At 39.1% G+C, this 72,089-nt stretch overlaps 1 long non-coding RNA gene and 8 pseudogenes across 2 annotated transcripts; 5 read left to right on the top strand and 4 right to left on the bottom strand.

Moving 5' to 3' along the window:
- Window positions 1-2,264: 2,264 nt before the first annotated feature.
- Window positions 2,265-3,758, top strand: LOC146473145 (uncharacterized; annotated as a pseudogene). The gene is made up of 2 exons (XR_014866475.1): window positions 2,265-2,543; window positions 2,975-3,758. The product of XR_014866475.1 is annotated as an uncharacterized LOC146473145 (transcript).
- Window positions 3,759-6,307: 2,549 nt separating this feature from the next.
- On the bottom strand, window positions 6,308-7,654 carry LOC146473146 (uncharacterized; annotated as a pseudogene).
- Window positions 7,655-9,608: 1,954 nt separating this feature from the next.
- On the top strand, window positions 9,609-11,774 carry LOC146473147 (uncharacterized; annotated as a pseudogene).
- Window positions 11,775-12,569: 795 nt separating this feature from the next.
- On the top strand, window positions 12,570-13,210 carry LOC146473148 (uncharacterized; annotated as a pseudogene).
- Window positions 13,211-26,345: 13,135 nt separating this feature from the next.
- LOC146473149 (uncharacterized) lies at window positions 26,346-28,812 on the top strand (annotated as a pseudogene).
- A 13,283-nt stretch (window positions 28,813-42,095) lies between these two features.
- LOC146473150 (uncharacterized) lies at window positions 42,096-46,779 on the bottom strand (annotated as a pseudogene).
- Window positions 46,780-51,268: 4,489 nt separating this feature from the next.
- LOC146473151 (uncharacterized) lies at window positions 51,269-52,475 on the bottom strand (annotated as a pseudogene).
- Window positions 52,476-61,329: 8,854 nt separating this feature from the next.
- Window positions 61,330-72,089, top strand: part of LOC146473152 (uncharacterized) — a 489,085-nt pseudogene continuing 478,325 nt past the window's right edge.
- LOC146473153 (uncharacterized) lies at window positions 64,621-69,893 on the bottom strand. Its single transcript, XR_014866477.1, has 3 exons — window positions 69,799-69,893; window positions 65,717-66,623; window positions 64,621-64,726 (listed from the first exon to the last, which is right to left on the bottom strand). It is a non-coding gene; the product is annotated as an uncharacterized LOC146473153 (long non-coding RNA).

A 72,089-nucleotide genomic window follows, 5' to 3' on the forward strand; every position in this document is an offset into this window, starting at 1 on the left:
CTGTACCGGGAGAGACAATTTTGCTATTAGAACATCTGGACCACACCCCTATCAACTCACAACATATCCAAGAATGGACAAGGCGGGATCCTGTTCTCTCAAAAGTGCACCAGTTTACACTTAATGGATGGCCACACCACTGCCAGGATGTGCAGCTACACCCATATTTGAGCCGGAAAGCAGAATTAACCATAGAAGGACGAGCACAAGTCATAGCCGAGCTTCACGAAGCCCATCCAGGCATATCAAGAATGAAAGCCCTTGCACGTGGTTATGTGTGGTGGCCAAACATGGATCGTGAATTAGAAGATGCAGTGAAGAAGTGTCAGCAGTGCCAACTACACCAGAAGGCCCCAGCAGAAGCACCTCTCCACCCATGGGAGTGGCCTGGTCAACCTTGGTCAAGAGTGCACATTGATTATGCTGGGCCTTACAAAGGTCGCATGTATTTAGTGGTGATTGATGCTCATTCCAAATGGATGGAGGTCCACATAATGCGAAGTACAACATCAGCTGCCACAATAGTGAAGTTAAAGGAAATCTTTGCGACCCATGGCCTTCCAGAGACCATAGTCAGTGACAATAGTCCCAACTTCACAAGTGCAGAATTTGAGAATTTCCTCTCAAAAAACGGCGTCAAACACACCAAAGTCTCGCCATACCATCCAGCTTCGAACGGCCAGGCAGAGCGGGCAGTTAGAGCCTTCAAAGAAGGGGTAGAGAAAATGGAAGAGGGAACCATGCAAGACAAGTTGTCACGTTTTCTGCTTAAATACAGAACAACACCTCACACGACCACAGGGGTTCCCCCAGCAGAGCTACTGATGAAAAGAAAGCTGAGAACTAAGCTCGATCTTATAGTTCCCAACACTGCAAGTCTGGTGAGACAGAAGCAAGAGCGTCAAAAACAGACCCACGACCACCATGCCAAACACAGAAATTTTGAAGCCAGTGATCCTGTGTTCATAAAAGACTTCAGTTCCCCCAAGTCCTGGCTGAAAGGAACTGTGGTGCAGACAACGGGCCCAGTCTCAGCCCTAGTTGAATTACCGGATGGTCGAGTTCTTCGATGACATCAGGACCATGTGCGGAAGAACCACAACCAAGACCCAACAACATTACATCCTGAGATCTTGGTACCAGGAGTGCTCCCCGATTGCACAACAGACACAACGCAACCGAGTGGTCCAGCCGAACCGGTCGTGAGTTCGCCTGACACACAAGATGCTAAACTATCACGCCCAGTCCGCAACCGTCGTTTGCCGGAACGTTTCAAGGACTATGAACTTTAGAAAAAAAAAATTATGACATTACTCATGAACATTGATTAGCAATCGACGAGAATTATTGCGTGACATACATTGCGTGAAAAACATTAATGATTGGTTTTGTTACGCTTCAGTTCAGCATTGTTTTCTTTTCGTGTGTGTGTACTCTTTTTGTTTAAGTTTAGCAAAAATCTTAAGGGGGAGGAATGTTATAATCTAGTCACGTGCTGAATCATGTAATCAGTAATCGGATATCCCTGTTGTGCAATGTATGATTTCAGTTCTTTTCTTCGTGTCCTTGGTTTATTACAAAATATTTGAGTAATAACAATAAGTTCGCCAGATCAAAAAAAAAGAAGACGTGTTTCACAAAGGATTTAAATTTGGCCTATCTCTGTTTTGCTATAACAGGCTGTTTTGTGTTGCTGTTTTGCTAGAACAATTGTTCAATTGTTCCATTCAGGGTGGTTACGAGTTATTACGGAAAGACTGAAGGCGGAGAGAGAGCTTGGAAAGCCTTCTATTCTGGGGATTATTTCTTGCATTTTACAGGTCCATATGTAATATCTAGCAACAAGGAAATGAAAGTACTGTTTTGTGCTAGAAAAGAAATTTGTCTCTAGACCTATAATGATGTCATCGCAGTGGAAGTCTCTCAAATGATTGTGAAATCTTTGAAAGTCTACTGGATAAATTTGCTGTTGCAGGTGGTAAAATTGACAATGCACACTTGGCCGTTCGCTTCACAATTGCTTTCTTGTGTCGTCGCACGTGGTGGAAGGAACAGTGCTTCAGCGCTTTTTATTTGAATCCTTTCAAATAACATCTACCAGATTAGGTGCCCCACATCCCCATCAATTTTTATGCGCATCCTGGTTTCGAACCCAAATTGAATACCTTTACATAATACGGACCTTTAGCACCGACACCAAGGACGCGAACGTCACCGACCGGAAGTTGAGAAAACGAACTTTGATGCTACTACGCATGCTCAATCGTGCAGAACTCGTCGTCCACACCTCTTTCAGGACGCCGTTTGCCGCCATTTGGCGTACAGTGTTGAACGAAGGTATGTTTTATATTTTTACTAACTTTTGCTGACTTATTTTGGGGATTTTTTCAATCTAAAGTGTCGGTTAGTGAACAAGATAGATACCGTGAGTTATTTGATCGGACCGTGAAGAAATAATCTTGATTTCTTACTTTCTTTTCACCTGCAGGAAGAGCTTTGAGCTTCACAGCTGTGATGGCAGATGATGATACAAAGAGTACAGGGTTCGTACATAAACCTTATAGGTGTTTTTTGACATATACGTCACATGCTTTCAGCTACATTTCATTATGCCTTTGAAAATTTCAATTTGTTTGTTTAAATTTGCGGTTACGGATCGACTTAAGGTCATTCTGAATCGTTTAATAGCTCACTAAGTTGTCATTGATACGGAAAAAAGCCCCTAAATTGTCGTAGAGGGCAATTTTTATATTCAAAGATTGCCAAAACGTGTTACAAGTTTTACCCTGTTTTAATTTTAGCCGGAGGAAAACAATTAACAAAGCTTTATTTATAAATTACAGCGCTGAAAACTTAGTTTATATACTTCAGGCCTTAAGATTAAATTAATTTTACTTGCAATACAGCTTAAATCATATGAACACTGAATGTAAAAATAATTCGTTACTTTATGAAAATTTGTATTTATTTTCAGAAATTATGCCGTGAAATGGTCAGAAGAGCACGATCTTATGCTTTGCAGAGAAGTACTTGTCTTGGAACCATGGAAGTTTCCTAAGCAAAGCAAAGAAAGAGGAGATGTCTGGGGTGAAGTAGCACTAGATTTAAATGCCACAAGCTATCCCAAATTCAAAGTCAGCAAGCGCTTTGTCAGGGACAGACTCACTCTTTTGGTCAGCAAATACAAAGAAAAGATGAGAAAGGAGGAGCAAGGTTCTGGGATTGAATGTGAGGATGAAACTGAATTAGAGAAGGCATTGTCTGAGATCATCGAAAAAGAGCAAGCAGGTGATATGGAAAGGAAAGAAAATTCAAATACTCTTACCAAGAAGAATGAAAGTGAGAAAGCTTCAGCAGAAGAGAGTACACTGAAGGCCATGGAGCGCCTGGGGCAAACCAAAAAGAGGAATGCTGATGCAGGCCCTGATCAAGTTACTCCACCAAAAAGCAGAAAAAGCGCCACTAAAGCTGTGCAAATTCTGAAACAAAAAATTGAGCAGGAAAAGGAGATCAGGAAGGAAGAAATGGAAATGAAGAAGAAAGAACAAGAAAATAAAGCTGCCGAGCAAAAGATGCTCATGGATCAGCAGAGACACAGCCACCAACAATACCAGGATGTGTTAAAGGTCATCACTGAACAGCAGCAGAGACAGGAACAGCAGATGTAAAACTTCCAAATGCTTTTTTTGCAGCAGCAACAACAGCACAGCCAGATACTCATGGGTTTACTGGAAAGAGTCTTGCCCAAGTCTTCATAAGAGGAAGGTGAAGAGCTGTTTCGAAAAACATTTGCACACTTTAGCCCTTTGGGACCATGTTGTGGTTAACATTTTATTTACTGTTCGATTTTTAAAATTAACATTGATGAAAAATACATAGTTGAAGCTTAAGAAAACTTAAGTGAACCCTTTCACCCATAGGGGTGCCGAGTTAAGAACGGAAAGATAAGTTAAATTTAATATTCATATTTTGTTACAATCGTAAGTGTAACGTGTGATTTTTATGGCAACCCAATTTTTCCTACGGGTTTGACCAAAATCTATATTTGTGTTTTATTTGCCTTTCCCTCAACAAGTTAACAAGTTTTGAAGATCATGCAAGGAAAGATTCAGTATTTTCAAAGGGGGGTGTCTGTTTACAAATATATTGTTTATTATTATAGCCCCAAGTTTTTTAAGGGGAGCATGTTGGATGTTAGCAAATATGTTAGCTTTGTTATTTTAGCTTAAAATATCAACAATTTTTACACCTTACTCAGTGTCACTGTCCTTATTTTCTATTTTAATGTGTTTATTTTCATTTTTCTGGTTAACCAAAGAAGGGGGGGGGGGGGGGTTAGCCACCCAATCCATTCCCCCCTGGGGATCATGATCTGCCCCTGAATGTCCCTTCCCTTCTCCCAAGATTTTTTTTGTTTTTTTTTTTAGAGGGGGTCGGGTACTTTCTGCCCACCCTTAGTATAAAAAAAGCATAGGCTAATAAGCAATTATTGGATGAGGTTGAGCATGATAGCGAGAATTACCAAGGCCGAGGTTTGTGTTATCTGCCGAAGCCGAAGGCTGAGGCGGATAACACAAACCGAGGCCTTGATAATTTCGCTATCATGTGAAAACCGAATCCAATAATTGTTTTATTATACAATTATAAATGTACAAGCGTTGAGACATTTCACAGAACAACAACAAAGTAAGCCACGGAAAGACACGTTTCAGTGTAAACATCTTTATTAATGACAGCCGTGAATAACGTGTAAAGCGGAATTCAAAAGGTTTACAGAAAGGATTTAAGCTTAAAACATCTGAAAACGTTTCAGGAAAAACTGAATCGAACTGAAACTTTTTAACAAAATTCTAAAGTTAAGTTGTACGGTCTTATGAAAAATGTTCCCGATTTGCGTTTAATGAATGTTGACATTACAGTTGAAGAAATTAAAATTTTTCGTTATCTCTGAATGAGAGTTCTGTACAATAAATTCCTCTTGAGAAAGGCTAATAACAGGAGATAACTGGTGCGGATTAATAGCCACTTCCTCACCTCTCACCTCGCACTCTGTCGTCAGGGTTTCCAACATTTTTCTCTTGGTTGAAATGTCAGTCCTGCTATAGCTCCGAATGCTGGATTCATTTCTGTGCCCGCTCACCGCCATGATATGCCTTGCTTCGAACCCGGACTTGTCCAGGATTGTAACCGCCGTTGCCCTGATCGAGTGATTGGTGTAACACTTTGAAAGTTTGGCTTCTCGAGAGATCCTTTTCATTTTTTCACCGAGCAAACGCTCTCCGACAACCATGTTATCGTACCACACTTGATCAGATATGCCGGGGTTTTTCTTCGGCCGCTAAACCAAAAATTCGTTTGAGGGATTCAGGTGCTGTATGTACCGTTCAAATGAAGCCACAGGACAGTGTGGTCCTGGTTTCTCGAACATCACGCCTCCTTCAAATCCTTCATCATTTTCTCGTCGGTTCTTTGTGAGTTCATCTGTTGTTTTGCACACATATTTTGCACCTTTGCCATCCGTGCTGAATGAAAAATCAGCTTTTTTGAGTTCACGAAGATTTTGCCTTCCTCGGCGACAAAAGTACAACATAACCTCGAAAAAAACTTTGTTTTGAAGCGTTTCCGGACTGTTTTGGTTAAAAACATCGCTTTCGTACAGCTTTTTAAGATCTTCTTCGCAGATCGGTGGCGTGTGTTCGACTTTGGCGAGCCCTTGTCGTTTTAGTTCAACGCACTTGGCGCCAAAAACTTTGTTTGCCTCGGCAAATGCTGGATCGTTTATTATATCGAAGCCAAGAGTCGCCTTGAAGTGTCTGCCCAGTCCAAATCTCAGGCTGTTGAGAGTGCTTTTGGAATAAGAAGTTCCATCGACTTTTCTAGCCTTGGCATAAAATAGTTTGAGAACGTTACTGATGCCATCTTTGGTTTGCGGTTCGGGAACTTTCTTCTCCTTCAAATACTGCTGTAAAACTCTAAGAGCTGTCTTGGTAGCTCGTTTGGTGTTCTTTGCGTCCTTGTCGTCAACAAGGCGTCCTAAATCCGCTTCTGAGACTGATGCGAATCTTGGAGCGGACTCCGCCATGACAATCTTGCTCAAACCGCCGGCTAGCTTGTCAGGTGACGAAAACCATTGTCTGCAAAAACGGGTCATACCTACATGCATAAACGCCAGTGTCTGTAGATGTGACGCGATGACACAGCACCATCTAGAATTAGCGGGGTGCTTTTAGCCAATCAAAATTGAGATAGCATCAGCATTGTATAATAATAAGGGTTAAAGGACCAGTCTTTGCAGAAGAGCGTAGGCTATAGGATTTTTCATTTGTTCCTGCAATGTGTTATGTCCCCTTCCCTAAATTCTACATTTTATGCCCCATTACATTTATTGTGTGTCCAGAAAAATAAAGCTGTGTCATCAAAATAAATTCAGCTATTTTACTTTATTGAAAGTATTGCTCCAGAGTGGGGGCTCAATACCAAAGTAATCGCTGGCATTATTACCATAAAGGCATGTTATGGCATTACGAAGTAGTGCGCACACAGCATACATTTTGCCGACACTGCTTACGCCGATCTTCAAATTCTTGTTAAAGTCAAGAAATTTGAAAAAATTAATGACATCACCGAAAAGCCATTCCACTGAAATTTTTAATGCGCTCATGGCTTTGTTGTAACCCTGCATCATGGGTGCAAGTGGGACTTGACGAAACGGGGTTTGAAGATGCACACGGAGAGGGTACGCCAAATCTCCATATATACACATGGGTTGACCTGCTGGAGAAAAGGCATACTGTTGAAGGTCACGCAATAGTCCAGAATCTGCCAACATCCCAGCGTCGTGTTTACGCCCCTCTTAAATGAAGGAAAAAAAGGAGGTGAGAATAGAAATTGTTTGGGAAGTTTGTATAACTTGTATAGTAATTGATAACATCTTGTTATCGATTTGTGGTTAATGAAGTTCATTTTTATTACTATTGAAAAGAAAATCAAATTAAAAACTCACAACCGGTCCATATAAGTTTCCAATGAGTCCATTTGGTAGGGACAGGGATTGGAATTTCAGGGCATGGACCCTTTTACGTCCATTATAAACACTTCTCTGATGTTCACCAGGTCTTGAAATGGGTCGCACTGTCCCATCGATGAAACCAAAACAATTCTTGAGGGGGGGCGCCTTTTCCTGATATGGCATCTACATAACGTTGTAAAGCCCCAGGATTCAGGAGATCTTGATTCCATTGAGTTAGAAGGTGGCCGTGAACGTCAAAGATATAGTCCATGATCATGATCAAACTTATGACAGAAACTGGTCGGCTAAATCGCGGAATCATATCACTGAGTCGGCATGGATAGCCAACTCGTTTGAGAAGCATACATAAGCCTTCTTTGTCATCGCAAATACTCCTCTGCTCGCATTTAAACACCGGTGGTAGTTGGAGTGCTGCAGCAAGGCGAGGGAGGTCTTGCTTCTCGACAACTCTGCTTTGCATTCAGCGGAGTTCATAGAATCCAGATGGAATCGTTCGTCGTTTCCATGAGGGAAGTCTGGATTTTTTGAACTGAAAGTATCGTAAAGCGATAAAAATTCTTCATTTGAAACAATGTTGTCTGCGCAGAGAAGTATGAGCAGCTCACGAAATTCCTTAAAGGACATTTTCTCTGTCCACTTAAACTGGAAGAGACTTGTCCTCGTAGCTGTAGCCGGCGCAGTCTGCTAAATGCTTATGTTTCCCGCCGTGAACGACCATCTCGTTCCAGGACCCACTCGGTTAAACAAGACCTCGTCCATGTTCTCGGCGTCGGTGCTAAAGGTCCATAATTATTTGCGTTTTACGGTATTTGAGTCTACAAAGATGCCTGATTTGAAAGTCACGATCTTTTGTGAGATTAAGTCACATTCAACTAAAATGGAGTTTTTAGCTGATGTCAAGTTTATCTCTACATGTATGTATGTCCCAAAAAAATTTTCCTACTGTAGAGCAAAAGAAATATGCACAGTAAAATTAAAACGAATACAGTTCATGCATGTCACAGCGTAGGCTTCGGGTGATACAGCGTAATGTTTATCTTACTATACGTACGTCATGAAATTTCCATGTTCCTTTCGTTCGAAAATTCCTTGATGTTTCCTCTTGGTCATGCCAAAATTCTTCGCTATTTTGCTCGTTCGAAACTCCGTTTCATAGAGAACTTTCAAAGAAACATCGCAAAATATCGTTCAAAATTTCCTTGAAAATTTGTGAGAACAAAGGACGAATTTCGCTCCCATTACTTTTGCACAGCACTGTACTTCTGGGGGCTGTGCATCCAGACCAAGGGTAGTACTCGTGCCCTGAACCTGAGGCGTTACATGGCCCTTTGTGGATAGAACAACAGGGTTTTCCAGCTATTCTAACTCAACCCCGCCAGTATCATCAGCCCCTGCTGAGTTGGCTGTAGCACATCTCTTGGGTCTGATCGAGCTGCTTCTCTGAAAGTGGTTGCTGGACGACGTTTCCCATGGACTGCCGGCGGAGTAAAACATGGTTTCAGGTAATTGAAATGGACCACCTTTCTGTTGGGTCGCTCCCCCGGTTTCCACCTCTCCTCTTCAATGCGATAGGTAACATCAAACAGGGCTTTCACAATTTTCCAACGACCACACCAAGGCTTAAGGAATTTCTTCCTCCTTGTCCTGGCTCGGCTTTTATACCAGACTCGGTCTCCTACATGAAACCCCTGACCATGGCACTTGAAGTTTCCTCCAGTTACTTCCTCTGCTGATCAACATAATCGGGATAACTCTGCCCCCCTTTCTGGGGCGGTGACGTCTCGGGCTTCAGTACTGCGCCAAGAGGCAAAATAGCTTCCCGGCCAAACATTAGACAGTAAGTGGTAAATCCAGTTGACTCGTGCCACTGGTTTTGTACGCAAAAATCGATTTTGGCACAAAGTCCACCCAGTCCCTGCCATGGTCAGAAATCAATTTGCACAAATTACCAGTGATTTTTTCAGCCTCTCCACTTGCCCATCCCCCTGAGGATGATATGGAGTCATTCGAGTTTTTGCTGCATCGATTAAATCACACAGTCCCTTGAGGACAGCTCCATCCACATTGGCTCCCTGATCAGAATGTAAGCTCTCGAAGCAGCCAAAACAATATATGTACTCGTTCATCACTTTCTTTGCAAGTGTTACAGCTGAAGTGTTCCTCACGGGAAAAGCTTGGCATGTCTCCAGGGATTTTGAGGTTGGTTGGTCTTTAGTATTTAGGGCTTCAAAGAGTTGCTAGATTCCTCCTGCTTGCATTCTCCTTCATTCCATTAATGGAACTACTTCTATTTCTAAGCGACGGGTAAATAGTATCACTAAATCTGTTGATAAGATACTCTTAAGTGATTGTTTGGTATCGGCGCAGGAGTTGGCCTCACTCATGGGTAGAATTATTTCTGGTGGGGCGATTTTTGGTAATATTTCAAGACTCATGACGAGATATTGCTTAATTTTAGTTTCCTCGGCCCAGGATTGTGTTAGGGAACTGAATTTTTGGGAGGCTAATTTGAAGCAATTGAATTGTAGGGCAGTGTCAGATTCTCCATATAGAATGTCTAGTTATGTAGTATATTCAGATGCAAGCGCCACAGTTCTGTGCCAATTATGGTATAGAGTTAGAGGTCCACTGGATCCCTTGCACTGAAATTGAGATAGTTGATTATATTAGTAGTATCATTGAGATTCAGGATTGGCAGATTTCAGCCAATTGTTTCATGTCGTTAGAGGAAAGCTGGGGGGTTCATTTAGTGGATTGTTTTGCTAGTTATTATAATAACAAGGTTTCCAAGTTTTCTAGATTTTGGAACCCAGGTTGTAGCGGGGTGGATTTCTTTGTGGAATATTTGGATGGTGAGAATTACCTCGTTGTTCCTCCTGTAAGCCTTATTGCTAAAGCTATTCATTATTTGCACGTTTACAGGGCCATGGCCACTATAGTTGTGCCCTTTTGGCCGTCATCATCTTTCTGGCCCATTATTTCTAGACAATTTTCTAGATTTGAAGTAGATTGTAAGCGTTTTGGTGCTACTGCTTTAGAGGAAGGGCGTAACACCAATTCGTATTTGGGTAGTGATAGGTTCACTGCGTTCATCTTGGCTATTCGTATGTAGTTTTCTTAAGTCTCTTTAGCTTTATTTACATGGGACACTTGTCCATGTATTTTTCAGTGGATAGAGGCACTGGCCCGATTTGGTATTATTATGATGTTTTTGTGGAGGTGCTTGCCGTTTTGTCATCTTTCGGTAGATAAGAGGCATGTATTTTTCAGTGGATAGAGGCACTGGCCCGATTTGGTATTATTATGATGTTTTTGTGGAGGTGCTTGCCGTTTTGTCATCTTTCGGTAGATAAGAGGCACTGGCCTGCATTGGTATTATTATGATGTTTTTGTGGAGGTGCTTGCCGTTTTGTCATGTTTGGGAAGAAGTATTTTTGCAGCCTGTGATTGTTTTGGCGGTCATATTTCTGTTATTTCTTTTGTTTTCTCCTTACAGATGTTTGTCTCAGACCACAGTTGGAGGTGCATACCGGTTAGTGTAAAACCAGACTTATTTCGATATTGTTGAAGTCTAAAGCGTATTCTACAATGAAGAGATATAAAAAAGAGATTTTGAAGCTTATTGAATATTGTAATTTTTCAGGGTTTGGCCGGTGCCTCCTTTCCTGTTGCATTTATAGTTACTTATCTTTTTAGTGTTTATAAGAGTTCTAGCTCATGTGCCTCTTTAGTTATGACTAACGCAGTTCTTTATGGGTTTCACTCGTTCAGTCTAAGTAATGGCGCTAACCTGTTGTATAGTTCTATTTGTCAAAATTTGTTGGAGGCTGCTAGGCGTGATAAGCCAGTTAGTGTTAAAAAAGCGTCTGTATCTGCTGAGATTATTAAGACTACTATTAGTAAGTTTGCTGGTCCTTCTGCTAACTTTAAGGAGATATGCACTGTTTGTACCTGCTTGTTAGGCTTTGCGGGGTTTGTTTGTTATAATGAGCTTAGTAACATTGCGCCTGTCCATCTTGAATTTTTTCCTGATTATCTTAGAGTGTTTGTTCCCAGGGCAAAAAAAGACATTTATCGCAAAGGTAATTATGTTTATATTTGGAGGTTAAATAGCAAGTATTGCCCGGTTGCCCTTTTGGAAAGGTATATTTCCATGTGTAATATTGATCTTTCCAGTTAAATAAAATAAATAAAAAATAAATAGATAAACCAACTTTGTTTAACTAGGGTGACACTTAACAGTCTGATAACTGACAAACCTCTGGCCATCAGATTGCAGATCGATTTAGAATTTGGAAATGTTGGTTTTTGTGGAGGGAGGAAAACCGGAGTACCTGGAGAAAAACCCTCGGAGCAAGGACGAGAACCAACAACAAACTCAACCCACATATGACGTTGAGTTTGTCGTGCCATCCCTGTTCCCTACAGTTCAGTTGCTCTTTTCCATCCAGTATGATTTTTAAGTCCACAAATTCTTCAAAGTTATATAGAGTTAAATTATCATATACCAGATGTAGGGAAATGTTTAAAGAGTGTCTTAAGGAAATAGGGGTGGATCATAAATTGCACGGTCTTTATAGTTTAAGATCTGGTGGAGCCACCTCTGCCATTAGTTATAAACCTTAATTTTTCAGAAAAGGAACTCAAGCTTCACGGACGGTGGAAGTCTGATACGGCGAAAGATATGTATATTCTTGAAGATGTTTCTAGGCGTTTACACGTAACTAGTCAACTTGGCTTGTAAATTAGCATTTATTTAGTCCGATTCAGTTTATTTGTGTTATTATGATTGTTGGTGTCAAATCTTGAATACAGTAAAAACCCGCATACAAGAACATGTCGATTAAGAACACCCAGGCTGAAATTTGGTAAAAAAGGAACATATTTATAAGAACACATTCAGCCTGAAAATTGAAAATTGTTCTTCTATATAAAAACTCTTCCCTTTTCAGTTTAATAGAACAAACAGTGTCTGTAGCTTTACTGTGGTATTGCACTAAGATCTCTGTATAAATCCTAGTAATTACACCTGCTGTGTGTAGCAAATGTACAACAACTTTATTTGGAATTAAAAGTCTTTAATTACATGAAAAATATGCAATAAAATGAATGTCACCATTTTTCAAAGTGTCAGTCACATCCTTTATGCAAATATCTCACCCCAAGGATTGAAGGATTACAAGTTTTAAGTGTGGATTAAATACTTTATACAAAAACTGCCTGGTTGATAACAGATGGCTCTGATGATGTATAGATCCCATCCCAAGTACACATTTAACAAAGTCTAATGTTGTAATTTACTTTATTAAAATAAGGCTTCAGATTTAAGAAAGTAGAGGTACGTACACGTTGATTGGAATTAATTTTAATTAATAATTTTTTTATCATAAATGGCAAGCTACCTTTCCTTGGCACCGATCTACTCAACCATGCACCGCGGATTGAAACTAAGGTTTATGTGAAACCAACGAATACAGGTCTACTATTACAATATCAAAGCCATGTAGACAATCGCTACAAACGGAGCTTACTGACAACAATGCTTGATCGCACACACCGATTATCTTCCTCCTAGGCCTATTTCTCTGAAGAGTGTGATCACCTAAAGAACGTTTTCGCACACCTTAAATACCCCGAACGCTTGATGAATTCGACTATTAACACTTTCCTACACTCAAGAATAGTTGACCAGCAGCCCCCACAGACTCCGAAAGAACCAAGAGCCATTGTTCGTGTAGTCTTACCGTTAAATCGACAAATTATGTTAAAAAAGAACTTAAGGATCTCAGCGTAAAGGTGCAGACAACTGTCTAGCCAGTATTGGCTAGCTGGAAAATTGAGCAAGATCTAGAAGTACGCAAAACCAAGCCACAGATCGTCAACCAACAATGCGTCGTTTACCATTTTCAATGTGACCTGTGTGATGCGGATTATGTGGGCTATACGCGCGGAGACCTACACACACGTGTGGATGAACATAAACAAAAAGCATCTTCAGTGTATAAACACTACCACGCACATTATGGCGAAGTCCTGAAAGACCTACTGAGGCGTTTTAGCATTCTGAAAAAGTGTAGAAATAAGTTCGATTGTTTGGTTAACAAAATGTTTTTCATCAGAGACCTAAAACCCACTCTGAACGTGCAAAACGACTCTATTTGTGCAAAGGTATTTATTTAATTAGCCTCAAACACTATATTTTAATTTATTGTTACACCTTGCCGCAGACTCTCTAATTTCTCCTTGACAATGGCGTCATGAAGACACCGAAACGTCAGTTTTTATTGTTAATTTTTGCATGTCTCTGCATAAAAGATTTTATTAATCAAAACCTTGTGTAACACACCATTCCACGTTACGGTCACGTATTGATCAGAAACGACAACCTCCACATGACCAAGCCTCCATTGTTCTAATCCCTGAGGAAGACTAGCGGATGCCAGTCGAAAGCTTGGTTGTGTAATTTATTTTTTAATGTTGTGTCTCAAGTTTAATTTTCTGTCAAAGTTATGTATTTCATCATAGTTAGTAAATCACTTACATTTTTTTAGAAGTAAAAAATTAACTATTTCTATTAACTATTTCTTTAATTAATTATTTCAGGCTTATTTCACCCAGAATACCCGATATATATGAACCCAATCAGCCTGAACCCCGACAATGGGTCAATGAGACCCCGAGAATGAGACATGGGTGATAAAAATAGTTAAAAATGGAAAATATCTCGCACATGAGGAGAAAAGATGCCCTTTTTACTCTTAGATATACAAAACCGAGCTAGTTTCACTACACCAAGAACACTCTTTTAGAATACACCCAATAACAAGGTTTCCAGACCTCATAGAAAACACAACACAACTCAGATCAGAACATCTCCCACGCTATTGCCATTGGTCACAATCTCACAACCAATAGCAAGCCGGAATTTTCGATCCTAACCACAAGTATTTAAACAGCATGTAGAACATCTGCCACAGAATGCTCATAGCTTCTACCACACTTAAAGAATTCAACATAGCAGCAACTGACGAGGAACGCTTTAGTTCCGAAACTGCAGTCTTGCTTAAGAAAAACCATGAGTGAAAACGATCTAATGAACAACCTTACTGAGGGAAACGAAGGCAAATCTCCAACAGAGGAAGATCTGAACGAGTGCGCAGTAGACTCTGTACTTGATTCAGATGGTGAAATGATTAGCGGCCAACAAGACCAACAACAGGGACAAAGAAAACGGCGCCACAACGATAGCCAAATCCACAGCAAAAACAACAACCACAGAAAAAACCACAGTTTCAGAGGCAAACGAGGGAAAGAAAAGCAGCTGCTCAGAAATCAAACCCGCCACAGAAGCAAAAGGAATTATGACAGAAGCCCCAAAAGCAAATGGCCACGCCAGACCGCCACCGGTGAGATCTCCACTATCCAGAGCAGAATCAAAAAATCGGAACAATCGATTGAGAAACTGAAAGCTCACATGGAGAGGAACACATGCCCTAAAGACTTGCACTACGACGCAGAAGCGAACACTGCTCCTGATGAGGAGTTTAAGAACGATATTAGAACTATAAGGAAGGAAGCGGAAAGGAAATATATAGGCGCACTAGTTAAATACCATAACCGCCGCATCGACCGCAACAAAAACAAGTTGCGAGTTTCAAAAGCAGAGAAAGCTAAGGCAGACGCAAACCGGGCAACGGCACGCCCCCAGCCTAGCACTAGCACCAACGATAGCCTTCCAGAAAACGTACAAAATTTCGCCGTCAATCTAGAAAAGAAAATTCAAGAGATGAATGTTATGATGAAAAAACTAGAAGAGTTAAACAATAAAAGAGTTAAAGCTTATCCATGTCTGTTATCTGAGTGTATAACTAGCAAACAACGGGGGGTTACAGTGGAAAAGCGCAAATTAAAAAACAGAAAACACACAGAAAGAAAGAGAAAAACGCAGAGAGATATAATCGCAAGAAAAACTGAGGCGAACAAAAAATACATAAAGAACCTCAAATTTCGAAATGACAACTGACCAGATTAATCTCCTCTCACGGGGTTTAAAATTCGTACTTACGCCAACAACAAACAAAACCGCATTAAGAAAACAACTCCTAATAGATTTGGAAGAATTTGGAAGGAGAATGCGGCTCCAGTTCATCTTTCATGGCAAAGATAAAAATATCCACCCCTTCTATGTCAAATCTAACTGGAAACCACCAATCCAGCGGTCAATTGCTCTAGAGAGTTACTAACAAGAAATAAAAATACAACTTGCGCAAATGACGATAACAAGACCAAAAAACAACCTATTGCTGAGCGAAAGACAAGCTATTACAGAGCTAAAAAACAAACCTGAAATAAATATCAAGAAAGGTGACAAAGGTACCACCACAGTCATTTTGCACAAAGGAGAAAAAATACAAGAGGGACAAGTCCTACTGAACGACAAGAATAACTACACACCCCTCATAGAACCAATGGTGCAAAGCACTGCTCAAAAGGTAGAAAAAATAACCGAGGAACTTCATCATGAAGGCTATATTGACGAAATGACTGTGAAATGATTATCGCAGACACCTAACCCACCAAGAGTACCCGTGTTATACACTCTTACAAAGATTCACAAACCAACACCAGTTGGGCAGCCGATAATATCAGGAAATGACGGACCATCAGAGCAAATATCAGCATTCATGGACAGCATACTCCAGCCTATAGCCAAATCACAAAATTCCTATGTTAAAGACACAACAGACTTTATTAATTTCATAGAAAGGACACCCCTGCCAGAGAGTACATTTTTAGTCTCCCTAAACGTTACAAGCCTCTACACAAATATCCCACAAGAGGAAGGAATGGACACTGTATGCAAAGCATATGAGAATTTCTATGGGAACAACACCCCCATTCCATCCCGCTCCCTAAAAGAAATCCTTAGACTTATCCTTCAAGAGAAGTTATTTGAATTCAACAGGAGAAACTCTCCAAATACACGCAACCGCAATGGGCACAGAGATGGCAGTCTCTTTTGCAAACATCTTTATGTCGGCGGTCGAGACAAATAATTAGCTTAACCAACACAAAACCACTACAGAGGAAAAGATATATCGATGACATATTTTCACTTTGGAATGTGGAGAAAAGGGAGATAGAAGACTTTATTGTCCTTGCAAACAGGCAACACCCTACCATTAAGTTCACGGCTGAAATCTCAGACAGAGAAATAAATTTTCTAGACACAACCGTTTTCAAAGGGGAGAGATTTAACAATCAAGGAATCCTTGACATCCGCACGCATTTTAAAGAAACAGAGACTTTCCAGTAAGAAAAGGGCTCATAAAAGGCAAAGCCCTGAGACTTTTAAGAGCAAATTCCTCAGCGAAATCATTCAGTGAGAATATCAACAACTTTAAAGCGCACCTTCAGGCTAGAGGCTACCCTCACAATCTCATTGAAAAAACAATTTCCGAGGTAAACTTTAATGAACGGAAGTCATCTTTGCAGCAAAGAGGTAACGTGCGAAAAAGAATTCTGCCTTTCACAACAACGTACCACCCAGCGCTGCCTTATCTCAAAAACATCTTAATGAGCAAATGGCATTTAATTCAGAACCAACCTTTGCTAAGAGAAATATGCAAAGAGCCTCCCCTTATCTCATACAGAAAAGGAAAATCCTTGGGGGATATACTTGTTATAGCAAAACTCTGAGGTCACGTTCGGTTCCACGTTATCACCAGCTTATGAGCCGTGTTTGGCCTGTCAACACCTCTTTGCATGCTTGTATGCGGGTTTTTACTGTAAACGTCAGTTGTTGGACTGCTTGAGCGTCCAACCATCAATTTGTTGTATTTAGTTATCTATGTTTTTAAGAGGAAAATAATTTACGTTCGTTTGAGTGTATCTAATTAGAACGAAAACATATTTTCAGTTGACTGGGTAAAGAACAAAGAAACTACTCCAACTAAACATAGTGAAGACAAAGTTGAAGATGATCCAAAAGTGCTGAAGAGAAAACCTGTAAAGACAGTTCATTGTCTCTAAACCAGAGAAATTCCACAGTGAACAAAGCTGAGCCATTTGGTTGCTATGTTTGTAAAACACTTAAAAAAATGTAACCTATGACGAGGAACATTGCCCAATATTACATCAACATTCTTTTTCAGGCACAAATAGGGACACTAAACCAAACCGGTCAGTATAAAATGCAGACTGCGGACTGCAGACTGAGACCAAAACTGCCTCTTCATCAAATACAGCATACATTTTGAATTTTTCAACTTAACTTCTTAAGTGTCATACAATCGTCTTTCGAGATCATTTCCCATGAAATTGACATTATTATATTCTTTTCGAAAAACGTCAACCTTGAAATAAACAACCCCAAAGCATGACATAAACAATAATGTGGAAACATTACCTTTACTTCGCACCTGGTTGACCTTTTCGCTGCTTTGCGTCAACAGGATATTGGCAAACATCGGTAAATGGCAGTCAGGGTAGCAGTATAATGTCTTTTTTTTAAATAACATATGTGTTCATTTGTTGCTAGAATACTGAAGGTATACAATTTACCTTTGACAAACTTCGTTAATATTCAAAGAAACTAGTTAAAACTGTCAATGTCAAATTGCTTGCCCCCTTGGAAATCAAGTCTGTTTTCCTCATTATAATAATTATGAAAACCATCATGGGCGTAATTGTTTACGAACTATAAATGCAAAGCGATTAAGCTCGAGACTTCTTCGTGAAGAAAGGGCCTCAGGAAAAGAAGGCTACCAAATCGAGATAAAGAAAACAAACTGTTAGGAAAGTGGCCAAAAATAAGGTCAATTTCATGGGAGATGATCTCGGAAATGTGATTGCGTGACACTAGGGTAAGTTGAAAATTGACAATGTATCTGCAATCTGCAGTCTTCATTTTATACTGACCGTAAACCAAACCCAATGCAGTCAATGTTAACTATACAGCAGCAATCAATTGTTGGTCCACAACAAGCATCATTGTTGCCTCCACCGCAAACACCATGTTAGGGTCTTGTAAAACTTATTATTTTTGACAAACCAAAAAGAAGCTGTTGAATTGATATTTGGTGGAATAACGGATTTAGATAGAAGAAGACCTGCTGATTAACGCTTGCAAGTTCATAAAATCTAATTGTAGTATAGCTTTGAGTTAGGAGGATGTTTTGCAGGTCAATCCATGGTTTAACATGAAAACGAGGCTGGCAAGAACAACAGCGTTTCTTTGGCGTTTCTAACACATATTGTGGTACAAACTAATGATGTGACCTCAGTTCCTTAACAAGAAGTTTGTTTAGTTACTTGAGACGTGACATCATATCACGTGAGAAGTTGCGTGACTGAATATGTCAGAAAGTTGTTGGAAAGGTATTGATTACTACGGTTTCCTTTCATTTCAAACATTTCTCTATCACCTCAAGGGAAGAAGCAATCGCCCAGAGTGTTTCAGCGATTTCGCAGGCTTATTCATATAGTTATTTCTATAACTGCAGATATGTGCAAAGCAGTAAAGTTGAAACCAAACTATTGTCACAAGTAGTATAGTATAACTTTTGTTTGTTATAAATACAAGTATGATGCAACAAATTTCCATTTGACTGTGTTTAAGTTGCACAAAGCCTTCAAACACTTTCGCGCTCTCTGATTGGTTAACTTGTAAAAAAGTTTGTTGGGTGGCTACAGTAAGGCGCGTCGCACTGTAATGCAACCACATCCTGGCTTCTGTTGACAACTGTGATTACAGATAAAAGGTCAAACTTCTTATCAGCCATTTCTTTAACTTAAAAGAAAACTTTAAAACTTGGTAGTGAGTAATGAATTATGAAATGTGTACAGTTATTTATGTTTACTGTGCAATCTTAGTTATTTGAAACCTCTATTTTCCAACACTCCGGATTCTTTGAAGAAGTAGTTGTTAATTCTCTTGGATTTGCTTCAGTCAGGTTATTACCTATTTTTTTTAAACAAAATTCAGTTTCCTTGGGAGGTTAAAAGAATTGGTATTCCACTGTAGTAATTTATGTATCATTATTATACAAATGTTATACACCAAGTCAATTGTTTACTTTTAGTTACTTTTAATTATCCAACAATAACTGTTTATTGTTCATGGGTTTGGTGGCATTAGTGACCAACTCTACAGTTTTGTACACCTTATCACATAGTCTGGTATAACTTTTCCAGCAACATAAGGAAAAACACTAATATTATTTTCGTTTTCCATTCTGTCCAGGGTTTATGTAAAATCTTTATTTATAAAGGAAAAGTTTAAAACACTGATTGTTATGAAAAAAATTTCAAGTAATAAAATGCTTTTAATTTGCAATATTTCAAGCAGAGTATTAACTCTCTCATAAGCGACCACCCTTTGGGCACGACAAAGTGGTCGCTTACAGGAGGTGGTCTCTTACGGGAAAGATTAACAAAATAAGCCTACTACTGGATTGATTAATTAATTACATAAAAATACCTTGACAGCTAAAATTAGGCAAATATAAACAAATTTATTTGATGTTTTCACATCATTTCATTCTTCTGCTGAAACTTTGTATAACATTTTGGAACAGATCACTGTAACAATTCCCGTTTAACAAAAGATCTACAGTCAAACCTGTATTAAGCAGACACCCTTGGGACCCTTGCTAGTGTCCGCATAATACAGGGTGTCCGCTGAAAACAGGTTCCCTTACAATTCGTATTATAAGGGTCATATTATTATTCCTAAGTACTAAATGGCCTTGGGACTGTCAAATACCATTCCCGTGAGCGTACGATAACTCTGGAATACCGTACTTTCAAAAACAATGACAAGTATATGTGATCATTTTCTTTATTAGCACATGTAAGGATATTTAACTTCAACAGAATCTATATTGACCGAATTATGTAAAGGTTTACACAATCAAACAAGAATAAAACTTCTGTGACAAACAAAACCGAACAATAATATAAAATGTCACATTTCTACGGTTCATGCCGAGTAGGCTGGCGAGAATATTTTCTATACGTACATTACAACAGTAAACTCTAAGCGAAAAAACATGTACAAAACAAAGCAACAAGAAATGCCTAAAAACTTATTTTGTAAAGAAAGTGTCAATTCGTGACTGCTTCAGTTTCTGAAGCCTACTGATTTGAAGAAGGTTGTTTACTTTATTGATAGCCAGTGAAAGGTCCTTCCTTCCATGGTTGCGAGAATACTCTAATAACATGTCTGTCAATTTTAAAGCCTCGTGGTCAGATTTGACGGCTGGCTCTTTTTCATCCAGTTTAACCTCTTCACCGGAGTCACTATCCACATGGATTCTCTTTGCTGGAGTTGACTCTGAAGAAGTACTTTCAAAGCGTTCCTCTCTTGCTTTCTCTCTCCATTTGGGATCAGCAGGGTCAAGAAGACCAGGGCAGACTTGAATCTGGTTTGTCATTGGCTAAGAACTCGTTGGCAGTACAGGGGACATCAAGTGCTGTTATCAGTTCTTGCAAACTTGAAAGATCTTCCCCTTCAAAAGGGTCGTCCTCCTCGTCAACTTTGTCTGGGTATAAGCCTGTTCTCTTGAATCATTTCACGATTGTTTCGCTTGAAACGTCATCCCATGCGTGTCTTCCCCACTCAATGGACATAAGCACCTTGACAGACTTCACAATATCACTTGCACTGTTGGAACCATCAACTTTACTGCACACATAGTGCAATAACTTTTTCTTGTATTTACACTTCCAACTTGCGATAATTCCGCTATCCAGTGGCTGCGTCTTTGATGTTGTATTTTTGGGTAAAAAATAGACGGTTATGTTACGGAGGTGAAAACTAGCTGGGTGGCATGGGGCATTGTCCATGAACAGCAAAATCTCTCTTTGTTGTCTTTGCAAACGACGGTCTAGGGAGAGTAAGATTTCTAACATGAGGTCAGAATTCATCCAGGCCTTGTTATTTGCAACATAATGGCATTTGTAAGGACGGCTTATATCTTTAAGATTCTTAAAACATCTCGGCTTTTCAGACTTGCCGATCACGATGGGGTCCTCTTTCCCACCTGCAGCGTTGACAAAATGCCCATGTGTTCCGCTGCATTGATTTTTTCCCGCCAGTGCAACAACCTCCCTTTTCATTGAGGCTTACTTCTGGAAGACCTTTCCAAAAACAGCCAGCTTCGTCCATGTTCCAGATATTTTCTGGCTTTCAGCCTCGTGTTTGCTCTTTGGATCTTTCTTTCCAGCTCTCTAGAGTTTTGGAACGTACATCTCCTTCTTCCCCTGCAACGCTCATTGTGGTTATATTTCGCGTATTTTTAATGATTCTAGCCAGACATTTGAAGCTGTGAATCCGTTAATTCCTAATTTATCAGCTATGATCATAGGCTCTTCTTGCAGCATTGCCCCAGAGACTGGTATATTGGATGACCTGCACAGCGTATACCAGTCCCATAGTGACTGATTGACATCTCCAAACTTTCCACAACCTTCTCTTTTCTGTTTTTGGCCTTTACTTAGATTACTGTGGTAGAGAGCTAAGATTTCATCTTTCTTCTTCATTATGGACTGGATCTGCATTCTTCCAACCCCGAATGTTGGAGCAATCTTCCTGTATCCTAAGTTTGGATTTTTCTCTGCAAACTTGATAATTTCAACTCTTTTCTCCAGTGTGAGGCAGGATCTGGCACTGCAAGGAAAGCTTGGAGGCTGAAGTTTTGCGGGATGAGGAGGGTTTTGCCACATTAGAACTGACTGTAGTTCATCGACGCTGATGTTGTTGTTTTCTTTGCTACATGGGACACAAAATGCAACGCTGTGGCCAGCCTTCCACCCAGCCGTTTCCTCGACAGCAGTAATAAAGCAGTCATTACTTCTGTTGCACACCAGTCCACTGCACTTTAGACATTGATAGTGTTTCTTCTTTGCAATTCTAGCATGGCCCAGCAGTTTCTTGCACTGATGTCGACATGACTGTCGCGTCAGGCAAACTTACACGTGGGTACTTTTGCAATACAAGTAATGCATTTGTCAGGGCTGTTATCAACTTGTTGGTGACAACGAATGCATTTTGATGCCTAGAAAATAACACCCAAACGAAATAACAGATCTTGTGGAAATAGTCTGGCATGTAACAAACTCAGGAGTAGTAAAAATTACTTGAAAGATGGTCAATAGAGGCGGTGGGTATGGTTTAGAGCTACCCTGCGAGTACAATACTACATGCTTTAATGGGACACATTTTCATGTAACTAGTTGAGACAGAAATTGATGAAAGAAGGTTTTGTATATTGCATGTAATTAATTTTACAGATATGTCTTCAGGTACATGAATTGCCACACAAATGTTCTGTCGGTGAGGTCAGGTGTTAATCAGGCTACCAACAGAGATATTTCCTGTTTGTTAGGTGTCTACAAAGACATGACAGCTCTTTTGTCGGCAAATATAAATGGCCGATATATTAAAACGTGGACAAAACACATCTGCAGTGTCCGTTGAATACAGGTTTTAAACAATAGAAGTGACCATAAAAATCAAGTTTAAGGTGTCCGCGTCCGCTTAATAGAGGTGTCCATTCAATACAGGTATTTTTTGTAAATATGGGAGAGAAAAAATGGGACTTGTGCTGCTGTCCGCTTAATACAGGTTTCACTATAATTAAAGCGGTCTTCTCTGTCTGTAGCCTGTTATTATCTGTCAGCAGTCTGGGGTAGCGTCATTAAAAACTGAACTTTTGTAACTTCTGAGTAATGATTTACTAACAATCATAAATGATTATGTTAGGTGGTTGCTTACCGAAAGCAGAAAACTAAAGAATATGTGTAAATTCTGGCCAAAAAAGTGGTCACGGTCCCTTAAGAAATTTAAGTGGTGGTCGCCTATAGAGAGCTCTTGAAACAGTATTTAACTAGGACAAAACGGTTGTTTATGAAGTGGTCGCTTACAAGAAGCAGTCACTATAAGGGAGTTGACTGTACATCATTTTGTGAATTCAGAAAAGGGCTTTTATATGCACACTCAACTCTCTCTAGGCACTCTTGTACCTTCTATTTTTTTTTTCTCTCGGAAAAACAGGATCACAAAAAGTAACGTAAGGAATATTTTTTACAGAATGGTTATTAAATGATACATGATAGGTAAGTTGCTGTGTATAAACTGAATGGGACTTCTCAGATGAGATGCTATATCCATAAGCTGGAGTGATGAAGCCGCAGCTATTTAGTGTTTATCATTCTAATGACTTCTTCAATTGCAATTTTAATATTATCTTGATTAAATATTTAAGGTTTTTCTTAGAAAATTGCTGCCTCTTCAGAGAAAAAAAACAACAAAACAAACAGTTTAAAGGTGTTCATGCATACATAAAGTTTTGAAGTTACAGTATCTTACCTATTGATAGAGCAATCGGACCTTTTGCCTTCCACTGACACAGCAAAACCCCTTGTACTTTAAGCAATAATCACACTATAAATTTCCTTCAACCCAACAAATCTGCTGTTAGAACGGAACATTTGCACACAGTCATGCAGGAAAAATAAGATGAGGCGTAGGAAAAATTGATTTTTTCCAAACTTGAAAATTTCTGCAAAGTTTCCTAGCGCTTAGAAAGATCCCTTGCTATTTTTATTCACCATCCTAATACAAGGAACGTCTAAACACTGCCATTTTTATCCAAATCTCTAGAAGAAAGGAAGGACAACTAAAATTTGCCCCTTCAAGCACCATATTTGTTAATGAAATTTAAGTTCGCACATATGTACAAAGAATCTGGGTACTAGTAACGTTGTTCCCAGAGGCTGCGTTCCTTTTCCAAAGGTGCAGGCTCTGGGGACGAGATTGGGGTACAAGCACAAAGATCTTTCCGGCAACAAATAAATTTTCCTTATCGTACGCATTTCAAGCTTTACACTGATACATTTATAGTTTCCACAGGACAAACATTTGTGGAGAGCTTAATTTTTTCATCCACAAGTATTTTATACTCTCGAATGCATTGGAAATTAGCACTGTGATCTTGCACGATCAACAAGAGCAGCTGGTTTAAAACATTTTCGGGTGACGCATAAACAGTTTGGTTAATATGCACTTAAGATATACATAATAAACTCCAGAAAAGGATGAGGAACTTGCATGTACATAAATGGTGTTAAAGAAGAATTGTGGAGCTCCGATTTTAGACTGGGCTAAATATTTATGTTCTTATTCCTACCTAAGACTAATCTTTGTCCAAAGCTTCCGTAGATTGACTTTACTTAACGATCTCAGGCGTCCTTATCACTAACCTCGAAACAGTTAGTGTCTTCGGGATTGTCGCCATTCCTATGCAGCTGGTAGTTATTTCCTTTTTCAAGGTCCCCTTTTATGTAAAAGCACATGCCTGGGCAAGGGACGGATTCACTGGCCCAGAGGCACTTGTTTCTTTTCATTTTCTTCTAGGATCAACATCGTGGTATTTACCCCAGCTCTAGCAGATGCAAGTGATCGTCATTTTACTGATGTGATCATTGTTATGTCCCATCAGTCCCGTGTTATGTCTGCAGTGTGTCTGTTGTATGGATCTGTTATATCCAAACATTGACGGGAATTTTATCTGGATTATAATAGAGAGTAATATTAATCCAGATGATATTATTAATAATAATCTAATCCTTTCAATTTTTTGCCGTGCTTTAATCTATTACTGGATTATAATAATTTATTACCACATTATAATAACCCTATTATAATCTATCATTATTATAATCCATGGATTAATATTAATCCGAGTTCTCCTGAATAAAATACCTACAAGCATTAATAAGCATTCTGGAAAATATTCCTTACAGTACATTTCATCATCCTGTTTTTCTGAGAAAAAAATGGAAGGTACAAGCGTGCTTAAAGAGAGTTGAGTGTGCATATCATAGTCCTCTGCTGAATATTTCACAAAATTATGTACAACTAATACTTTGCTTGAAATATTGCAAATTAAAAGCATTTTATCACTTTTTCCTTCAAAACAATCAATGGTTTAAACTGCTCTTATGTAAATAAAGAATATTTTACATAAACCCTGTACAAAATGGAAAAGGAAATATTAATTAGTATTTTTCCTTCTATTACTAAAAAAGTTATACCAGACTGTGATAAGGGGTAGAAAACTGTAGCACTGGTCACTGACGTCACAAAACCCATAAAAATTAAACAGTTATTGTTGGATTATCAGAAGCAAGTAAAGAAAACAATTGACTTGGTGTATAACATTTTGTGTAATATTCTAAAGTTATATAAATCACTACAGTGGAATACCAATTTTTTTAACCTCACAGGGAAACTGAATTTTGTTCAAAAAAATAGGAGGTAAAAACCTGACTGAAGCAAATCCAAGAGAATTAATAACTACTGGTTCAAAAAATCGGGAGTGTAGAAAAATTGAGGGTTCAAATAACTGAGATTGCACTGGAAAAATTAATAACTGTACATATTTCTTTCTATTTCTTTTTTTTGTTATTTTATCTATTCAATCACACTGATATGTTACAGAAAGCGCATACTTACAACAAGGTATTAAATAAAAGGGAATCAGACGAATTGCATCTTACAACATGCACAATAGATAGCCTGATTATATTACTGACTAAATTTAATTGACAGCATCTTAATCATTGTAAAAGTTTCTAAATAGTGTTTAACAATTGCGGAGTTTTTCTTGTTGGTATTTAATTTCTATTTGGTTAGCAGAGTCCAAGAGAGTAAGAGCTTTGTTGTGAAAATTACAAGAACAGATGTAGAATCTCATAAATAACAGTGTAGTTTAATTTTGCTGCAAGGTGGATATTGTTAGATAATTTTCAGATAAACCAAATAAAGATTCTTTCAATGAAGGGAGACAGTTAGAGTTATTCATAGAGTTGAACCACCTGGAAACACTTTCCCTAAGGACTGTGTGAATTGACAGTTAATGAAGGCATGGTCTATGGAATCCTCTTCACTGCAAAATAAACAATCACTCTCTTGTTTGATTCCAAAACGAAACAGTTCTTTTTTGGTGATAACTATCCTATGAAAAAATTAAATTGAAATTCTTTCAATTTATTCTTTTTACAGATCTTTCTCACCGACTTGAACAATGTTTGCCATTTATTTCATCCTGTGTTAAGGTTTTTTTTTCCATTTCTCTGGCCCAGTTGGCAGTGATGTGAGATTCCGTTCCTTTAATATCCAATAAAACTCCTTAGCTTAAGCTTTGTCTAAATTTAGCTCATGACTATTTAACAGCTTGAATAGTGGAGATCTCTCCACATAGAATGTTTTTGAAATGTCGTCTAGATTTCTTGCTTTTGACAGAAGATAATGAGGAATAGTGCTCACAACTTGGTAAAAATTCAGGAGGTTGGTTTTGCAACTACATTTCCTTTAGAACTCTTCATAGGTTAGAATTTGTCCATTGTCGTGAAGGAGATCCTTTATTGACATAACTCCTTTAGAGAACCATTCCCTATTAAACAAAGTTATCTCCCGTTCATCTTCTTGTTTAAGCCGAGATTTAATTTGGACGAAGAAAGACAGTATATCTCTATAAAAATAGGTAATTTTGGGTCTAGATACCTTGGGCCGTCGTTGCATCTTAACAAAAAATTGAGGCCTCCAAGTTTCTGGAAAAAATTGTCAGGTATAAATTTCCAGTTTCGCTTTACTGGATTGAGAAGTCTTGGCAGCCACGCCAGACGTAAGGCTTTTAACACAAGGTCAAGGTTAGGCATACAAATTCCTCCCTTTTCGTAATCTTGATATACACATTCTCTTTTGATTTTGTCCTTTTTGTTCTTCTAAAGGAAACTGAAGAGCTTATACTGGGTATAATTTGTGAAATCTATCGTTACATTAAGATTTGAAGCCGAGTAGACAAGTTGTGACATCCCGATCGATTTAATTATAAGAACCTTTCCAAATAGTGTTACATTTCTTCATTTCCATAGATCTTGATTGGTTTGTAATTTTGGATCTTAATCGCAAAATTATGGTAGTTGTTCTGTTTTTCGTCATAAGAAAAGTGAACCGAAGTGTGACGTCATGTTACCATGGGCACGATTTGAGTGATTCTAAACAAAGAACCATTCGAACCAATATAACGAAAACTGCTCTTACTTCTTTCTTTTCTGGTGAGCCAAAATGAATTGAACGTGGCCAAAATATCATCATAAGTCTGATCATATAGAGTATTTTTAGTATTCCAATGGAATAATTAAAGGATTGGTACATGCTAGTATGAAGGAAAAGTCTTACAAGATTACGGTAAGTAAACTTGCAAGCTCATAACACTCGTAATCATCTGTTAAAAACGTATGCCCCCTCTCTCTACTTTATAATAAAGGTCTCTCTCCATGGAAGTGAAATAAAGTCTGCTGAGTGCGAATGTCCCTGTGGAAACTATAAATGTAGCATGCCGCGGCACTCATTATCTACGGAATTTATAATCTTAGCCGGACGGATATAGAATGCGAATGGAAAAAGCCTACGGCTCCAAATCAAGTGAAATCTGTGGCAGAGTTATATCCTTGCTCAAGAGTATAACTGTCTTAGGAGAAAAATAAACAAAGAGGATCGTTCCTGATTCTACCAAGAACTAAAAAAGGATGGGAACTTTACCGGCACTTTGTGGCTTCTCTCTCCTGAGCCTGAAAAGAGCATAGCCCTGCCTGTGATTACTGTGGAAGAGATTGTGTTGTCAGCGGAATTTGTAAACCATGTGGATAAGAAGAGTTACTTTACCGAGAAACTTCGCATGTCTGAAGACCTGCGTATAGCTGTAAATAAAGCCACTCTTGGACAACGAGATAACCCTTCCTGGCACATGATAGGGAAAGGAAGACTGACGGCCAGTAATTTTGGTAGTGTTTTGAACTGTAAGAGAGTCACTCCATCCCTTATAAATCGAGTGCTTGGCCAGTATGATTTATCAAGGGTTCAAGCTATTAATTGGGGCATAATCAGCCAAAATGAGGCAAAGAAAATGTTTGAACAAAAAAGAAAGCTATGTGTAGAAGCAATTTCATCAGATAAATGTTATTTTAAAAAAAAATTCAGAAGGGCACTATGAGCTGGATAAAGGACATGTTTACTGGCATCAAGTACAGGGGCAGTTATATTAAGCTGAAAGTGAGATCTGCTATTTTGTTGTTTGGACAACAAAAGAAACCCTCGTTCTCCAAATCAAAAAAGATCCTGCATGGGTTGACAATCTTCGTCTCTTAAAAGAGTTTTACACTAAACATATAATCCCAGCATTTGCTAATGATCTACTGTAAGGTTGTAGACACAGCCGCTCAGCCTTACTTGATTTTAGAGGGAAACATGCATATTTTCCATTCATGATCAGCATTTCTTTGTTCAATTGCAAATCACGTTCAAACCAAGAAATAAACTACCTTGAGTTAGTGATACACATTTTTTCATAGTATTCCCAATGTTGTTTTAATATAGAGTGGTTTTCATAAAGGTGTGAAATGCAACGACAGTAATGCAAAATACCCATTTCTGTAAGTAGTGTAGCTTCAATATTCCATAATTTCTTTTATTTGGTTTTTACCCACTAGCTTATAATTTATTAATACACATTTAGCCCGAAAGCCACTCTTCTGTAGTTGAAGTTTTGAATACAATTTGTAATTAGTCTCTGTTTTCCATCCACTAATCGTTATTAAGTTGCAAAAAGGTATTGACTTAACTGTAGATAAAAACTGTAATGATATAATCTTAACATAAAATAAATGAAGATGAATGTTAGCTCGAAACACTCACTTTTAGACTGACTGTGTTGTAAAAATTAATACTCCATGACCTAGCATTTGATCAAACACCAGACTTAAGACTGTAGAAATTAAGCAAGGGGGTGATGAAATTTGAGCCCCACCCCTCTGGAGTTTCCAACCCCGGCCCTACACAGGTAAAAATGCCAGATTCTCAGTTTGGGAATTACAACGAAATTCCCTAATTAGCAACCCAAACTTGGGAATATCTTGGGTTTTTGTATTTCCAGAACTGGGAATTTACCACATGGTTATGATTTTGATTTTGAATTTGGGATCTACTCGATTCCCAAGTTGGGAATTAAATTAATTCCCAAAATTTCCATTCCAGTGTTTGAAATATGAATGGAGTCCTGGGAATGACCATGTAGTTGCAAATTACTGCCACCTTCCTCCCTTGCTTCTTTTTTAAAGTCAAGAGAACCTGAGAAGCAAAAAAATTACAAGAACTGAGAAAACTGTAGAAATAAAAAAAAAAGTAGTGACGATCATTGTATGGCCTTTATATCAAACGATCTGGCATTTGCAAACAGTTACAACTTTACAGACACCAACATTGCAGATGAGATCCAAATAAAAGAAAAAGATAGAAATAAGAAAACTTTCTCCTGTCCTGATGACAACATTGCCAAGTTTTAATAAGTGCGATAAAGTACAGTGGAAGCTTACTAAAGGTGGATTTCCACTGCCGCTTAAATTGTTACACATGCACGTAGACATTTTCTATGGTTGGGTACATTTTACGCGTGTAAACTAAATACAGGCAAGGCAAGACATTGGCGCGTCAGTGGAAATCCACCTTAACTCAAGCTTGCATCACTCAGAACTTCCCGCTATCAAAAATTACTTTCCCTGGCTTCAATTTGCCATACCATTTACCCGATAACTCTAACTCTATTTAAAGAATTGGTAAAACAAGTTTGACACTACTTTTTATCTTAAAATATTAATCTCAAAACCGTCTCTGATGAACCATCTTGTAACTTACCGTATTTTTTCGGCTATAAGGCAAACTCGGTTATAAGACGCACCTTTAACTTTAAAACACGATTGTAACAAGTTTGAAAAATAAAAATTTCATCTAAATACCCGGTTATAAGACGCAACCAGAACTACAGGAAAATTTTTGACCACATTCACTGTTATTACAACAATCTGCTTCCAAATTTGCTAATTACGGTCGTTTGGCGCTTGTATAAAACAGAAGCGAAAAAGTAACACATTATGAACAATAGCAAAAAAAGTCACACATGAACAAAAGCGAAAAAGTCACACTTTTTAATTCACTAAAAGTCATCCTTCTTAGGAAACAGTGTTTTACCTAAGTTATGAATACTGATTGATCCCTTTTTGCATTTATAAACACTCAGCTGATGAAACTTTCATTCACCAGTTACAAAACTGTGTAATCTTACTCTGTTCTTGGTCGTTCAGCAAACAGTAAATCAGTGATCATGCCAAGCACTCGTCGCCATTCTTATAATCTAAACTTTAAGTTGAATTTCGTAGCAGAAGCAGAAGCTGTGAACAACAATTGTGAAATTGCCCGCAAATACGGCATATCCGAATCGATGGTCCATAAATGGAGAAACCAACAGCGTGTCTCTTTCTTGGGCGAGTTAAAGATGGCTGCCAAACGTGCCTCGATGGGTCGTTACCGGCCAAAAGATTCAGAACTTGACCAACAGTTGGCAGACTGGTTTAGCGATCAAAGAAGCCAAGGTAAAATTCTGCACTCAACTAAGTATTGTCATTGATAACTACACTGCTCAATTTACCGTTACCATTTATATACCTTTCGCTGATTACTTTGCTTTTATATTTGCAGGTCTATCAGTAAACAGCGTGATGCTTCGGCTGAAGGCGAAGGAACTCAGCTCCGATCCAGAGTTCAAGGCATCCCTTGGATGGTACACAAATTGGAAACGTCACCATGCAATTTCCATGAGAGCAAAGACAACTTTGGCGCAGCGCTTACCAGCCGATATGGAGGAAAAGGTGGTGGAATTCCATCGGTTTGTGCTGAGATCCCGACAGCGTTGCCGCTACGAGTCCAGCCACATCCTGAACATGGACGAAACCCCAATGCAATTCGAGTTGCCAGCCACGAGAACACTGGAGTTTAGTGGAAACCGGACAGTGCCGATTTTATCCTGCAGTGGCGATAAGCAAAGTTTCACAGTCGTCCTAGCAGTGAGGGCAAATGGTCAAAAACTTCCACCAAAGGTGATCTTCAAGGGCATTCGCTAGCTACGAATTGAGATCCCACCGAGAATGCAGGTTTCCGTACACAAGAAGGGCTGGATGGACGAAGAAGGTTTGTTCTTATTTACCTTTATCATAAGTATCAGAGTATTTTATCGGTCATGATGGATGCTTTGTTAACGCGTTGTGGTATATTCGGGGGAACGAGGTTGAGAATTTGCTTTGATTCTTTCTGACATAAATCATTTCAAGCACGTGCTTTTAGCTTTGTTTGCGTTAGCAGTCATCAGCAAAGTCACATCAAATCTCGCTATTGATTTAGATTACCGATGCGTTACAAGTGACATGAATTCTGATTCTTTTATTGTAGTCTAATCGGAGTCGTTTTTCTTGACATTTGTAGGAACCAAGGAGTGGATTTGGACGAATATTCGTTTCACGCCAGAACGTCGAGTGCTTCTCGTATGAGATTCCTTTTGCGCCCATTTAATGGATGGAGTGAAAGATCTCCTTTCCAGAAGAAACGTCAATGTTGCCGTCATTCCTGGTGGACTAACTCCAGTTCTACAGCCCCTGGATAAGTGCATCAACAAGCCGTTTAAAGCAAAGGTCTGTGCACAGTACGCAGCCTGGATGGTCAACGGCCCGTTTACCTACACGCCTTCTGGAAAGAAGCGGGCGCCCAGCAAAGAGAGAGTGTTGCGATGGATTGATCGAGCTTGGAGCGAAATCCTAGCAGAGCTGATAGCAAAATCCTTCAAATCCTGTGGCATCGCCAATGCTCTTGATGGCACTGAAGATGAAGCAATTTGGGACGGCGAGGGAGAAGGAACGGAAGATGCAGAAGACGCCGTTGACAACGAGTTTGAGACGGAGAGCAAAGGCGAGGACAACGAATAGCCGAGCTCAGCTGAGATTACAAATAAAACGGTTCTTCTCAGAGCCACCCCAGTTCTTTTCAGAACCAACAAATTTGATAAAGTCAATGACCAATATTTGTTTTGTGTCTTTTGTTTATTTATCTATTTACCCGTATTTCGGTTTAGCGTTAATAATCAGGGAAATTTGGGAAAATTATATTTTGTTACGCGAAGATACTCAGCTATAAGACGCATCCCCTGTTTCGAGCTTATTTAGATTGAACAAGCATATTTGCTATTAAAAAATGCTGCGCCTTATAGCCGAATAAATACGGTATCTATTGTTAAAGTTACAACTTGTAGAAAACTGTTGAGTTTACCTTCTTTAAAGGTTAATCATCTTCTTTAAACATGCCTCGTCCTTGTCCTCGCCAAGAGCCTTTACAAATTCCCAGAATCGATTTCCATGATATGTCTTGGGGTACAGAACCTTCACGTACCCACAAGTTGGACTCCCTTCCCCAGCGAGGATGAGGAACATAAAAGAGTACTTTGATTGTCATCGTTCTTGAGCGGACGGTCTGAACGAGGGCCCTCCACGGTTCAACATCACCGCCTTTCACAAGAACCATATCTCCTTCTATTGGCCAGGAAGGAAGGCACAGTAACAGAAGTGATTGGAAAGTCAGGGCGATGATAGTCAATGCAAACCAAGTTCCTGGGGCCATCCTCAAATAGAATGACATGCCTTCTAATGTTGGTTGCATGGCGTACCACTCAGTTCCTGAGAGTTGTGCAACCAGATGTTTTGACCAAGAATGTCGGGCTGGCTGATTGTCAGTCAGTACATATTGAAATGCATCTCCAATAATGATAACTTCATACTCGCCGTGCACTTGTATTCCTAGTATCTGTGTCATTGTCAGTACATCAAAACCATTTTTCCTGCTTTCGGTGATAACAGAGTCACCTGCTTTGAAGGTCTTGCCACTGTTTCTACACTTCCCAGTAAAACAAATGCCACGACATTCACACGCAACATCAGACAAATCATCATCAGCTGCTGTAATTCCTTTTTCCTCATACAGCATCTGTAGCACCTCATTTCTTTGTGCTCTGTCACTCCAGTGTACTCCATTCAGATGGCCAACAACAAAGAATTCAGGTAATAGCTGGTCTCTCCTTTCAATTGGAATAGAAGCAACAATTGAGGACATTTCTGACAGACTTGAACAAAATTGTACTAACACTGGTCCAACAGATACATCTTCATTAGATCTTGAATTAATTGATTCCCGTACTTTTAAAATCTCCCTCCTCAATTCAGTTCTGGCAAAAGTCAGTTCAATGTTTTTATGATTGTTTGATATAGAGATGTACCTTGCTACAGCCCTCTCAAAATCATAACACCAATAATTGTCTGGGGATCCAAAATTCATGGCATCCTCATGAATATGAGTGGGCAGATGATTGACTAAATGACAGTTGGACAGTCCATATCGTTCTTCAAGCAAAATGTTATAGCGGAGACACATGTCTTTGAAAACAATAGCAGAATTGAGATTCCATCCATTTCGTCCTTGATAGTAAAGAAACTCAACAATACGTGGAAGTGTCTCCCATACTTCATAGTCTTGGTCATTAATTATGCCCCCTAACACCAGTTCAGAAACTGGGAAAGCAAACTTCTCCCAGTTCTCTGCTTTCCAAAAAACAGTACGGTTGAGGTTAGAAGGGTATCGTGATGCACGTAAATCAGAACTCCAAGGAAACTTTGTTAAGCTTTCTTGTAAAGCATTCCTGTCAGTTGCTTCCTCATTTCAAATGTATGTCAAATGGTGCTTGGTAATTCCAAGAGAAACTGTGTGCTTTACATCAATGATGCAGTCACGCTGAATATCAAAGCCATACAATCTGGTTAATCTATACAAAATAGACAAGCCTGTATGTTCTTCTTCTTCTTCTTCTTCTTCTTCTTCTTCTTCTTCTTCTTCTTCTTCTTCTTCTTCTTCTTTTTCTTGAAGAATATCTTCTTTGATTATGCGGCTTGGCCATGGAAATCTTGCTGCTCTACGATAGTCTCCATAATCATAAGTTACTTCTTCACTTGCACGTTTGTAACCACACTCACATCTTCGACATGGAGACTTCCCACAAAATTTTGATTTACAAAGTTCACACATTGCTGGGTAATCAGCTGTGTAAAGTAAAACAAGATGTCTCAGCTTCAATCCTGGCCAAAAATAATGGGACGATTTGCAAAATCAATCACGAACTGTTCCCGCCCCGCCCCCCCCCCCCCCCACCCCCAAGCAATGTTGTTACGATGCTGAGTTTATCTACAGTCTGAATGATTTCAGTTTCACTCAACATTGTTTGGGGGGAGGGGGGCTTTCCAAGAATTGCAAAGAAAGCTTAATAAAAATGTTAAAGACTGGCTTAAGATATGGAGAATGAAAATGTTCACTGACAATGCTATTTTGTGTTCCTGTCCCAGGAATTTTTGGCTGGGATTGTCTGAAAAAGTGGTTTTGCAAAAAACTCGTTATATCTTAAGAAAAGATAAATATTTCATGCGTTTTATTGCTTATACATGAAGTTAATGTTGTTTGAAGTCTTAAGGGTTACATATGGTCGCCTTTTTTACTCGTCATGGAAAAGAGGACATAGATCGCGCGTTCTTGTTGTAAGGCTTACCGTGCATATTTGCTAAGTGGAAACATTGGAATGTAAGTTACTGGTGGTCAACCACGTCATATGGTGCGTATTTTTGCTTTGGCCAGTAATCAAGTCAAGAAAGTTACTCTTTTTACCCGTTGGGTAAGTTTGGCGCAAATAGCTTTAGCGTGATCTCACCAAAATGCCAAACTGTGTCCTTATGGCCTTAGCAGGGGATCCCCACACGCTCATCTGAGGTACATTATGTAGACTGCATGGAAAGCAGACTTATCCTCATAAACCGATATTTTGAGGAAGAAATTACAGCTAGAACATTACTAGTGTAGCAAATTGTTGGTATAAAAATTTACGCGGGCGTTTTTAAGTACTTTGGATGATAGTCCTACCGCAGTGATAACATCGCACACCAGAATAGTAGGGGGAATTGCTTTAGTTCCATTTTCGTGCTTTCCCTTCAGGACGATAGAACCAACTAGTAGCGTAAGAACCTCAAGCAACACCGTCACATTACTTCTTTAACGTGGTTGTAGCTTTTCACTCAAATGTAAGGGAAAATAACTGCACTTCATACAAAGACCGCTCCGTTCAAAGCCAGTTAAGCTGTAAGTCACGCACTGCGTGACATTGAACTTGTTATGTTTCAATACGTAACAGTTCTCGTGGTCATTTCTTGCTCATTCAAATCGTTTTGCAGGGAAGAAACTGGCTTGTTTCCAGGTAAACTTTTCTCCCAATGAAAGAAAGATTGTTTCCCCTTCTATTCTACCCCTTTTGATCACAGAACAAGTTCGTCTTAGTACTTTGGCAACATTTCTCACCCGTGTTGCAATAAAAAATCTAAGCTGATTTTGAATTACAACGATTTGCAAAATTAATCACGAAATGTTCCCCCGCCCCCACCACCCCCAAGCAATGCTTTTACGATGCTGAGTTTATCTACATTCCGAATGATTCCAGTTGCGCTCAACATTGTTTGGGGGGAGGGGGCCTTTCCAAAAATTGCAAAGACAGCTTAATAAAAATGTTGAAGACTGGCTTAAGATATGGAGAATGAAAATGTTCACTGACAATGCTATTTCGTGTTCCTGTCCCGGGAATTTTTGGCCCGGATTGTTGGTTGGCCCAGCTTTTTCCCATGGAGTATCAAGTGAGTAGTTTACCTCAATACCTTCAATAAAACCAGTCTCTATCTCTTCAATAAAAGGAGCATGAAATGGGTCAAGAGAAAGAGGTCTTTTGTTTGGAAGCACGTAGCAAGGTACAAATCCTACAACAAAAACCTCACTCTTGCATCTGTCTTCTTTGCACATTGTTGCAATTTGTACTTCCAAAGCACCGCAGCCATGATTCTCCTTGCCTGGAAACCGCTGGAACCCATCCCAGTGGAGAATATATGCAACATTTGGTGGGTCACCATGTGCTTTTACTGGTTCATGCTCAAAAGTTTTATGGCACGAGGGGCAGGTTAATTTTTTCAGTCTTGATCCTGGAAGATATGGTTTCTCCTCCACATTAGCGGCAGGAAGGACAAACCTGCATTCTTTGTCTGGACAAAAAGTAGGTAAAGTCCAACTGTCATCTGGGTTCCAGAACCATGTCAACTGGGAGAACCTCTTACCATCCCAAACTTCTTTCTTCATTTCCCAGTCCCAGTCCTCTGAGCTATTTTCATAAAGCTAGTGATCCTTTTCCTTCATGTGATAAGTCAGTTTTCTACACATTTCAGGATCCTTGCACCACAATTTCAACTTAGAGTCAAGACCAATGTAGTAGTAAGGTATTGTCCCTTGTTTCCCGCAATGAGGGCAAGGTTGTGAACTGCTTTCCATTTGCCCATAAAGGAAACGATGAGAGTCGTCTATACTAATAAAATACTGTTTTGCATCTTCATATCCCACTTTCTTTAAAACTTTCTCACATTCTGACCAGTCTTTTGGCCAGACGTTCTCCATTTCAGGTTGTGCCATCATAAAGAGTTTCTTGCCCCATTCCAAAATTTTTTCCGATCCAACCCGGGAGAGTTTCAATTCAAGCTGAAGTTTAAGGGCATCGAGAACTGCTTCTACTATCATGTCAGAAATGCTGTCCTCCTCTGCACTGGAGGCAATTTCCGCAGACTCGGGCTGAGAATGCGGCAGACATTGACTTCCATCGGCAGATTGCACATGCATGGGGCTTTCACATGGGATGTTTTCACTGCCATAATCTACTTCAGTAGTATACTCGAATTCATTATTTTCATTATCACTAAGACTACAAGCATCACTTTCGAATTCAACTGGCCATGCACAGTTTTCAGACAAAGATGCATTCGGGGAGGAGCAAAGAGGAGTACCAGCTTGTAACAAATCGCCGCCATCAGTTACAGCTTGAGCGGTTATCTGAGTTGTCCTGGTGAAATGTCTGTAAGCAGTGGCTCTTGACACAGGTTTTCTGTTACAAATTTCGCACTCACAATGCACATGTGGCTGTACTTCGCTTATGTTGCATCGGCAGTAAAGAAACACTGGAGCAGACATTTTCCTCCGCCATTGCTCATTTGTCCTGGGAAGGAGTGGACCTCACCTTCGTGTCCAGTCCGCCTAGTCCATTTTCAATCTCGTTCCCAGAGCTCGTGGGAAATTGTAGCCAATCAGCGTGTTCGGTACACAATAAATTCCAATTCCACAAAAACAGTCTTTCTCGCGGGCAAAATGTCGAAAGCAGATGGAAGGAGGTTTCGTTCGGTTTTACCGGAAAACCCAGCCAAAATCATCGCCAAAGGCGATTCACCTAAAGATAAAGAGTCCAGTTCGAGTGATCAATCCGACGATTCTGTTTCAGTTTTCGATAATTCATTTTCACAATCACTTACTCAAAGAACACCAAATCTAAGGATGGAAAATGTGCGCCAAAACAGATCCTTCAGTAATCTATCCTTGAGTCCTACCTCCAGTCGTGGCGAGATTGTTTCAGGTTTGTGACTGTATTTTTGCACATTCTCTTATCTTAGTTTTTGATTAAATAGTGGCATTTGCTAAATATTTCGTTTTCTCGCTTTGCCTCTTAGAGTGGACTATCGCCGATGTGAAAGAGTGGAGTTTTGAAACGCTGGGGAGCGAAGCTATCACCCAAAACTTCGAGAGGGAAGAAGTGGACGGACGAGTTCTCCTGTCATCTACAGTACGCACAAATGAGTCAATGGAAACCTTGGGTCTTACAACTATTGGAAAAAAAGAAAAGTTTTTGGATGAAACAAAAAAACTTGTAGGTATGATTACCTTGATATTGAATTATTATTTATCTTGCATGTATGGAGGTACTAAAATTTTTCAGCGAATGTATTGACTGAAACCATTATTGATAACTTTTTTCTAAGTTTTAACAGTGATATTAAGCTTAAGTTATGTGGAAATAAAATGACCAATTTGCAAAATTATATGCGAACATGAAACCCCCAACAACTCACCAAATTCTTACAACATGTACGTTTTCGAACGATTTTATAATTCTGTCGCAACCACATGACTATTTGTACAATTGTACAATTAAATAGGAGTTTATCGTAGCCACTACAGTGCAAAATCGTTATTTTGAATTGTTTTTCAAAAATCTTTTGCACTTGTACATTCACAACTAAACATTGTAGTGTGTTTATTTTCCATAAAGTTCTGTGGGCCAGTTTATTGTGTGTGGATTGGTATTTGGAATACAAGTAATGCTAACCTTTTCTAAAACTTTTTGTCCTTCTTTTGAAAACATTTGAGAAATTTTGCTTGTGTAGAGGCCTTACCGGTCATACCAAGTGTAAGTGGAACAGCTGTGGTGCCACAAAAAGTGAAATGTTGCTCTCCAAGCCCCCCAAAAGACAGGAGAAGCTGAAATCACAAGACATAAAGAAACTGGATCCTGCAACTAAAACAGTTTATCTGAGAGTGTAAGTATGGTACTCTCACACAGCACAGGGTATTCTCCGTACTATTGCCTAATTTCATCTTTAAAATTGCATTGCAGGCTTTTAAAAAATGCGAAATGCAGTAGTGGAAGTTTTTCCAGGAGATGAAATACCTTCACTTCGCTCCAATGCTGATGTAAAAGCAAAAGTTGACAGATTAGTAGACAAACTTGTGGATGAAGGCAGCTGCTGCATTCAGTCCTTGAATTTTGGAAGAGGTTTGAGATTTTAGTATTTGTTTACATCATTAGGGGTGATGAATGGTAAATTCATGACTATGAGACACTACAAATTTCTGTGATACCAAGACTTTCTTAACCTTGGAATTGAAATGAAATCAAGACTTCTAGATGGCTTTTGGAAATTCTCCAGACTGCAAGATCCATGAAATTTGAGGATTCACACTTTTGAATGACTAGTGGCACGCCTGACTTTTTTAACTTATGAGGGTTCTAGCTTAGTTTTAAAGTGACGATCATTTCCTGTAGTTTTGTGGCATTAACTAGTCTTCAAATCTGCACTGTTTGATTTTCTGGATTGGTTTGTTACAAACCTTTTCCTTGTAGAGATAGAATAAGACCAGGATTCAAGGTCATTAATTTCAGTGTCTCCTCCCTGTCAAGTTGCTGTGGTGACGTGGCAAATAGCAACTCAGAAATTAACAAGTTATATGTTGCAGAACTTGCTGATGTGGAACAGAAATTTAAGTGGCTTACCAAATAAATTCAACACTATATTTTTTTAATCAAATGTCAAACTTGTTCATTTGAGTCTTGATCATTCTTATAACATGCACGCAAAATGCATGGTATAAACCAGCCCTTATAGGATGCTTAGTACAATGTGACAGTTGACTGCTGTTTATCTCATGTTTTGGACTGAAAGCTAAACATTGGGAAGTGTTATGTTTATTGTGTAGTTCCAGAAAATATCCATACTCCCCCCATGGAAGGTTTTTTGTTTTGCACCCCCTCGCTCCCCAGGAAATTCCAGTTTTGCTTCATACTTTTGTCCTAAAAGTTGGGCTTTTAAGATCCACCTCCCCCTAGGAATTTCCAATGACCATCCATGGGGGGAGTATGGATACTTTCTGGAACCACACTTTGCAAAGTATAAAGTTCTGTGGTTTGCTATAAAGAAGAGGTTTAAAGATATCTTCTGAATTTGATTATCATAATGGTAATATCATTTGTTACACATTACTGTCTTTTTTTTCTACCAGATGGTATCCGTCAACACATCATGAATGTTCTTTACGAAAGAAAGAGAATGGTTAGGTTGGGACACTCCTATGAAGAGGTTTGTTCAACAAACAGTTTACGTAATATAATGTATGTTGTGACATGTCATTATTGCAGCCAGAGGTAGAGTTTTCCTTGTGTACAAGTAGATTTCATTTTTATGTCCATTCAAGGTTTGATGTTGTCTCAGGTACCCGGCATCATATAAACAGGCCCTTAGCTATATAGAAAGGTTTATAATACTAATATAGCTATGTTTTCCTTTCAGAAAAAAAGGCAAAAAAAAGCATTCATCTGCTGGTAGTGCTAGTACAAGTGGTTACTCAGATGCTGGAAGAGATACTGACATCCTGTCAGGTTCATCAGATGACGAGACAGGATCTGATGGTAAGGTAATGTAACTTTTTTGTTGCACTTTGCAAAATTACTGTATTGTGGGCAGCCATTTTGTTCCCAGTAGAAATTCTTAGTCACAAATCATTTATTTGCAATCTCTGTCGTTGGGACAAATGTATTGCTGCAGAAAATATTCCTTTACCCCCCCCCCCCCCCCCCCAGCAATGAAGTTGTTTTAATTCCAACCCCCTGGCCTGCATCCTCTGCAATTCCAGTTAGACCCCTTCAATGGGCTAGGTATGGATATTTCCTGGAGCTGCGCAATAACCGCTTGAAAGTTTTGGTGATACAAGTTGAAGTCAGTTGACAATCTGTAACAGTTAATTATTCATACACTTAGATTCACAGTGTAGGAATACTTTTTCTCTGGAAGTTGGTTTCCTTTGTATTTTTTCTAAGACACTGTTGTCCAATCAACAGCTACAAGCTCCTCTTTCCCTCTGCAGTCAGCAGATCAAGTAGTTTGTAAAGTGTTTGGGAAGACATCATCAAGTCATGTGTAGTTGCACCGTCATATCATACCTGCATGCAGATATCTGAAGATAAAAGGAATAAGAGGGAAGTCTAAAGTACATTGTGTAAAAATGCTGGCGTCAGGTTTAGTGGAACAGAAGTTTGTTACAATGGAGACTGAAAAGAAAGTGTTTGCAAATGATGACATTAAGGTGATAACAGATAGAAACTTGCCTGATTCAGTTAGGGTTTGGCAGGAATCTAGCAAAAATAAGGAAAATACGCCTATTAATTAATGTCAAAGATTTTCTCGAAGTGATTTCATACTTCTCTGCAGCACTAGCTGAGACAATAGCAGTGTGGAGATGCAAATGTCAATTATCTCAAGCCCAACTGGGAGGACGAGACGGTAGTAATGCGTGTACCTTGATTGCAATCGTTTCGGGAAGAATGTTCTGTCTGAATGAGGGACAGTTGTCTGCAGGTACCAGTAATCCTCTGAAAAATTCTTGGTTTCATGCCTTAGCAAATGCCATTGTTGACGGAAACAATGTATGACAAGAACATGTCAGGCCAATCGTCATGCATAGGTTACTTAGAGGTTGAAGCAGCTTGTTTACTGGCTCCGAGAGAGTTAAAAGTTTGTCACATTTTTGAACCTCTTCCCGTTTGGTTTACCAAAGATTTGGATCCAGTATCAGCAACAATTGACTATCAACTCTTGCTATTTTCACTTAAGGAAAGGAAGCAATGTTCAACATTAACATCAAATGGAAAATCAAGTGTTATTTTAAGTGAAGGAAATGGAAAACTTATGCTTATAGACACCCATAATGACATTTTGTCCAACTGTGGCTCAAACTTTGTTACCGGAAATGTGCAACGGTTAGCACAGCTTCTCAGAAAGGAAGCTCTTCAGTTTCCTTATAAATTAAGATATGGAGTATTAACAGTAGTTGAATTTTTGACATAGACATAAGTGATGTAAATGTCTTACATAATTACATGTTTGACAGAAATAATTGAATATTTAAAAGCGGCCATAATGCAGTTTTAACCACTCTGTTTTTTTTTTCAAAACACTTATAAATTTGCACTTGGCAATATCAAAAAAAAAAAAAAAAAAAAAAAAAACAGAAAGAAAAACATTGATTGTGTCGGGAAGGACATGAACATCCACTCCAACTGAGCTCTAAGTAAAATTGACAAATAAATTTGAGCTTAAAATTAAGTAGATATTAGGCAGTCATATGTAGATCTATCTATATAATCAGACTTTTTGGTTGTCGTTTAAGTAGTTCCAATTCAACAACAGTAGTGCAAGGTCAAGCGGGTACAAGCCATGAGAAGCCACATGATCACCACAGATGAATCGCCCTGATGCATGGTTAAATAACTGTTCCCGACTAGTGTAATGAGAAATGTATGGATACCAGTGAGGAGAACTTGTATGTTGATATTAGTGTTTAACCCTTAAGAGTTGATGTCAGTAAGGATCAAAGATCGGGCCGACAGAGCTCAAAATTTGATTTCGCCTATTATTTGTACATTGGTAGGCCCAGGTACTATTCATATGAAATCAAGGTTTATTTGGCTAAATATTGTTTCGTTTCAAAGAAATTTGAATATAACTGTAAACGGTATTTTTCGTCGTAATAACCTTGAAAATTGCCAACTTTCACGAAGTTATTGAGTCATTTAGTCCATTGTTTTAAGGTGTCTTCACTGATATCCAGTTAATCTAAAGCTATTTCAGTCCACTGATTCCCAAAACAGCTTGCTAACGCTGCTCACAAAAAAATATATGATTTTTTAAAGAAGCACACCAACATCCTTCTCGAATTTGGTGCAATGGCTGGTCAAAACAACATGTCAGAAATGCCCGCGGTATGCGACGAATCACACCAGAAAACCTTTTGGTATTCTTTAAAAGGATAGTTTTAACTATCTACAAGCTTATATGTTTGGGATCTTTCGTACTTTTTTGACAAATACTTCTTAAAGTGAGCACAATTCCGCCTTCCGCCATCTTGGAATGTCTTACATTATCGAAACAGGCGAAACGGAAGTCACAGTTACGGCATCGAACGGTACATATTTTTTCACTTCTTTTGACTAAAGAATCTCCCATAAGCTTTAAGATCTACCAAATTTACCTGTAATCAAGTCCAATGTCAACAAAAAGCAGCAAGAAACGCACCATACTTCGGCGTGTCTACAATCGTAGTCTGCAAAGACTAAAAGTGACTCCGTGCTGTGACTCGGGCAACGTTTGGACTTTGACGCGCTTCACTGAGTCTCACTTGTGTACCCTTCGCTTGAGCTTTCAATACTCATCCGTTTCAATTTTCGTTTTGATACGTCTCATTCCATGGGCACTTTTAACTCTCCATCCCGCATCTCGTATAACAATATTCCATTTGTCACGCAATATGTGTGACAAGTGAACCGGAAATGAAATTCTCCTCAAACTCCTTTTCGGCATTTTAAGAAACTTTCCTGACTTAACAAAGTGAATCCTTCACTAAAACGGTCTAAATCAGAGGCTGCAATTTTTAAATTAAATTTATGTGGGTAAATTAAATGATCTCAACTTTAACTATAATCACACATATATCTACAAATATCAAACCGAAACTAATGCCATTATTTTTTTAGAAATGACGGAGAAAATGCATGCCTTTGAAAATCTGCTGATTTTCACATATCAATCCTTCGTTAAAAGAAAAAGTTAGGGTAACTAACTTCTTTTTCGTCACCAGAGCTGCTATCAGTTTTTTTGGCTGGTTAAAAACCACGCAATCTGCTAATATGTACAAAGCCTCTGCTGAAAAACAAAATTGGTTCGCAATTCTTTGCCTTATCTTGTATTTGTTCTTGTTGTTCATTGTTCAGAAGCAAGGAAATTCCGGTTAAACGAGTGGGCATTAAAAGTACAGTCTCTTTATCTGAGCTGTGAACTTATGCATCAATTGCAGCTGCGTACAGTCCCCGCGGGCTGACCTCCGAAGTGGTCCGGGGTTGGCTATTGGCCGACCTCCGGGCAAGGCAAAATTTGCTAATGCCCTACCCCCGGGACCGACAAGGGGGAAAATATCCCAGTGGCCCGCAGGAAGGGGGGGGGGGGACTAGGTGCAGCTGGAATTGATTGATGCATTAGGGCATTGCATTTTGCCTGACCCGTGTTCCCTGAAAACTTAAGTTATAATCACGTATTATAGCAACCTCGTTCCCAGGGTTCTCTCCCACCCGATAGGAGAGAACCCTGGGAACGAGGTTGGTGTTATAACAGGATACAAGCTTACAATTTCTTAGCCCGATTGTTCTACTCGATTACACTCGAGCACAAGAGCACTCCTTAACGACCTGTGTAATACGACTTATAAGTGGCTTTTTTCGTTTCTCCGTGATATCATCCACGTTTAAGCCAATATCTTCACAAATGTCCCTTAGCACTGCAACTGTTAAGGTAGATAATTTCTTTGTATGAACCAAACTGCAAATGTTACGGGAAAGGGCGACAATGGGGTGACGTAAAGCAATTTCTTCGCTGACAACCTCCCTTAGGTGCGAATGTAAGGCCTCTGCCTCGACTGCACACTGCTCTTCGTCTTCACTTCCACTTTCTTCGTTCGATGTTGCTGACGTTTTTCGAATCCTTGCTGCCAGTCTTGAGAAGAATCCTGCCACCTGCTGTGGCGAAAGAATATCCTTTCCACTGAAAATACGAGCAGCCTTTTCGTCCCTCACTCCTCGCATTTCTTGCGATACCTGTTGTGGATCTGCCTTTTTACCACACTCCTTCCCGATGAGAAACTGTTCTGTGAGGAACTTTCTTTGTTCTTCTGTAGAATGGGTTCTACTCCTTGTTGTTTTAAGAGCCCATCCCATCTCAAGTGTGGAGTGTAGTTTATCAACTGAGATTTTTGATGCCGCGTGGAAACCAAAAGTTGGAACTTTCGTTTGCTCTCCAATTATTCTCGCAGCGTATCCTTTTCTGGCTTTGTCAAACAGTGTTTCTTTTTCTAGCGCGCGCTTGTGCTTTCCTTCGTCTAAATGTGCTTGCAAACTTGAGGACCGCTGGAATGTCTGAATACACCCGTCTTCTGGGCAGGTAAAAAGGCCGCTTACTTCCTTTTTCTCTTTTTCTACATCCATGTCTTGTCCTGCTGTCTCTTGCTGGTCAGGACTACTCAGCCGTTGTTCGGACAAAGATTTTTGCTGCACTTCCTTCCTAGGATTGATTTTTCTAAAGCTTGACTGCTGAGAGCGGGTATCAGGAGGCTTCAAAACTTCAAGTGGAGCAGGAAAGATACCATCGGTTTGAATGTCCTTCCATGGTACCAGCTTTCCAGGCCCGCTGTTATAAGCCTTCCATGTTGTGATACCATTTGGACATAACTGGAAGTTATTAAGCGTACTAATTCCGTCCCATTTGACCGGGTTTTTGCCAGCAGATAGTTCGGGAGGCTTCACATACTTCACAATAACGCCAGGAATACCGCCATTTGATTCAATGGCTTCTTTCATCTGCGCAGCGTTGTTCACATCGTGCCCCTCGTTTAAGTACACATTGATATGTCCTTTAATTGTTGCGGCCTGGCGGTCGGCTTCTCCCTTGCCCCCTTGTGGATCTGAAAAGTCGAACCTCTCCACCTTGACATCAGAAAGACTGTTCAACCTGCTTCCTACAATTGTTGACCCACAATGATAACATCCTGCGTTGTCCTGTTTGCAATACACTTTTTGCAGTTGTGGCCGACGCTCCTTTAACATCTCGATAACATCTTGTAAAATGGTGGTTACTGCAACGCTATCCTGAGGGCAACTCTGAAACAGGTGGACAAAAGTGAGCGTCTCAAGCAGGGCATTTGCTTCTGATCTTGTAAAAGCCACTGTGATGTGCCATGGAATACCACGTTTGGCGAACCAGTCACACTGTGATTCGCGAAACTTTCGCGGTAAGAATTTCATCGCCCAGTCCATAACTAATAATGCTGAACTCCGAAATATGACATCTAACACGTCATGTTTTGCTTGATCCTGGTTAACTGTTCGGAGTTGGTGAGCTTTCCATGCCAAAATGTCCTTTTCAGCTTGAGCCACTAAACAGATACTGTCATCTCTTTCTTCTTCAGATTGAAGTTCTGCACACGCTTCTTTTATGGTAGACAGCACCCCGGTTAATTTATTGCATTCGTAGCAGACCTCATCGTGGTTATGGTTACACTTTCCTTGAAAACAACTATTTTTAGGATCACTTAGGGAAAACGTTAAACAGTGATCGGCAACTTCTGATTCCATGTAACGTGCACCTAAAATGTGAAAGATTATTATCGTCGTCATCATCATAGTTATCACTATCATCATAATTTTTACTATGATTTTTCGTTATTAATATCAGCTGCTTTAGGGTAAAATCTTTTAAAAGTGGTAAAAGAAGTTTGAAACTTATTAAAGCTTGTCCGAACCGCTTAAAGGGCGCAAATTGAAGATAGCTTCCGCTTAATCGATGTTTCGAGGTTTAGCCTCAATACTAGTTAGTAAAATGCAGCCAGAGAAAGTTGACTTTCATGTTTATGACCAATTCGCTTAAATTTAGCATCAATCCAGCCAAAGTACAAAGTTAATAATCTACTAAAAGAATAACCAAATATTAAGATAGCCTTACCTTGTAATCAGACCGCAGATATTGTTTGGCAGACCGAAGTGTTTGTTTCATTTCCTTGGCCCAGGCTTGTGACTTTGCTTGATCTGCTACCTTGTCTACAATCTCGCTAAGATCTTCGATTGCCTTACTGCCTTGTGCAGAGAAGTTATCCAAGCCCTGCAGAGAGGTGCGCACTGACGCAGAGCAAACGTCTAGTACTCGGAGTTGTGTGCGCTTGCTCATCGGAGTGAAATTGGTCTCTGTACAAAACTGAAAATACTGTTGTGTTATCCGTTCTGGTATTAGCATCCGTACGACATTAGGTGTTTTAATCACCTCCCCTGTTGAAAGTTTCAGCATCTTTTCTCCAAATGGCATGTCTTGTACAATATGAGAACTTGTAATAAAGTCGAGAAAATGATCAACTTTGGCGAAATCAACCTTCATACGCCTAGTGATATCAGTAGGTACGATCGCACCTCTACCATGTAACAGTCTATGATGCCGCGCGATGTTAAATCTGTAAGGCGTCACCCCAGGAATGTAATGCGTCAGTTCCTTAAGCGATAGTTGTAAAATTTCTTCTTCGGCTTGTGTTCTCTCAGATGGTAAGCTTTCACCTAATGTGGTCAATAATTTATCACTTTGTCCTGGAGCAATTACTTCAAGAACCTCTTGAACACTTTGTTTTGCTTTACGGCTGTACCTTCTCTTTGTGCGCTCGTTAGCACTTTCCCATGGAACGGACAACTTATGTCGAACAGGGCTAACATCACGAGAGGCTAAAAAATCGTTTAACTTTTTTAAAGGCTCTTTTGCCGCATCTACTTGGCTTCTATGCGGTGTGTTCTCAAAATCAGAACCTTCCAAATCCGATTCTGGGATGAATATACTCTCTCTTCTTTCATCAACATGAATTACTTGGGTTGCTGCAGTTTCTGCCTAAAATTTCACAAAATTTGAAAAAAAAAATTAAAAAGTCTGAAGTAAGACCCCAAAATACTTCTTCTTCCAATTTCTTTGTTGTCAGTACAAACATAAAACACTTTGAACGTACTCAAAATTGGATTCAAACTAGCTGCGTACGGTTTCTAATATTACAAGGAAAGATCTTTGTAGTTTGTAGACATAAATCATAGAATGTCTTACTTACTTACTTACTTACTTACTTACTTACTTACTTACTTACTTACTTACCAGAGTAAGCTCACCTAGATGCTCTGTAAGTTCGTCAAAATCTGATTGTGGCAGACTGCTTTCAGGGGTATTTGCTTGTTTCGTCAGGTTCTTTCGACACTTAGTACAAACCGCTAAAAAAAATATAAAAAATTACAAAAATGTTAACCCACTCTTTTTATATTTTCTCACCCGCACTTGCATTTCTGATTTCTTGCTACACCATTTATCATTTTTACACACGCCCCTCTCTCATCGTTTTCTTTTTCGACCTTGGTTCAGCGTATCGCTCGGCTGTAATTCTTACTTTGCGAACCACAAAAGAAGAAAAAAAACACATCAAAAAACCGCCAGCTACGTAGACTATATGCGAGGCTACCCTTCGAAATCGGTAATGCGCAGCTTGGCTCCTTTCCAGAAATGGCGCCGAAATCACAGTTCTGAGTGTGAACAAAAGCCCTATCCTGGGTTTGGTTTTCTTGCCGGAACAAAGATATCTTGCATAATGTGAACATAGGGTTAAAGGCCTGTTTATGTGAAGTGAGCCAGCCCGATTAGCCCAGCTTGCCTGCTTTATCCGGCTGGCTCGGCTTATACCCTGTGTCCTTATAAAATTTTTGCTATGTTTATATGAGAGACCAGGCTGACGAGATACTGGTTGCCTTGAGGAGAGATTTCTGCAAGTGGGTCTTTCCGGCTTCATATATTAACAAAACGGAAATTTTAAAGGGAACCAAGGTATTAGCCGAACCATTCCAATAAAACGGGCAAGGCCAAGCTAACTGAACTGACTCACCATTTTATCGACGGCAGAGATATGTTTGATGTGTTATATGACGTCATACGTTATAAACAAATGTGTTACTCCCTCAAGTATTACAAAAGAAGAAGGATTATATTTACCTGAACCAACTGGAATGAATTCACCAGTGGCTTCCAATATGTACTTCGACTGAGCCAAGCTACAACCCCACTCGGCATTTTTCTTGGATTCTTCACTGTGTCCAGAGAGTTTGCCTGGAACACTGCATACCCGCTTAGACCTTCGCCACCCAATACCCAAACTAACGCGGTGCAGCGGACAGATAGTCATGTCGTGGATATTTTCTGGCGTTTGGAAACAACCACTGCGGGCTAGAATAAGCTCAATTTCCATTTCGCAGCCACTGAATTGAAGCTGTTTTTTGTGGCTCGATATATTCTTTGAGCATGATACCAAGGGTACGATTTTACACGACGCAGTCTTTGACTTTGGATCAGCCCCGCATTCTCCACCGACCAAAAGTGAGAAGGTACACGCCATCGCTCAATATTGTAAGTCAACGTTTACGTTTAACGATTAACTCGGCGCCATTTTACTTCCTTGAGAAATTTACGGTGAAAATTAGTTTTATGGAGAGAGACTTGTAGACTGAAACAATGATAACACAATACTGGTTGTAAGTACGCCAAAGTAATTCAATTATCAAGTGCTGCAAACGTAAATATATTTTTGATGCATCTTGTTTATGCCAGTCTCAATCCCAATTTTCATTTTAAGGGACTTTACGCCAGTCCAAATCAAAGTTTTCTCAGTTTTGAAGGGATCTTTAGCCATAGACGGATTTTTTATTGTTTCAGTTTAAATGCCGTGTTGACAACCGCGAAGTCGCGATGTACTATTTACACAGGTGTTCTGTATTTGCATAATGGCTTCGTGCGGTCCAAAAAAAAAAGAGTTCGTGAAGTCCTTTCCTCTAAAGGAAACGGAATATATAGCGGAGGATTTCAAAGCGGAAATCGCTCATACGTTGTTCGACGTTATGTGAAGTCTTATAACGGTGTCAAAGGTCGGTGCGTGACGTGTTGGAAATCAATGTCACGATATCATGCATGGAGTCTCAATCCTATAAGCCACTGCCAAACTGCCGTTAACTTTAAAAATAACGTAAGGGCAGCGACTTAGTGATATATCAAGCTAAATCTCACTTGCACTTATAATTTTAGACTCAATTAATCCAAAAGTAATACGATTTTTGTACGGTACTTTCTCGCAGTTTCAATATAGCAGTCATCGAAAAATCTTGCAAATTAGCAATCTTCGGGGCAGTCGTATCGAAAAACTAAAAAAGATCCCAAAGAAATGAAAATGAAACATAAAACATCTATCCTTAAACTGTAGAGAAAGCTTAGTCTGAGGATATATTTTGGCGTACCGACCAGATTTTTAGGCAAGTCTTTTATGTCACTTTAGAGCTATTCAGAAAAGGCAACGAAGTGCCTTCCGCGAAAAGTTCTCTACGAGTCATATGAAATAAATTATCAGTCATCATAGACAATATTTAATTGACCAAGGGACAAGCTATTTATTCATAGTAAGAAATCATTTATAGGCTTTACCCCGCAAACTTGAAAGAGTCACGAATATAGTAAAATTTCGGTTCATCAAAGAGGTCATTTTGGTGCAAAACGGACCCAACCGATTTTATTTAATTCCCCTTATGAACACAAAAATTAGACAAAACTAACCCTATTTTGTTAACTACGATACAATACTCTATCAATGTAAAAAGTATCAGCGAAAACGAATTTTGAGCTGTGTCCGTGATTTTGGGATTATCTCCGATTCTTACTGACATTGACTCTTAAGCCCTCAAATCAACACATTCAAATTCTCCTTACTTAAGCTAGTGTCTATACATTTCGTATCATTAACTAGTAGGAAGATTAGTTCTTCAAACAAGACAATTCGTCTGCCTGATCAATGGCTCGTACCCGTATTACCGGAAAGAAGAAGCTGGTCACTGGCATAAAAATAGTGTGGCTGGGCTGGGCTGGGCGGTGCTTTAATAAATGGATGTGTCAGGTATAAATTAGGATTTTTTCAGGTGATATTTGGTGAGGTGTTTTACTTCCTTGTTCTGTTGCATATTGTAGGTGGTGATTAGGCTTTGAGAGTGATCTTTGAAATTTAATCTTTGACTCAGAAGAGGTGAAAAAGGGTTTATGTAAGCAATATATATAGTCTAGCATTCCATACCTATAGGTATAAAACCCTAATTTCTAACTGACACAGCAATTCAAAGCACAGTCAATCTGCCACATGTCAAACAGGACATGGTAAGTCACTGTTAAAAACATGCTGTAAGTTGATCAAAAAACCATGATTGTCCAGTGACAATGACTCGTGTTCTCAAATTGTTAAATATCAATCACTCTTGTTCATTCGCTAATAGCTATCTTAAAATTATAGCTAAAGCATGCGTGGAGATTAAGTTTATATTTTTGTAATTGCACTTTTTGCTATATGTTGATATTCATTTTGGGGGTAATATAATATTTAAGATGTTGATTTCTATACAAGACTCCGCTAATATATAACTAGCAACGTATTGTTTGTAATAATAATTAAAATTGTTATTATTGTGGTAAAGACATGATTGAAACATTAAAAGATATATAAATGTGCTGACATTTGCAATATTTCAAGAGTCATAACTTGCATTTTAATCATAATTGGGATTTATCAATATAGTTGATGCACATTACCCATTTTATCTGTGATATTTATCCAGAAGGGAAATATAGAAAATTCCCAAAACCAAACAGCGGGTATCAAACTGTTCAATTCCCAGAATCGATATAAAATTCCAATATTGGGAATAGCAACTTGGAATATATAATTCCCAAATTTTGTGTTTGGGAATTGTCTCACTTTCACAAATTAGGGATTTTCTTGGGAATTCTGAGAATTCCCAACAGAATTCCCAAACTGGGAATCTGGTATTTTTTTTCCTGTGCTACTGGAGGGATATGGATATTAAATGGAATCAAACACAACCATGCTATGCTATTCATGCTATGTTCCAAATGTGATTAATTTTTGTGCCTCAATAGCTCAAAGCTAGGGATGCACGTTTAATCTCAACTATATGTTATTGCTGTTACTTGACCCATTCATGACTGAAAAGAAATTCTATTCCAGGTCAACAGTGTCTCTAATTCTCTAATGAGGGAGTGTTGCAAGTTTACCAATCCAGCACATAATTTCAAAATTTTTTTAGTGTAACATCTCAGGTATGGTGGAATAAAGGTTAGAATCTTAAAATCTTTTAAACGTGCATTTGCTCTTTCCACATGAGTTCTGCACCGTGCAATAGTCTTTGTTAGCTTAATTGCACTCTCGTTGAATTTCCCATTATATGAAAATGGGGGAATGTTAACAGACACACCAGTGGGAACCACATCAGCTATCAAAAAGCCTTTGTCAGTAAGTATCAGATCTCCAGATTTTCTACAACGGATTTATCCGATGTTGAGCCTGGAAACAGTTGACCAACATGAGTGATAACAGCATTTGGTGCAACTCCAATAAGTGTTTTGAAGGAGTTCATTCCCCTGTATGTTGAGTAAGTCAATTTCTGATCACTCATTAAACCTGGCGCTGCAATTTCTACATCAGTGCAGTCGATGAACATTTTGCAATGCTTAAACAGTGAAAAAGATTCTGGCATAGAGGTTCTGTTCTTCTCTCTTGATGGCACAGATTTTAAGCAGTCTTCATATAGTAGTTTGTATAGTACATGAACAAATGTAAGTGTTATATTACTGAATGTTGCAGTGCTACAGTGAAAGAACTCACCCAAGAGTAGGTTTGTGTAGTTCTGTCGTAATTTCATGACAGTTATAAAAACTTGATCTTCTAACAGGATCCTTTCAACCTTCCAGCCATAGAAATAATTTATTTCTGCTGAGAACCCCCTAACATAGTTCACAACAATTGAAAATATTTGCTTGTTTGGTAGACCTGTTTCCATACATATTACTTCATCTGTCAAGGCCATTACCGAATACATTTCTCTTTGATATTGCTCATGTGACTTTCTGTCCTCCAATTTCTTTCTCAGGTTTTCCACTTCGACTACAAGAAGGACATTTTGTGCAGAGGCATTGTTGGTTTCACACTTAGAGGCTTCATCACTTGATGAGCACGAATCGTTAAGTTGCTTCATTAATACCAGAAACCAGCACCAAGTCACTGTTATCTTCTGAAGTTGACTTCTTCGTCTTAGCTAGTTTTGGCGTACGTGTCTCAGAATTTGGACAGTTTATCAGCATTTCGTTTTCTTTTCGGTCTTGTCTATTAAAACAGATTTATTATTTCGAACGAACATTAATACACATTAAAAGCCGCTATTGTAAAGAGTAATTAAAGCTTAACTAGAACAATAGGAAGAATTCAATGAGTCAAAGTTCACTACGAACCGTGTTCCTAGTGTGTTGGACCTAAACTTAAGAGTTTTTTCCACCAATTGAACTTACTAGGTTCTTTTGGAAACCTGAAAATTTTACATGTTTCTCTTTCTGATTGATTACAATCTGGAGCAAAACATTGAACCATCTTGGCCTTATCCTTGTTGCATTACCCGAAGAGAGATGCCATATTGATCCTTTGTTTAGAACCGGCCAAAATGCTTCCATGGTAATGTGACGTCAATGCTTCGGTACTCTATTCCCAAGATTTTGACAGGATCGTGCATCCACTGAAACAGAGTGGAGCTATTCTTAGACCATTTTCCCAACCACACTGCTTTTGTTTTTTTTGACATTGAGCTGCAACCCTGAAATGCCTCCGAAGTTATTTATGGTAACAAAGGCATTTTCTACAGAGGTTACATCAACACAAAATAAATTAGTATCATCCGCAAATTGGCTAATTTTAACTTCATTTCCAAATAAATTGATTCCTTTAACAAGATTGTTTTGACGAATTTTAGCAGCTAAAATTTCAACACCGAGAACAAAGAGATATGGCGAGAGTGGACATCCCTGTCTTACTCCTCTCGATGGTTTAAACCATTTGGTTGCGAAGCCATTGCTTAAAACTGCTGTTTGTATATTTGCATAAAAAACGCTAATCCATCTTTTAACTGTACATGTTTCATGATTCATTACTCACTACTAAGTTTTAAATTTTCTGTTAATTGAAAGAGATAGCTGATAAGAAGTTTGACCTTATATCTGTTATCACAGTTATCAACAGAAGCCAGGGTCTGGTTGGATTAAATATGGCCTGAATATCAGCCATCTCCTCTCCAGATGATTGGTGAGAGACAGGAAACAAGTAAGGTGAGGTTTTGTCTTAAGTATACAGGGAAGGCCCCTTGTTTAGCAAGCATATTTTTGTAGCCTCTTTATCAATTGAATAGTTATAAAAATGATTGAGTGACAGTGCTCTGTTGCTTATAAACACAGCTTGGCCCAGGCATCCAGTAGCCACTTTCTTTAAATTAAAGCTAACTTTTAGTAAAACCCATGGCATCAACGGCAACTTCCATCGGCGTATCCACGAGTTAACGATAGTGTCACCTTTTCATTTTCAATACAGTTTTGTGGTGTTTCGTAATAACTTAGCTTCTCTTTCAAAACCTGGACCTTCGAGAAGACTGGCCCCTGAAGATGAGCTTTTGTTGGCGTTAACCAGGTTCAAGTGGGGATGCTGGAACAGCACCTTGCAGTTCGAAATCCCAGTCAGAAATTGAACCACCCTCTAGAGTTGAGACATAAGTTAATGACACCATCACCACTAATACCAATTAGGGCTTTCGGTGTATTGTGGTTCTTGTATGTGGAGAACTAGGTAGGCGATTGAGCTTCTCTGTTTTTTGGTTGCTGGATGTAAATTTTAGTAGCATCAACGATGCATCTCAAATTTGGGCAGAATTCCTTTACCTTATCTGGTAAGTTAACTAGAGCTTGCTGTCTTGAAGGCCAGATATTCGCTTCTTGGGAGGGGGGACGGGCTATTGAGCACATTAAAAATTACTATGGTCTCTCTTGTACATATGTGTGAATGGCATTTGAAAGTTGTCCACTGTGATCTCTAACCTTTTGTAGAAATGCTGGCTATATGTTTGAAAAATAAAATTCAGTTAGCTTTGGCAAAGAGGGGTCATGCCATGTATCGTCAAAGTATATTTGTGCTACATGTACTCCTTGATATTTAAGAGTTAGACCAGTCATTAACACAAAGTCATTCCACTTCGAACCAGAAACTCCACATTGGCCTTGCACTCGATGGTGGTATAAATGATTTGCATCTAGTCTCAGATTTCCCTCACATTTGGTCAAACAAAATGATTTCTTTTTTCCAGATTCAGGCTCTTTTTTAGCTAAATATGTTTGTAGAAGTATCATTTCCTTTCCAGATTCAAAACATTTAATTTCAATACCACCAAATGGAGGGTTGCTCGTGGGATCACAAACAATCCTGCCTTGTGACGCACCAAGCCAATAGTATTTTAGGTTGATAACCAATCCACATGGAAAGACCTTGATTCCAGGGTGGCCATGTGTCTCTTGATATTCCACATAACATTTTCCACAGCATCTTCACTGTCACGTCCATTGTTCAAAGAACTGACAGTTAGATTAGTGTGGGATCTAGTAAGTCTTCCAACTAGTTTTTTGTACAGTCTTTTTTTTCCTCTTAAGAACAGTACCAAAATTAGAGGCAGTAAGTCTGCACTGCCTGAGCTTGAACCATTCACCAGTATTCTGGCTGGTTTCGTGTTGAGGATTCAGTTTCAAAGGCTTTTCCAACGGTAACCCTCACTGTACTGTCAATAAAATCTTTGTCTTCCTCAGACAAATTGCTCGGAAGTAGAATTTCTTGTACAGTTGTATCAACGTGAGGACGCTTTGTGGCATATTTTCAGGGGAACCAACATTTTCAACTGGTGTGCTGGAATCAAAATAAGCAAAAGCCACTGGAGAGGGTAACAATGGATTTGGAGGGGTTAATACTATAAAATCTTTTGGTGCCACTTGAAGGGTGGAGGAATTAGCAGCAGAAATGCTGTATGCCTGGGGTGGGGTCAATGCAAATGCAGTAGAATTTAGTGACCTTGCCGGGGGTGGGGTGGTAACATGGAAATGGGTGGCACAGACACAGATGGTCTAATGTGTGTTGGTAGGGGAGATTGAAGAGGTGCAACTGAGGGGATGTTTGTTGAAATGTTTGTTCTTGATTGTGACAGGGAAGGGGATGGAAGATGTGTGGATGAGACTGCAGGGGAGAGATTACAGACGGGTCATTGACGGCTGAGATAATACTGTTACAGGAGCTAGCCGATCAGAAGTAACTCCCTCCCAATTCCAAGTTTAGAACTTTCAGAAAACCACATCTTGTAGACATTTTCTTGCACAGCTCTTGAAGTTTCACAGTTGGATGGGCTTGCTTGTGGCAATATTTAGGCGGAATTACATTATACACCTGTGGATAAGGCTTGGGAATTTTTTTTTTAACCTTACGGTGGTCCGCTCGCTCGAATGAAATCTAAAAGATGTTACAAGGAGCGAGAAAATCTCCTTATGGGATTACATGACAAGGGGCCTTTTCCGGAAGAAATAATGGACATAATAGATGACTTTAAGAAGTCCAAAATGCCAACATGGGCGAAATTGCGTGCAGTGCTAATAAAAATTGCCAAATCAGAATTCGGAATGAAGCCATACCTTCCCCTTCTCAAGTTGAGAGAGAACATGGGAGAGTTTTTGAGTAACCTGGAAAAAGAGGAGTTAGATGCCCTTTATGAAATGTGCTGCCCCACCCCAGCAAAGAGTTGCTCATCACCTCAACACACTCCTGAACGATCCTCAGGAGCAGAAGGCCTGGGCGCTTTGACGTGCGGACATTGTTTTTTGATGCTCTGGCCTTAAATGATTTGATATTGTGTTAGTTGGATCCGCCCTCCATTGCTAAATATTATATCGACTAACAAAGGGAATCAATGTCTGTTGAAGATGGTGGGAAGTTCCAAGAAAAGACAACCAGAAAGCAGCCCTAGGCCGATGAAGATCTAGTTTTAGGCGGCCATTGTTGTGATCCTTTGGTCGAGTTGTCAGTTGTCAGTGAAATTGAGTTGATTAGGCTGTGACTGATAGAATTAGATGACGAAATAAGAAGTTTAAAGAAGCGATAGATGACACAGCTAATCACAACCTGAAAACTATCCAAGTTTATACCGGCTCCAGTATGGAGGCTAACCAAAAAGAGCTGGAGTCTCTTAAGGGAGCAAATTTAAAACCCCACAACATCAGGATAGAAGCAAAGTAGGAGGGAAAATATAAAGTTCTTTCGAATTCCGGAATCACAAGGTGAGTCAAATGATATAACCAAAAAGATTTAGTTCGCACAGTGATGGAGGAGAAGATGGAAATCCCAAAGTAAGATGTTGGCAGTTTTCTGTTTGAGCAAGTGTATCAAATTCCAACTCGAAGAGACCGATTACACACTTCCAGACCAAGACCCATAATTGCGAAATTCAGCTTTTATCAGGACAAAGATTATATGTGGTCTTTTGTTAAAAATCTTAAGGGGACTAAGATTGGTGTTGCAAATGATTATCTAAAGGAATAGACAAGATACACGAAACTCTATATACTGTTCTCAAAGGGGCAAAGCAAGGCAAGCAAACAACATTCTTTAAGGTAGGCACAGATCTATAGAGGTGAAGAGACCAGCAATCTACCTCATTATGGTTTAATTGTGAACAGCGATGCGGCAGCTGGAGGGTCGCATCTCTAAAACACGCAATAATGACTGATTCTGTTTGTGTACATGCTGTAGTTTTAGCTGCAGTAGTTTCGACCTCAGTGTGTTTTATGTTAGCCGTGTTGTTTAATAGAATCATATCGGAAAACATTTTAAAATGCGATGGTACTGAAGGTGTTTCTATTTCGTTTATTTTATGTTTCATTTTGAGTGTTCTGATGGTTTATGTTCTTGCTAAGTTATACATCTTATTGGAGGAAGGATCGATATGGGTACATTTTGTCTATTTATTAATTTATTTTTGCTCTGCATGGAGTCAGTCTTTTGCAATCTCACTTGCATGCATATCATGAGAATGAGATGGATCTTGAAACATTTAAATTAGTGTCCTTGAATGTAAGGGGCATCAGTAATTTTTGCAAAAGGCATCAGATCTTCACCTGGTGCCCTAACAAAAATGCGGATTTTACTTTCTTGCATTCAAATGAGGTTTCAGAAATACAATGGAAAAATGAATGGGGTGTGGAGATGATAATGGCGCATGGCAGTCCAAACTCTCGTAGGGTGGCAATTTTTTCACTAAAGGTGTTGATAATACCCTTTGGTCTAAAATTCTAGATCCCTTAGGATGTTTCATAATTCTCAAAGTAGAAATTAAAGGTAAAAATTATCTTCTAATCAATATACCGTAAATGCTCGAATTAGCGCCCAGCTTCAAATAAGTACCCCCCTTCAAATTAGCGCCCCCCTCTCGCCTTTGAAAATTAAATAAGCCCCCCGGGCACTAATTCGAGCATTTATGGTATACGCTCCCAACAAAGATAAATGTATTGTTAATTTATTTAAAAGTTTTGCAGTCCACTCTGAAACATGAAAATCTGGATGAGGAAGAAAACATTATTATGGCCGGGGACTTTAATTGTCCACTAAATCCAGCCTTTGATAAGCAAGGAGGGATAACAATACCACAAAAATCCGTTGTGGGGAGTATTCATTGTATTCAGGAAGAAATCGATCTTGTGGATATCTGGGGAATAAAAAACTTGGATATGAAAAATTTTACATGGAGCCCAATTCTCGAGCCATTTTCTGCCATTTAGATACCTACAGGATTTAGTTACATCGACAGATATAGTCCCAGCAATTAAAACACATCACGCAGCAATTTCTTTTCAGCTGAGTAACGGTGAAAATTCAATAAGGGGAAACGGTTCTTGGAAAATGAATACTTCCATCTTGGATGTGGATGAGTATCTTAAGGATTTAGCAATGCTGATACCAGTTTGGGTAAATGAGGGCTAAAATGAGTTGACTGATAATCAAAGTATTTGGGATTGGATTAAACCTTTGACCCCCAAGCGTGCATACATGCGCACTCCCAAATATGGTGTACATTTTAGCCCTGAAAAAGCGCTTCAGGACCCAATTTAGTTCCCAGACCTCTCAAATCAGATCATAACGTCGTCTTTCAAAATGGCGGCAAATTGAAGCGATTTGCGACTTTTCTCCCAGCCAGGTTTTTTTAAGTGTTCCACGACGAGTTGCAACTTTGTTGATTGGGGATTTAAAAATTTACAACCTTTTATGACAATATGGATGAAATTCACTGTAGTATCCTATTCAGAGGTGGGAAGACATCGACAAAGAAGACAGCGACTTGCCTGAGTCTGAAAATTCCCAATATCAGCCTTTCGCCGACCTTTCTAGTGAAAACAAGTAGATGTCAAATTCTCAAAATCGTGTAGCTGCTCCGAGTCACAAATGAGTGCCACAACGGCGTGAAAAAGTTCCAGAAATCAACTGCGGACAAATGGATGAAATTGCTTTTCAAAAATGTATGGTTATCTATACCTAGCAGTACAGATACAGCCTATATAAATTCTTGCGATGTCTATTGGACAAACCTAAATAAATAAATAAATATATTTGCTATTTTGTGGGAAGAAACGCATTTAACAGCAACTCTATACTAGTGGAAACAAGTCTGCAGAGCATTTGCAAATACTTGATACCTTTTTGAGAGATTTGAACATCCCCATAATTACGCAGGAGCAAAAGCAACCATGCGAAGGAGAAATTACTGTTGAAGAATGTGCCAGGCTCCTGACAAGTTTTCAGAACAATGAAGCCCCTGGAAATGATGTCATTCCAACTGAATTCTATAGAAGACTCTGGCCGTTAATCTATGATCCTAAATCTGTGAATGAATGTTGTAAAAAAGGCGAAATGTCAAACTCACACAAGCAACCTGTTATTTCGCTTATTGAAAGAAAAAAAGGGAAAGACCGCTCGCTCTTAGAAAATTTGGGTCCAATTTCCCCTGTCAATGTTGATGCAAAAATTATGTCGAAGGTCATTCATTGCTAGTAGGATTAAGTGCATCATGCCTAATATTATTCATGATAACCCGACTGGTTTTGCCATGGATCCTTACATCAGCGAGAAAATGCGATCGATCTTTGATATAATAGATTTCACAGTGATTTATTAATTTTGAAAAGGCATTTGACAGCTTAGAATGGAACTTCCTTCTCAAATGTCAAAAATTTTTAATTTTGGACCTGAACTCATCCTCTGGGTTAAGGCATTTTACTAAAACATACAAAGCTGCATTATAAACGACGGGTTTATTTCTGACCACTTTTTCCTAGAACAGGGAGTTAGACAGGGTAATCCACTCTCCCCATATCTATTTGTCACAGCTGTCGAAACCTTGGCAATTGCGGTCAGGGAAAATGCAGCAATTAAAGGAGTTACCATAGCAAAAGAGGAAACGAAAATACTCCAGTATGCAGATGACACGACAGCAACCCTTTTTGATATAAACTCTGCCAGCGCGGTTTTCAACCTTCTTGATAATGCTACATCAGTGTCTGGTTTGAAAGTAAATCCCACCAAAACTGATGGTATGAGGATTGGTTCCTCAAGATAAACAAATCAAAACCAATAAAATCACTAGATGTATTCTACTCCTGACCAAAAATTGTTGCACAAAAATATTATTGAAAAACTTGATAGTATTAAGAAGTCGATCAATATTTGGTCCTTTGGCTTTGATTAGTCCAAAGATCATTTATGTTTTTTCGTTACTTCCAACCCCTGTTGAAGTCATCAAAGCTTTAAATCAGTTGTTATTCAAGTTTTTAACGAAGGAAGTTGACAAAGTAACAAGACTGTCCGTAATAAAGGACTATGAGAAGGGTGGTTTAAAAATGATGGATTTGGAATGTTTGATCAAATCCTTACGGTTAGCTTGGTTGAGAAGTATTTTTGGCATATATAACAGAGCTTGGAAGTGTTATTTGTTTAACTTATTGGAGAGATTTGGCGGTCCATTAATTTTCTACTGCAATTACGATATTAAAGACTACTCAATCTCTTCTCCATTTTATTGTGTGTTATTACAGTGGCAGCCAGATTTCCGGCAAGAAATCGCCGCCAGACATGATTGGAAAAATATATTATGGAACAATAAAGAAATTAGATAGTCAGTTGCTTGTTAAAGCATTTTATAAGAAAAATGAAAAGTAATGCTGTTCGATGTTTCAATGTTTCAAACATCATTATCAAGAAGAAATGAAGAAAACGTTTGATCTCAGGGTTGCTAAGAGTTGAGTTTGAATAAATGTAATCTCATTTTATAGCATTCCTGCATGCTTGATTTTTATGCAAATAAGTTAGCAGAATACCTTTGCAGGAATTGAATCCGATTGCATGTTTAGCGAAAGATGACATTGCAGTGACAAAGCCTGATAAAGGCAATGGTGTTGTAATTATGGATAAATCTGATTACACAACATCTACCAAAGGAAGCGTCCATCAACGACAAGACCAAATTTGTTCCTTGTAGTTTAGAACGCCAAAAGACCAGGGGCTGTAAACCTAAACATTACCACCCTCTTTTGGCAAAGAAACAGCAGTTGAACTCTGTTATCCACAAGATCCTACCAAAACAGATGGCAGATTCCCTTTCACCAAAAGGGTCGAGATTAGCACATCTATATGGCCTACCTAAGACCCATAAGAAGGTCTTATCTACGAGTCCAATCCTGTCTGCCACCGGAACTTATAATTTCCAGCTTATGAAGTGCCTTGACGAGAAGCTTAAACCAATTTCACTCAAACAACTACACAGTGGATGATGTCTTCCAATTTGCCGACGAAATTCAACATAAGTGTGTCAATGAGGATGATGTCCTTGTTTCATACGATGTTACAGCACTCTTTTACAAACATCCCTGTCGATGAAGCCATTCAGATCTTGGCAGACAAAGCTTTCAACAACAATTGGTTTAACAACACTTACCATTCCTAACTTGAGAAAGAAGACCTTGTTAAGCCACTAGAAGTGTCTATAAATCACCAACTTTTTCAGTGTGATGGCGAATTACACGAACAAATGGATGGCGTCGCCATGGGCTCCCCTCTCCGGCCTCTAGTCGCAAACACTTTCATGTGTTCACTAGAAGAAAAACTCCGAGGGGAAGGTGAAATTCCCAGTTTTTACAAGCACTTTGTCAACAATTCTTCCGGGATTATGCCAAACACCGCACAGGTGTATGCTTTCCTTAACGTTCTAAACTCAAAACATCCCGCCCTTAACTTCACCATGGAACTGGCTACTAACAAGAAACTTCCCTTCCTTGGCATGAACATCCTCAAAAATGGCGCCAAACTGGAAACCAGTGTCTACAAGAAGCCAACTAATACCGGGCTTCTTCTTCAGTTTGACAGTCATGTCGACCAACGCTACAAAAAAGGCCAACTAAAAACTATACTGAATAGGGCCTAAAGATTATCATCGAACCGGAATTTTTTCACTGAGGAATGTGAGGCCTTAAAGATGGCATTCTCAAACCTTCGTTACCCTCCTACGTTGATTGACCCCACTATCAACAACTTGATAACCAGTTGTGTAGCGGACAATGTGCAAAGTGACACAATGGACAAAAGTAACGACAGCCTTCCCAAGGTCATGTTCTCCCTTCATTCCGTTGACCAGAAAACTATGGAGAACACAAGGAGACAGTTACAAAGTCTTAGCTCCAAAATCGGTGTCCCTCTGAAACCTGTTTTCAGTACTTTGAAAGTCTGCAAGATTCTCAAGACTAGAGAGCCAAAACTGAAGATTGTTAACGAACAATGCGTGGTATATCGCTACAAATGTGGTCTATGTGAGATGGACTATGTCGGTTTTACAAATCGACACCTCTATCAACGCATTAATGAACATACAAGCTCAAGATCTTCGATTGGGAAACACATGAAACAGCATGGTGTCGAGAAATCAACCATCGCCGACAATTTTTCGGTCTTCAAAAACTGCCGCAAGAAATTTGACTGCCTGTTACGCCGCAATGTAATAATCGCCACAAAATGTAATAAGAATCGCCGCAAAATGTAATAAAGTATTCAGTGCAAAATGGAAGAACTTTTCTGACGCAAAATGTAATAACTCACAAATGACGTGAATGGTCTTTTGATATCAGTATTACGATTCAGTGTACAATCACCTATGCATAAATTGAATAACAGGTGTACAGGTTTTATTCTCAACTGTTAAATGTTTCAGATCAGGGGACTGGTGTTTTCTTACCCCAATCGGACGTATAGACAAAGAACACTTGGGGGGGGGGAGCACCACACCAGACTTATCTGAACCTCCTGCATTTAGCAGTCAAAAGAAACTTCTGCCTTACAAGATGACGACTTAAACAACAAACTCGGAAAGTTTTGGGAACTAGAGCATGTTGGAATCCTATCTTCTAAACCACAGTTCTCTCCAGATGAGCACGCAGCGTCGAAAAAGGTTAGTAAATCAAGAATATAAGATGGGAAACACTTTCAAGTCGCAGTTCCTTGGAAAGAAGAAAGATCTCGCCTGGTCAGCAACAGGCCACTAACAGAAAGGCAACTACAACAAGTTGAGCGCAAACTGGCTAAAGAAGAAAAGATAGCAACTGCTTAACAGCAAGTTGTTGACGAGTATTGACAAAAGAACTACATTTGACGCATTCCATCCACTGAAAGAAGATCTGACGCTGAATGGCTGCGACCTCACTTTCCAGTTATTCAATCAGACAGAGCAACAACGAAGGACAGGATTGTGTTTGATGCCTTGGCCACATACCAAGGAAGAAGTCTTAACACGGAGACTTTACGAAGCCCCAAGTTACAAAGTAACCTCTTTGATATATTGGTGAGATTCAAGAAGGAGTTAGTGGCCCTCGCTGGTAACGTCAGTCAGATGTATCATCAGTTGGTACTACAGCCTTTTGATTGACCTTTCCACAGATTCCTATGGTGAGATCTCGACTCAAGTAGAGAGCCAGAAACGTGTGAGTTTCAGCGATTTGTATTAGTATCCTTTGGCGGCAGAAGGAGTACAAAAGAACTGCTTTATGGACAACCTGATTCCATCTGTTAAGAGTGTCCATGCAGCTAAGACAATGAGGAAACAAATAACTGAGTTAGGAGACAAGGCTGGATTCCATGTTTGAAAGTGGATTTCACATCGACCTGAAGTACCGGTAATCAAAGAAATTCCAGAACAAGACGAAGCTGCTGAAATCAATTTGAGCAAGCCAGTTTCCAGTCAGAGACAATAGGGGTGCTTACCATTTACATGGAAAACCCGGAAATTCCAGTTGGAAAATCAAATGGTACACATCATTCCATTTGGAGCACTTCTGAAATTATGGGCTTCTGGTCAAAGTGATGCATTTTTCCTTACTCCTTATGGGATTTACAGCTGATGTTCATCATTTCGTATTTATGCCGGAAATTTTCATCTGGGTGGTTTGCGTAAATGGTAAGCACCTCTCATGTTTTGTGGATTGCTAAAGGAGACAAGTTCTCGTTCCAGTATTCAGCTCCACCAGAAGAGTTCATACTTACAAAAAGAATTGTGTGGAAAAAAACAGGGACGATCTTTGATCCCCTTGGATTTCTCTCTCCTTTCACCGTAACAGGGAAGTTGTTGATGCAGGAGGCATGGACAAAAGCTGTAACATGGGATGAAGTTCTGCCGCCTTCCCTTGTGAAGAAATGGCAGACGTGGTTTGGAGAGTTATCCGACCTCGCAAGAATCAAGATTCCGTGGTGCCTTAAAGACTCCCAGAGCAAAGACGAGAGAGTTACAGTTTACACGTTTACTGACACGTATTCCCTGTCTGGACCTTGTAGGAGCAGAAATTGGTTTGCGATTAACTAGACATTGCGTTGCAAATGAAATTTCATGACCCTCCCCCTACACAGGTAATACAATGTAGCTCCAATACCAGAAAAAGAAAACAAGAATGGAGGCAAACTGTAAGTTACTTACTGGAACCATTTTGCCCCAACATAATTCAAACCATCGATGGAAAATCAGCATCATTAGATATAACTCCATTATGCTTGACATTTCCTTTACATTAATATTTTGGCACTAAATACCAATTTTTTTCCTAGGTGGATGCTTGTTACCAGAAAACATGCCCGAATAAATTTTCATTTAGACCCCATTTATAAAGCTAGTCATTTCTTCAGTGGTTTAAAGCATCTAGTGCAGTGGAGTTTAACCTGATGTGAGGCACCTGACAAAAATGTATGTACACTGAAAAGGCTGTTACTATTACATTGTTCATGAAAGTGCAAGAGAAGAAAACAAATCATGGCAAACTGTTTTTGTCTTGCAAATTTATTTGTTTATTGATTATTGTACTTATTCACATCTGGATACAACGATGTCCATGCAGCACCAGCAATCTCCAGGCTTGGTAAGTCACTCAGGGGAGCAATTTCAACCTTTGCACCTGAGAAAATATTGAACCAAACGGAAACGTAGCATTAATTACAAGAGAACGATCAGCTGAAATTAAAGACATTGTGCAGAGCTTTTCACTACAATTTAGATTCTTTTTCCATGGTAAAAGAGCGCAAAAACAGTAAGCTTGTTAAGAACTGAAACTAAACTGTGCACTCTAATTTAACACCAAGGCAAACTTTAGAAAGCAAGGCTAAACCTAAACTTCACTTCGATTTCAATTCAACTGAGTCTCTAGGGAATGAACTGGCTAGTAGTCAAGTGAAATTGTTGCGGATTCTCAGGCACTACACTTTTAAAGCTTGCCTTTTTGGTAATACGGCAAATAACAATTGCCCACAACTTAAACGAGCTGGTATCTGTGAGAGTGATCTTGTCTAATTTTACTGTAGTACCATAAGATCGGTTTTAGAATATGCATGTGGAGTATTTCACTTCAGCCTTCCGTCCTATTTATCTGAGGAGCTGGAACGTATTCAGAAGCGCGCCTTGCACATTATTTTTCCTTGTGCAAGCTACAACAGCACGCTCAAAGACGCAGGCATTCCCTCTCTTTACGACAGATGAGCGTCATTATCGTTTGATCTTTTTAATGACATTGTTTCTTGACACTAATCACAAGCTCGCAGGTCTGCTCTTACCTAAAGCTAATTACCATAGCCAGCTGCGCAGTAATAGGAAGTTCAACGTGCCAGTGTGCAAAACGGAGCGCCTTAAAAAATCTTTTATCGTTAGCCATAGCCTTAGAATATAAATATAAATAAGTTTTATGTATGTATATTTTCTTAACATAAGGCCATTCTGAGTGATTTGATTCCATTAGATTTTATTATCATAGACCTTTGTAACTAATTTAATTATAGATTTTGTTTTGTAAATTATACACGTAATTCAGTCTCCTGACTGCGAGGTATTTTTTTCAATAAACGATTTTACTACTACAACTAACACATCTAAATATCAATCTCTGATATCTTACCCGAGAGATGAATGACTCAGCAGTCTGGTCTTCCTTCTCTTGTGGCAAAAGAGCTAGCTGTTGAACTACTGGTAATTTGGCTGCTCCTTCTTCAGACAGAACTAGCTCTACAGTGTCACGATTTCTTCATTTCCATTGCCTATATCGTGCGAAGACGATCCAGGCAAACTTTCTGTATCAGTTTTGTCAATACAGCTCTGAAATTCGTCACCAGAAGGAGAACTACATGTACTTGCTGATCAGCAACTCAAGAGTATTACATCACGACAAAAACACCATAGGTTTGAATAACATTGCCGCAACTCCAATCGCTTATATTCCGCGGGCTCACTGGAGCAGAAATCATAATGGCGGACTCGACAAACACCACATTTCAAGGTTCAATAGTTTCAATTTGTGGGGCCCAACTTTCATTTCAGTGACCAAGACAGGTACAGCGACATCAGATAAGCCGTAAAAAACGCATTTTTGTTCCATACGTGACATAATGTTTTGATCGAAGTCAAACTTTAACATCTTGCAATTGAGTATAATCTTCACTCTTGTATGCCGATTTTCTCTCATTAATTTGAGAACTTCTGTTCTCCCAATTTGAATGAATTCTCTTGGTCCACTTCTTTCAGTTCTCTCAATTGTGATTTTCTTGCAAAACCTCTAATGCGCTGGCTGTTGGGATAAATTTGAGTCTGTCATTGATATCTTTGATTCTTCTGATTTTGTTCTGCAAATCTGATTCATCGGAAGTGAACACTTTGTTTTCTGGAATATTTTTGCTTTTTCTCAATCCAGGCATTTCCTCAAGTTCTCTGATTCACTCTGCCGATTTGCTTCTTCTTCTTGCTTGTGCTTGAACGTCGTGATTGTTTCTGAGCTTCATTTCTTTGCAGATGAACATGACGTGAAGCATCTGTTGGTTCGAGCATTTCAGAATTTACTTCTGGAACTGCTTCATCAAGGACAGGTGGTCTCCTTGCTTGTGCAAGAGCTAGAGCTCCAGCAATAGGATTTATCAATTCCACATTTCTCAATCGGTTGAATCCTCTGAGCCCAAGATCCCATTTCTGTCCTACTCAACAAACTTTACAAGGACCGAGGGTGGTATACCTGACAAATACCATATTTCCAGATATCTTGCTTGTAAGATCGCTACAGAATCTTCCCGCCTTCCCACTATAAATAATTATTAATGGTTTATATCCTTAGCTTTGAGATTCAGGTGAGTTGTCAGTGGTTGTTCATACCTGTTCTTTCTGATGATGGGTGGCAGAGAAGTGGGCAGGGGGGGGGGGGGGGGTTGACTGTTTTCAATAGCACAAAATTCGAAAGAAATATTTAAGAAAGTGTTACGGCCTGATTGCATGAGCCGCCCTGGCCTGGTTAGCAAAACGGTCCATTAGTAATTCAATCTTTCCTTTTCTGTACAATGCATAAAGGTCTAGCAGACAGTCAAGGTTTATAAAACTTCAAAATAATGCACCAAAACGCTGGTTTATAATCCCTTAACGCATTTTTGTATGTGTTTTTGGAGTTATTTTCAAAACAACTGGTTCTAAAGTTAGCCGTTATTGGGCTGACCTGCCTCATGTAATACTGTTAGCGTGTAAAACCAAGCCAGCCTGGCTATCTAATCAGACCCTTAGTGTGGACAATGGCAATAATGAAATGATTTGATTGTAACAGCAAATGATGTACAGGCCTTGAAAGAGGCGTTCCCAATTAAAGACAAAGAAGTTGTCCAGGCTCTTGCAAGTGCTGTGGGGTCAAGAAATTAAGCTGCGGAGTAACCTTTACCAGCAGGGTTGAGCAGTGAAGTCACTGATCAAATTAGTAGGTATGTGCAGTACATAATCCAAAAGGGGAAAGGGAGGGGAATTGTTGCACCACATCTACAAGAAATGGAAAAAATAGGCAGTCTCAGACTGCATGTGTCTACTGCAGTTATGGTATAGAAATGTGATATAAAAGAATTGAAGAAAAGGGAAATAAGACTGAAATGAAAACGAAGAGGGAGGAGTGGAAATAGGATAGAGATAAAAAAAATGGTTGTAAAAATATTGCACAGAATACTGGTGAGATTGAGATTAAGCTGGTATCGTTTACCACAAACATTTTGTAAGAAGAGAACTGTAACTTTTTACACGGAATGCCCGCAGGGCATGACGTGTCTAGGTTTCGGTCGGGTATCTTTTTCTTCATCGGTGTCATAAATGTGCACATTAATTTATGCATTAAACTCTGTCCTCCCCTAGTAAGGATATATTGTTCTGTTTGTCTTCAACAGAAGCGGCCCAATCAAAATCTATTTTTCAGGCACATATCACGAGAGAGGGGACCCACTCATCACTTCTGTGTGACGTCAAATCATCATTTGATTTATTCATTAAAACTAGATTAAATTCTTCCCTCTCCCAGAAGGGATCTATTGTTTTGATTGTCTTGAACAAAAGCGGCCCAATCAAACTCCATTATCTGCGCGTATATCACGAGGGAGGGGACCCACTCATCTCTACTTGTGTGACGTCAAAGCAAATCATCATTTGGAAAAGTTGTTTTCGTTCAATGGCGGCCACATGTCTGAATTTAAGACTCCGGATCTGCCGTTTTCAGAGAGAAAACCAACCTTTTTCAAGCAGTAAATCGAAATAATAACTTCTAGGTAGTACTCGACAGTTGAAACGGCGGAAATTGGGAGAGTTCACAGCAAAGAAAATCTGCTTTAAAAAACAGATCGAATGATCAACGCGAAGGATTAGAGCTAGAGTAGGCCAGACCAGTTCAGCGGGGTCATGACGTTATTGCATAGTTATTTCTGGTATGATTCCTAGTAACACAACGATAAGTATCACGCAATATATCTGAATAAAACCATTCAGACAATTATTTCAATGGCCAAGGGAGGATATTTTTTAAATATCTGCGAAACATACAATGGGGAATAATTTGGGCTACATTAAGCATTCCGTGTAATGCCATTAGAGGGGCATCTTGTTTCTAACATAAACAATGTATTATATAATCTTACAACGTGAACCACAACTTTGTACTGAAAGCAATGCAGCAAAGTTCTAAACATAAAGTACTGAAAGCAAAGTTCTAACCTGAAACGTGGGCATAAAATGCAACGGAAACTATTAAATAAATTAATCTATACTGAACTTATGAATGGCAAGTAGCATTCTTTAACCCTTTGACTCCTGTCGTATTTCCATAGTTTTCGCATAAATTAACTTTTTCGTGCAGCGGTTCAAAATGCGCAGTAGGTAAATAAATATCGTTGGCTTCCAAAATTAACTGCATATTAAACTGGAATGATTAAACAAATGTTTTCTGACGTAAAATAATATCGTTACTATTAATCATTTGCCGAAAAACACACTTGAACGCAAAAATATCTAAAATTCACGGCATATTGGTGAAGACCTTTGGCATATCAAATTTCAACCTTGATTACGCATTTGTCGCTTTTCAAACGCATATATGAATTGACAAAGACACAAAAATCAACAAAAAGCTTTTCCAACAAAACATTTTATTGAAATAAACGATGCATTTGCTATTAGAGGCCAAAACTTTCAGTTTTTTTTTTTGCGTGCGTGCAAACACGCATGTAAAATTTGAAGACACTCCGTGTTTGTTCAAAGCGATCACTCGCAGTAAATTGGGGCACGTTTGCGATGAAAATTACAGAAGTTACAGAATTCTGGTTCAAATCATCACTTAAACTATTTGTAAAAAGCAAATCAACATCGGAAAACATCATTTACCGTATTGTCGCCATTGTCCTGATCCGCAAATACAATCGCTTAGATCTCGGTCAGTCGAGGATTAGCGTCAGCTTTCGATAGGATTCCATTTGGGATTCCTGTGGCATTTACACTCTTACACTCTTTCACTCTTTCACTCTTTCACTCAACCCGATGACATAGTGTCTACGCTTCTCTAGAAGCCGTAGACACAAAAACGAAGTGTAGTTCCACATATTTCTTCCAAAATAATGCAGTCATTTCCATGGCAAATTGTTCTTTCTTTCTTAAGCTTTAAAAACTTGCGTATTTATATAAGTTGTGCTAAACTCAGTTTACTTCTCTGTTTTGCTTGAGGAAACAGACGTCATTTCACTCTGCCAGTACTGGTTTTGCTGTATGGCCAATAAGGGTACTGCAAAACAAAAGTTAACATCTGCTTTCTTAAGCTTTCCTTTGTTGTGCTCAGGGAACAGTTTTATATAATTGGATGTTCTGAAGACATGCTAATGTGTGTGTAAAAGCTGAAGTGGATTTTCCTGGTATTTTTTTTACCTGAGGACATGATATGCAATACTGTTAATGATGATGTAAGCACTGGATATTATGTCTCCATGTCAAATTAGGGTTTTACTTTCTCTTACTTTCACAAGCAGGACTGGGATGGAGTAAATGTCCGTAAAAGATAACACCATGCCAGGCCCTTGAGCCCACGGAATCGGCCACGAAAATCATCAGCGACTTGTTTTCAAAATGGCGGCCTGATTTGAATTACAAAAATTTAGCTAATTTATGACATAAATTTAAAAAGCTGAGATTTCTAGGAAGTTTGCAGGCCAGGCTGCAAATCACGAAGAAAGCGAAGCATGGTGGCTTTGTCGAGAATTAGTTTTGCCGCAGTTCAGGTGAGTTTTACTCGATTTTTAACCTATTTTTCCTTAGGATGTCGGGCCTACTCTATTGACGTTTTATGTTCTTTCCTATAGAAATAAATTGTGATCTGGTCGTGGCAAACAAAATCAAAAACGGCAGAAACCTAGCGAGTAGCATGGAGGTCCCAAAATGCTTAAAAATTCGTGTGAAACTTGGCTTTTTTCACCTAAAAAATGTACCCACGTTTCGGTGGTCAAGTCCCACTGGGACAGCCATTAAGTAGTCCATAGCCAACGAGGTCAATGTTTAACTCATTTTTTGTTGGTTGAACTGTAAGCTTTATATTTCATTTATTTTAAAGATTTCATCCTTTAAATATATAACCTTATTTTATTTTGATTTATTTTCCCCTGATGCTTAATCCCCACTCCTAGTTTTCCAGGAAACCTAACCATTAATTGCTACCTGACTGCTTAATCGGAAGATCTTTAAAGTTGATTTTGAAAAGCATCTGAGAAATTATAGTGAATAAGTGAAACATACTGTTCATGAATTTACTATTGCACGAGTAGTTGATTTTTGAGAATCATTTATGAAATTATAATGAAACATGCTGTTCATTAATTTAATAGTTCCTACTGTTAAACATCTCACTTATAACCTTATTTTATTTTGATTTATTTTCCCCTGATGCTTAATCCACAATCCTAATTTTCCAGGAAACCTAACCATTAATTGCTATCTGACTGCTTAATCGGAAGATCTTTAAAGTTGATTTTGAAAAGCATCTGAGAAATTATAGTGAATAAGTGAAACATACTGTTCATGAATTTACTATTGCACGAGTAGTTGATTTTTGAAAATCATTTCTGAAATTATAATGAAACATGCTGTTCATTAATTTAATAGTTCCTACTGTTAAACATCTCACTCAAATGAGTTCTTCTTTTGATTTTAGGGTTATTGCCTTTCTAGTACTCTTGGCGTGTAAAGTCTATGTACTGAGCTGGTCAAGTGTGGCAGAATTTCATATTACTCATCGATTTTTTTTTTTACTTCACTTGAGAACAAGTACAAACTGCCACCAGCTGTAGCTGATGCTTTAGTTACATGCCCAGAAAGGGACGGAGCAAGAAAGCAATATCCAAGGCTTACTTTCCCATTGGACAGCACGCAAAAAACAAGAAGGACTTGAGAGAAGTGTATTCGAAATTTCAAGAAACTCAAAGGAGGTTAAACTGTGTAAAAAAGGTGATTGTTAGAATCTCTCTTTAAACCACAGCCCTTTGCGTGCTTGTGTTATTGTCTTCCTGCTTTTCAGTGGTCTTCGGTCGCATGCGTAGCCGGCCTTCGCCTCTATATCTTGATATAAAAACTAAATAGAGCCTTGGTTGAGTTGAGATGGAGAGGATAAACGGCAGATTTGTTACCACAAGAGAAGATTCCCAATTTTGGTATTACCAAAAATGGCGGCGAACAAAGGGTGACGCACGTAAAGGACTGTTGTTGAAAGACGCTCTTTAATCTTTATCCTTTGATCATGAATTGTGATTACATATCATGTGAAATACATTATTAAGAAGATTTTAAAATTTGATCATTGGGGTCTAAACCTTTTAAACCCCACTGGCCACCAAGACATGTTGGATGATGTTTGCTGATGTTAGTATATATGGTAATTTTTATTGTTCTTGCTCAAACTTACAAATAAATCATCAAGTTAAAACAATGGAAATCAGAACCGTGATGGTGGTTTC

Source organism: Pavona decussata, unplaced genomic scaffold, assembly GCF_977016875.1.
Source record: "Pavona decussata unplaced genomic scaffold, jaPavDecu1.1 SCAFFOLD_95, whole genome shotgun sequence".
NCBI lineage: Eukaryota > Metazoa > Cnidaria > Anthozoa > Scleractinia > Agariciidae > Pavona > Pavona decussata.